Here is a 72,089-nt window from a genome sequence, read left to right as displayed (position 1 = left end):
GTTATAATAGTGGTGGGTTTAGCTTAGAAAGGAATGGAGGTGAGTGGGCTTATGTTGAAAAAAGTTAGTACTTATACGTTGTAGCTGGCTATGCTCGAAGTTGAAAAAAATATTCTAAAAAGTCAATTTTGTTTTGCTAAATTGGAATTGCAGAAAGAAAATGCCCCCCTCATTGATTTATATTGTCGTTTGTATTATTGAATTTGAATTTTCATTGTACATTTCAGTTTTTGATAGTAATCAATGGTAAGACAAATATCTAATCGCACGTTATAATCAAAATAATAAGATATTTGTCTGCTATTTTCTCATTTTTTTGTTATAAATAAGAATATCTTAAAACTTAAATAATTATAAACTTATGCAATCGGTTATTTGATTAAATTGATAGTTTATCCATCAATAAAGACAAACTTTTACATGAGGATTAAATTGATAGTTTATCCATAAATAAAGACAAACTTTTACATTATGATCAAGCTTCTTTTGTAAGACCCAGTGTTAACCCCGAATTCTTAAACTTGGTTTCCGTGATCGAACACTACTAGAAACATGGGTTTTAGCGACGGAAAAATCCGTCGCTATTCCGTCGCTAAATGTTGTTTGCAATGGATCGGCGACAGATTCACTCCATAGGTAATAAAAAGGTGGCTAATTTCTCAGCGAGGGTTTTAGCGACGGATCGGGTTTTTCCTTGCGACAAAGGTAGCGACAGAATATCCGTCGCTAAATGTCACTAAATGTCACTCAATGCATTCCGTCGCTGTTCTGTTGCAAATTTCCATGAACCGTTTTTTTTTCCGTAGCTAATCCCTTGCAAAATTCATATACTATTTTTTTTCCGTTGCTGATCTATCGCAAACTTTAGACATGATTTTTTTTCATCACTAATCCCTTGCAAAATTCATACATTAATTTTTTTTCCTTTCCGTCGCTGATCCGTCGCACAATTTAGACATGATTTTTTTTCCGTAGCTAATCCATTGCAAAATTCATGCATTAAAATACTTTTTATTTTCTCACCACGAACTTGTAATATCATTTTTTATTATGATTCTAAAAGAAAAAAATACTACAATCATCAAATTATTATACTAAAGAACATCAAATAATGATACAACCAAGCATTACAATACCAAAACTATCAAAGTTTACCAAAGTGTCATTCAAGAAACATCCAAAAACGAAACTATCCACATAACATCAAACTCCCAACGGTTTAACTTCAAAATAACATTTTAGAACCAAGAAATCCAAAGTATGCAAAAGAGGTACAAACAAAAAAAAGTTTAACCTTCAAAATAACATTTTAGCTGCTATCTTCATTTCATGTCCATCCAATCATCTTCGGTTCTCATTCCTATAAAACATTATTCAAAACAATCAAAAACATCAAATACAAAAGGTTAACAAGTCATTCAAAAACATCAAATACTAATGGTTAACATCATATTACCTCTAATTTTCAATTTCCCATCATATTTTGCAAGGCTGCATACATCTTCTCCATTGCTTCATATTTTGCATCAATTTGTTGTTGTTTGGAATCTATTGTTGCAGCTTTGGCATCCATTTCCTCACGCATTTGTTGATGTTTAGCTTCCATTTCTGCAGCTTTAGCATCCATTTCGCCACGCATCTCGTTTCGTACATGTTCATAGACAACCTAAAGTACAATACCATGATAGGAAACTTTGTAAGTACAGTGTCATGATAGGAAAATTTGTAAGTACATTGCCATGATAGGAAACTTTGTAAGTATAATGCCATGATAGGAAACTTTGTAAGAATAATACCATGATAGAAAACTTTGTAAGTACAATGCCATGATAGGAAACTTTGTAAGTACAATGCCATGATAGGAAACTTTGTAAGTACAATGCTATGATAGGAAATTTTTATAAAGTACAAAATTAAACGAACCTCTTGGGTTGTTATTGTACTAGATGTTCCTTCCAAAAAGCTCGCTGGATCAGACACAGATCCGTATCCATATATTCTTCCTTTCTTGACTCCTCCGGAAACATCACACCATGTTTCATTATCCAAGAGGGGGTGGCAACTAGTATCATCACCAAACTTAGCCACCATAGCACTTTCATAAGCCTCTTATTATAGCAAAAAAAAATATGAAAAAATAGTAACATGAAATAAGGAATGGAATGGTTCATTCCATCCCATTAAATTCATAATACTAAAACCTTGCATAAAGTTGATTACTACTTAAAAAACACTTAATTACAACTAGGCAGAGGATCAAACATTTAGAGATAATAATTTGTTTCTCTTCTTTTGTAAGTCGATTGCTACTTACGAAAGATTTGTTTTCTGTCAATTAGTTGCTTTAACAAAGTCATTAACCCGAGTAGTAGGAAGTTTTGTTTCCTACAAAAGAATTGAAAATACCTTAACTTTAGCTGCCTTTGGTGTAATGTACTCTTGAGTAGACCGTTTAGTGTGCAACCTTGCATAAAGTTCAACTCCTGTAGGAGGGCGTTTAAGCATTGCTTGCTACAAAATCCATTAGTAATACATTAAAAAACAAAACAAAAACTCAACAGTCTAAGTGGAAACTAAGGTGAGATGCAAACATCTTACCATTCTTTTCTTATGTTGACGAATAGATATAGAACCCATGGTATGTTTGGAAACAGATCCATCTTCTAATTTATTTCTGCTATTTTTCCCTGATTGTGATAAACGTTTCCATTTGGATGTGGTCCACACTTCATTGATCATTTTTTCCCAATACTCCTTTTTTATCCAATTTGGGCGATAGTCCTTTAGCAAATTTAAATCACCTTCTTGATGGGTTTTAGCCATAAGAACTTTCCTATGTACGCATGCAAAACCCTAATGCTTGGATCTAGGCTTTCTAATTAAACATGCTTTGAATCCAAGACTTCTAATGACTATTTAGGTGTAATAACAATATTGAAACAGATCTAGAATCATACCTTTGAATTCCTTGTTGATCTTGTTGTCTTGGAGCTTCTAGAGTCACAATTGTCACTCCTCTAATGGCTTACAAACACCAAATAGCGAGGAGGATGATTTGGGAGAGAGAGGAGAGGGGAGGAAATCGGCCAGGGTTCTCTTACTTTAGATGAAGTCCGATTTCCCTTTGCCATAGGGTCTATTTATACTTGTAGAGTCCTTAAGGGTTACAACCTAAACCCTAATTGGATAATCTTCTCTTAAGGCTATCCAAATCCATTCCTTAGATAAGCAATGGATGATTCAAGCTATCCTTTATCTTCTAGAATCCGTCCAATCCAAATCTATATGGATTTACAATCTAAAGTTTAACTATCAAACAATTGACAGTTTATACCCTCTTATTTAATTAATTTCTTTAAGTCACCAAATTAATTCCAATTAATTCTATGACTTATATTAATTAAATAACAATATATTATTCTTTATATTATTCTCATAATATACTAATAATATTTACTCTTTCTTAATAAATCATCCTATCAAGTTGCTATGGTGAAGGCAACCCAAAAGGACCATGCACAACCGGGTCAATTACTTGCCTAATATAGTTGCAGCCTTAGACACTATTCCAACAGTCTCCCACTTGGATAAGTCTAGTAACTATATGCACAAGTACAATTCGGTTTGCAATCGTAGCTCTCAAAGACGCTGTCAAACTCTGATCTAATCAATCTTGTCCTTTAGAAAAGGGATCGTACAGTCCTCTGTTAGATATCATGCTGACAATCCTATGGAATGGTTAGTCAAGCATTTAGGTTTCTCCAGCTCTGATTTATTCGACATAGAACTTAATCGAACACATCCATTCAGTTCTGACCAGGCCCGACACATAAGTCAAATCAAATCATCGAGCGGCCGAGATATCGCTTTTACCTTCTTAGATAAAAGTTACAGATAAACTTCGACTTATATGCATTTACTTATTTAATAATCAACTATACACAACAATGCGTTTTATAACATTGAGTTACCAATGCGTTTTTGCATTATCAATGTACAATCAATTAGCAAATAACAAACCATATATCTAGGTTTTAAGACTATATGATATTATCATCTCGCGATCACCCTTTTATATCATATTCCATATGGTGATTCCAGCAAGCGCGGGTTTGTTCCAATGCTCAAAACCAGTTCATAAGCACTCATGAATGTTGCAGCAACCCTTTTCTATGTCTAATACCATTTAGACAATCTACGCACCGATTCATGACAATCTTCATTCATATCTACTCCCAACATATGAACGATTGTGGACAATTTGAATTATTCGATTATTCATAATAAACTCAATTATTCTGGAAGTCAAAACATGCAAAGTGAAACAATAGCTAAACAATTAACATAAGATAGTAACATTACTCATAAATAAAACTCCTTTATTTAATCATCAAATGTTAATTACATTTATCTATTACACGTTTCTAATACTATCTAATCTATGCTAATATCACCCTTCAGCCCAATACTCCTAGCATGATGGAACTGCTTAACCCTACTCAGTCCCTTTGTAAGCGGATCTGCTGGGTTATCTTCTGATGATATCCTCTTCACTACGAGTTGTCCTTCTTCTACACGATGTCTAATGAAGTGATATTTTCTGTCGATATGTCGTGATCTACCATGATCCCTCGGTTCCTTGGTCAAGGCAACCGCTCCTTCGTTATCACAGAAAATCTCCATAGGCTCCTTTATGGCAGGTACAACTCCAAGATCACTGATGAAGTTCTTCAGCCATATTGCCTCCTTCGACGCTTCGCTCGCTGCATTGTACTCTGATTCGCACGTTGAATCAGCTACGGTTTCCTGCTTGGAACTTTTCCATGTCACAACTCCTCCATTTAGGGTAAAGACCCAGCCCGACTGCGAACGGTAGTTGTCCCTGTCGGTCTAAAAACTGGCGTCACTATACCCTCACACCTTCAAGTCATCACTCCCCCTGAGGACTAAGAACCATTCCTTCGTCCTCCGAAGGTACTTAAGGATATTCTTCACCGCAATCCAATGTGCTCTGCCAGGATTCCCTTGATATCTTCTAACCATGCTCAAAGCAAAGGCTACATCAGGGCAAGTACAAGTCATAGCGTACATGATTGAGCCAACTGCGGAAGCATATGGAACTCGGCTCATTTCTGCTATCTCAACTTCGGTACTCGGACTTTGAGTCTTACTTAACTTGGCATTACTTTGTATCGGTAAGTCTCCCTTCTTCGAGTTTTCCATACTAAAACGTTTTAGTACCTTCTCCAAGTAAGTGTTCTGACTAAGTCCAATTAGTCTTTTACTTCTTTCTCTTACTATCCTTATTCCCAAAATGTAAGAAGCCTCTCCGAGGTCCTTCATAGCGAAGCACTTCCCGAGCCAGGACTTAACCTCCTGCAGAGTCGGGATGTCGTTTCCTATGAGTAATATGTCATCGACATATAGAACGAGGAAGCTTACTATACTCCCACTGGCTTTGACATATACACAAGACTCATCTTCGCTTCGTACAAATCCAAACTCTTTGGCTTTCTCATCGAAGCAAAGATTCCATCTGCGAGACGCTTGCTTAAGTCCATAAATGGACATCTCAAGTTTACACACTCTATTCGGATGCTACGGATCCACAAACCCCTCCGGCTGAGCCATGTAAACATCCTCAGCCAACTTTCCATTAAGGAAAGCGGTCTTGACATCCATTTGCCAAATCTCATAATCATGAAATGCGGCAATCGCTAGCATCACTCTAATAGATTTTATCTTCGCAACTGGTGAGAAGGTCTCCTGATAGTCAACTCCGGGAGTTTGAGTAAAGCCCTTCGCAACCAATTGCGTTTTATATGTGTGTACGTTTCCATCCACGTCGGTCTTCTTCTTGAAGATCCATTTGCACCCAACGGTCTTACGTCTGGGCACATAATCAACCAAATTCCAAACTTGGATATCATACATGGATTGGATCTCGCTATCCATTGCCTCTTTCCATTTCACAGACTCCGGGCCTGCCATGGCTTCCTTATAGCTATTAGGTTCATCAAGATTTATTAGTGTACCATCACTAATATACGTGTCCCCTTCGGTAGTAATATGAAAACCATAAAACTGGGGTAGAACTCTAACTCTATCGGAACGTCTAAGAGGTAAGGATTCGTCAATCGGTTCAACTGGAGTTTCCTCCTCGGGTTGAGTGCCAACGATAGAGGTTCCTTCATCTATCGACTCTTGAATCTCTTCAAGCTCGATTTGCCTCCCACTGTCTCCTTGGCCTATGAGTCCTCGCTCTTGGAAAACTCCTCTCCTCGCAACAAAGACAACATTATCCTTCGGTCTATAGAAGAGATATCCAAAGGATGTCTGCGGGTAGCCGATGAAAATACATCGCTCACTTCGGGGTTCGAGCTTGTCGTGAGTATCTCGTCTTACGAAAGCCTCGCAACCCCAAACCTTGATATGTGCCAACGAGGGAGCTTTCCCTATCCACATCTCGTGAGGTGTTTTGGAAACCTTCTTAGTAGGGACTCGGTTAAGGATATGGGCGGCAGTCTCTAAGGCATACCCCCAAAAAGAGATAGTTAGTGAAGCACGACTCATCATAGAGCGAACCATATCCAATAAGGTTCGATTACGCCTTTCTGCCACACCATTCAACTGCGGTGTCCTAGGAGGCGTCAATTGCGAAACTATTCCACAATCCTTGAGATAATCGTGGAATTCAAGACTTAGGTACTCTCCTCCTCGATCGGATCGAAGCATCTTGATTTTCCTACCCAATTGATTCTCCACTTCATTCTTGAACTCTTTGAACTTTTCAAAAGTTTCTGACTTTTGCTTGATTAAATAGATATACCCATATCTACTATAATCATCAGTAAAAGTCACGTAGAAGCGGTTCCTATCCTTCGTGGTTGATCTAAACGGTCCACATACATCGGTATGTATTAAGTCCAATAGACCCTCACCCCTTTCACACGTACTCGTGAAGGGTGATTTAGTCATCTTTCCAAGTAAACAAGACTCGCATGTGTCATCTTCCCTAAGGTCGAATGACTCCAACACTCCATCCTTTTGGAGTTGGGCTATGCGTTTCTTGTTGACATGTCCAAGACGACAATGCCACAAGGATGCTTTATCCATACTAGTGGAAGAATCTATATTCAAAACATCATTTCCTAAGTTATCAACAATCATAACAGTTTCATAAATTCCATTACATGGTTTAGCTTCAAAGTAAAAGACACCATTGAGATAAGCCAAAATAGAACCATTCTCATTATTAAAAGAAAATCTAAAACCTTGTCTATATAAACCATGAAATGAAATGATGTTTCTAGCCATTTATGGCGAATAGCAACAATTGTTCAAATCTAAACATAAATTATTCCTAAGCACTAAAGAATACACTCCAATCTTGGTCACAGGCGATGATCTTCTGTTCCCCATGATTAGATTTATTCTTCCTTGCTCCACATCCCTACTTCTTTTTTGTCACTGCACATTAGAACAAATGTGATAACCACAACCGGTATCAAGAACCCAAGAAATAGCATGATTAGAATCGTTAGATTTGATTGTATATATACCTGCGAAAGATGGCTTGATCTTTCCTTCCTTGATGGCTTGCAGGTATTCCGAGCAGCTTCTCTTCCAATGTCCTATCTTGTGGCAGTGGTGGCACTCTGCCTCCTTCGGGTTAGGGCAGGGCTTAGCGGGATCAAATTTGGTCCCACTAGAAGAGGCACCATCTCGGGCTTTAACCTTGCGATAGTTCTTAGACGAAGCCTTCCTCTTCTTTTTCTTTCCTTGACCAATAGCCAAGATAGGAGCAGCGGGTGGATTGGGAGTTGGTGCAATAGACTTGTCTTTGAAGTTGCTCTCAGCGACCCTCAAGAGACCTTGGAGTTTGCTTAGGGTGACCTCCTCTTTGTTCATGTGGTAGGTCATCCTAAATTGATTGTACATCGGAGGCAAAGAGTGAAGCACCATGTCGATTGCCAAGTCTTCCCCAAAGTCAACATTTAACTTCCGAAGGCGGTCGACATACCTTTCCATCTTTTGCAGGTGCACGGTAAGAGATTCTCCATGACCCATCTTAGTGGAAATCATGTTAGTGAAAATCTCATAACGCTCTTGTCTCGTGTTTTGGTGGTATATCTCCAGTAAGTCTTGATGCATCTCGTACGGGTACATGTCCTCATGGGACTTTTGGAATTCGGAGTTCATGGTGGCTATCATGATGCAATGTACCTTCGTTCATTATCGCTCATGAGTTTCCAAAGCGGTAATTTCAGCCGGAGTAGCGATTTCAGGGTTGATCTTCTCGAGCTTCTCATCGAGGACATACTCCTTATCCTCATAGCGAGCAATGGTGCGAATGTATCTTATCCATTCGCTAAAGTTCGTTCCATCGAAGGTGACCTTTTGGCAAAGGCTCATCAACGTGAAAGAACTAGCAGCAGCGTTGTTTGCGTTCAACATCTACAAATAGAAAGGACAAAGATAAATTAGAATATGAATCCCTAATTATCACCCAATAAGAAAAATTAGGGCTAGGATCCAACAATAACATTTACATATGAGAAAAGGGATGTCGTAATCTAATATGCAAATAAATTGAAGGTAAGTGAATGACGATTCACTAATTCTCCACCATAAAACCTAACTATTAGTTCTAAATGTATTGAGAATTCCTAGGTTCGGATGAGATTCATTGAAACTATTCAATGGCATGTTTAAATCTCGATATACCCCTCTAGTTTGTGACTGGGATACCGAGGATCACAAAGCGGGTGTGAATTACCATGCAAATTCACATGGTGCCTTCATTGTAACGATCACCTATTCGATGTGCCGGTAAACCACACACGCTCCATCGAACTATGATAAACAATGAATCACCCTTTGCCACCTTTGCTTAGAACCAATTAGTGTGCCGGTAAACCACACACGCTCCACTAACTTCTTAGCAAGGGTGCGAAGTGTAATTTCATGGGATTGAATCAATTCACTTTTCCTAAAGTAACAATGATTGGGAAATTTTAAAATATGTGTAGTTACTTTGTATTTCCTATTATACTTTTAATGAGAGGATGAGGTTGCCCTATCCTACCCGTTCGGCTAACGACCCTCCACCGATCAAGCAAGCGGTGGGTGTGAGTGTACACCCATTAAGCGCCATTTTATAGGCCGCAACCTTATACCAACCTTATAGATCGGCTTCGTTAATGAGGCCTACTAACGGTAAGACTAGCATTTTAGTTATACTTATATATATATATATATATATATATATATATATATATATATATATATCTTGTAATATTATATTAGTATAGGGTTGTATTTTAAACATTTTAAAATCTAGGATTTGAAATTTAAATTGTCTAAATTAAAACTTTTAATCACAAAATAAAATTTCAAAACTTGAGGAGAAGTTTTAAACATTTAAAACATGGAGGATCAAATAACAAATAATTTCAATCAACAATTAATTTCCTAATTATCTATATTTGATTTATTCAAGATTTCTTTCAAGATAATTACCAAAATAATCAAAATAATTAATTAATTATCATATAAGGAAATTAAATATTTTATTAGTTGATAAATATCTTTAATTAGATCAAGATAATACTCATATATATATCAAAAAATCGAATTAGGGTTGATCTAATATGATTAAGGTAAGTTTCATTAAGATAATCATGAAGAAAATCCCGAATCTGGCCATTCCTGACGCTTGGACTCGCCGAGTCCACTATGGAACTCGCCGAGTCCATGACTCAGAAACACAAAAGATCGAATTTTGCAGTTTAGTTTCAGACAATTAAGCAACAATTTAATGAAAACCAAGCTAGGCTCTGATACCACTGATGGGTTTTAGCCATAAGAACTTTCCTATGTGCGCATGCAAAACCCTAATGCTTGGATCTAGGCTTTGTAATTAAACATGCTTTGAATCCAAGACTTCTAATGACTATTTAGGTGTAATAACAATATTGAAATAGATCTAGAATCATACCTTTGAATTCCTTGTTGATCTTGTTGTCTTGGAGCTTCTAGAGTCACAATTGTCACTCCTCTAATGGCTTACAAACACCAAATAGCAAGGAGGATGATTTGGGAGAGAGGAGAGGGGAGGAAATCGACCAGGGTTCTCTTACTTTAGATGAAGTCCGATTTCCCTTTGCCATAGGGTCTATTTATACTTGTAGACTCCTTAAGGGTTACAACCTAAACCCTAATTAGATAATCTTCTCTTAAGGCTATCCAAATCCATTCCTTAGATAAGCAATGGATGATTCAAGCTATCCTTTAGCTTCTAGAATCCGTCCAATCCAAATCTATATGGATTTACAGTCTAAAGTTTAACTATCAAATAATTGATAGTTTATACCCTCTTATTTAATTAGTTTCTTTAAGTCACCAAATTAATTCCAATTAATTCTATGACTTATATTAATCAAATAACAATATATTATTCTTTATATTATTCTCATAATATACTAATAATATTTACTCTCTCTTAATAAATCATCCTATCAAGTTGCTATGGTGAAGGCAACCCAAAAGGACCATGCACAACCGGGTCACTTACTTGCCTAATATAGTTGCAGCCTTAGACACTATTCCAACACTTCTAGTGAGGCATTCACATTTGCAGCTTTGGCAAGTTTTAAAGATGCTTCACGTGCTCTTCGCATTACGTCAGGAAATCGTTTCTTTATACAGTCTACCCATACCTTGCGAGCAAGAACATCAGTCCCTTCGGGCCAAACATACAAACCCTACATGTAGATCACGCAAACAATTATCTTTTTCATTTTATACCAATTTTTACTTTGATAAATCATAAAAATAATAAGTACAAACCTTGAAGTGTTCCCACATTGCATCACGATGTTCTTTGTCAACCTTCTTCCATGAGGTCCATGGGCCGTCAAACATCGTCTTCAGAATACATGTGATGGCTCTGATCACTGAAATCTGATCCGTAAATCTTGCAAAAAATTAAAAATTAAAAAATTAGCATTAGTATTATCATTAACAAGTAAATTCATTTTCATAAACAATTGTAAAATTAACTTTAGTACTCCTTTTCAGAATCGATTTCAATGAACTTCCTTTTTGATGGGTTACTTGGAACTTGTTCTAAGATGTTTGATCCTCTAACTGAAGAAGAAGGTTGACTTTCCGCATCATTGTATGATTGGGATGCATTTCTATCTCCAGCATCACGACCACTAATGTGACTACCACTACGACCACCACCACGGGCTCCTCGTCGCGCCATTAGTCAAAAAATAACCCTTAGAATCAAGAATTAATAAACTATTGGTTAGAACAAGTATGTATTATAATAGAAAATTATAGAAGTAAGAGAAGGTAACATGCTATAATACACAAATAAATGAAAGTGCAATGTATATAGAAAAAGAAAACGATCATTTTAGCTAAAAAGTTATTTATAAGGTCCATTAGGCAAAATATATAGTTCCAAATACATTGTTTCATTCTACATTTTTAGTAATTACTCATCATCAGAATTATCATCACATATGTTTTCATCTTCAATATCATCTTCGAATGAATCATCCAAGTTATCATCAACTTCTTCATCCTCTTCTCTCTCAATGTCATTGTCATTAACTTCTTCTATTTCTCCTTCAATTACATGAGAAAGGGGTCCTGCCACCTCATTTGCACCGCTACTTGTAGAAGGTAAAGTCGCTTCACTTTCTTGAAAGAATTGGTCCTCTTCATCCTCATCATCATCTTCTTCAGTAACACATTGTCGTAGATCATATACACCCCTTGTTTTCGTCTTGACGACAGCCCACCAATCTTTCGAATCCTTCATTGCAAGATATGGTGCATAATACACTTGTTCTGCTTGTGACGCTAGGATAAACGGATCTTCATTTCTTAGCCTTGATTTGTATTTAATATCAACAAAATTATGCTTTTGATCCACACGTACCCCTTTAGTAGGGTTAAACCATGTACACTTGAACAATACTACGACACAACGCCCTATGCCTTGATATTCTACTTCCAAGACCTCATCCAACAACCCATAATAGTCACACTCAGTCTCATTGTAACAAGTACCTCTTACACATACACCACTATTGTGTGTGACCTGTCCATCACCATATTTTTCAGTATGAAACTTGTAACCATTGACAAAGTATCCTTTATAGGACCTAACATGTCGTAATGGTCCTCGTGCAAGGCATTTCAAATGTTGATTGATATCATTTGATTGTTGAAAAACCTACATTGATAAATTCATTTGTTAACTAATTCACAGGGGAAGACACTTTGGTAATACAAAATTTTCTCGTATCATACTCACATGATCTTTAAACCACTTAGCAAAATGTTGATCCCTAAACCTTTCAAATGCTCCATCATCCATATCAGGTTGGCTTTGGATCACATAATTTTCAAACAACCTTAAAAAATAACAAAAATTTTAGAGTTTCACGAAATCAAGGAAAAATAGATAACTTGACATACCTTAAAAAAGGTAGAACCTCAACACAATTGATCAAGATGTAATTATGAGCAATACACATCTCATCATCTGTCAAAGGCCTCCGTTGACCACTTTTTTCGAATAATCTTCGAGATGGAACTTTGAAAATGCTTAATCGAGAGTCGACCATGGTATAAATAGGAATGTCTGGGGCAAAATTACGCGACTCACGATTCAACCGGGTTTCAATTGTAGGCAAAAAGTATTGTGAGCAAAAAGTCGATATTTCTCCAATCATGTAAGCCTCAACAATGGACCCCTCAACCTTCGCATGGTTTTTTATCTTTCTTTTCATTGATCCTAATTTCCTAAAAAGATGTTGGAAAAGAATTATTAGAAATTCCATAGGTTTTATGGTAGAATATTTTGTATGGTAAAAAATATACCTTTCATAAAGATACATCCACCTATATTGAACCAGACCACCAAGCATAGCTTCTCGAGCTAAGTGGACAACAAGATGCTCCATTGAATCAAAGAATCCAGGTGGAAATATTTTTTCCAACTTGCAAATGGTTTCAACAATAGTAGTTTGCAAGCGATGTAAGTCATCTACGCGTAACACCCTTGAACATATTACACGAAAGAATGTACACAAATCTGTAATTGCATCCCATGTTGAGTTTGGCACTATACCTCTTAGAGAAATAGGCAACAATTTTTGAAGAAATACATGGCACTCGTGACTCTTGAATCTGTAAAAGCTATTATCATCTACATTAACACCCCCCCCCCCAAGTTTGAGGCATATCCGTCCGGGAATTTCAGTTTAATCAACCATTTCCATATTTTAGCTGCTTGTTCTTTGCTCAAAGCAAACGATGCTCTATTTTTCATATCCTTATTTCCCTTCTTCCATGTATGCCATTGCACTCGATTGCAATACATTTCTATATCTTTTCTTGCATTCATGTTGTCTTTGCTTTTCGGAGTGTCCATCACGGTGTTGAAAAGATTTTCAAACACATTTGTCTCAATGTGCATGGGATCAAGGTTGTGTCGTATTAACAACTTCCGCCAATATGGTAGCTCCCAAAAGATGCTCCTCTTAACCTAATTATGAGTAATCCCGAAACCAGGCAATTTTGCATTCTTCGCTCTAAAAGGTTTGGCTTCATAAACAGTTGGAAAGTGTCGTACTTGCTCCCAAATCTGATCACCAGTTAATATTGGTGGGGGGCTAGATCGCTCAACCTTATTAGCCAGAAATCCTGTTTTGTCACCCTGATATGTGTGTTGTTTAGGTAAAAAATTTCGATGGCAGTCAAACCAACATGGTTTACTACCATGGTGTAACCGAAACGACCCCGACTCACCCATATAATACGGACATGCTAACTTGCCATGTGTGCTCCATCCCGATAACATTGCATAAGCAGGAAAGTCACTAACTGTCCAAAGAAGTATAGCTTTCATTGTGAAATTGCATTTAGTCGAAGCATCATAAGTGACAACACCGTTTGTATATAGCATCTTTAACTCGTCAATTAGCGGCCTGAGAAACACATCTATACTTTGACCTGGGCTCTTTTTTCCAGGAATAACTATGCTTAATTGAACATATGGTTCTTTTAAGCACACCCAAGGAGGCAAGTTATAAATTGAAAGGAAAACAGGCCAACATGAATACGGGGTTGTATTTGAGTTATTTGGACTGAACCCATCGGTGCATAGCCTAAGGGGAACATTCCGTGGTTCACTTGAAAATTCTTGATGCATTGAGTCGAAATGCTTCCAAGCCTCACCATCACTTGGATGGACCATCAAACCCGGTTCCGTTTGATGTTCATAGTGCCATGTCATTTGCTTTGTCGTCTTTTTTGTCAAATACAACCTTTGGAGTCTAGGAGCAATCGGCAAGTACCTCATAACTAAATAAGGCAGTTTGCCACTCTTGTACCGATCATGATCACACACTCGACACTTAGTCAAATCAGAATCTGCCCCATAGGATATCATGCAATGGTTTTTGCAAGCATGGATCTTTTTTTCCTGGGAGTCTAATTATTTTCAAAAGCTTCTTCGTCTCATAGAAGTTCTCAACTAGTTTCTCACCTTTGGGTAGCATCCGCTTAATTATAGGAAGTATGTGATCATAAGCAGCCTCAGATATATTGTATTCTGACTTCCAATGCAACAACTCTGTTGCAGCTTGTAATTTTGAATAATTTTCACATCCATCCCACAAAGGTTCATCAGCGTCTTCCAACATATCATAGAACTCCTTGGCATTTGGATTCGGGAGTTCCTCCATTACATCCATCAACATTTGTGTACACCCATTAACATCATCATCATCATCATCTTCCATCAGATCCTGCATCGAATTAGAAGATTCTTCCTCATGCTGAGATATCGTATTTCTTTCACCATGTGCCCACCAAGTTGTGTAATTAGGAGTGAAAGCGTTTTGTAACAAGTGAAGCTCTACATCACCTCTTGCTTTATAATACATGCTCTTGCATTTAAAACAAGGACATCTAATATAATCCCCATCAACAGTTGCTTCATTAGAAAAAGCAACATCCAAAAATCATTTGACGGATGCATGATATGTTGTGCTAAGATACCCATGATCTAACCTTTTGTACATCCAATCTCTATCACTACGTTTTGACATAATGACTAGCTACAAACAAATATATAACTATTATTTAGAAATTAGATAATGCAATCATATCCACATTACTAAAAGCATCCTTGGAAACTACAGTTATACTACATGAAATACTTATTTTTATTAAAAGCATCACCAAAAAGATAATTATGGAAAACTAGAACTATAGGGACCAAAAGTGTCTTGCTTATTTCCCTCTTTCACAGTGACCAAAATTGTAATTTCAGAAATTTAAAACTTCAGGGACCAGAAATTTAACTTTTGCAAATTAAAAACTACAGGGGCTAAAAATGTAATTTTGGAAAATTAAAACTACGGATTATAAACTTGTTTAATTATAATAATATTTGTTATAATCAATGTTTTTTATACGTGTCTTTACAACACATATTAGAAAATCCCTAAAAAGTTTTTATTACCTATGTTCTTTAAAAAAAAAAAAATTTATACATCATGTAACTAAATTTGGTAGGTATGATTATGACCAATTTTAAATAATTAAAACCGACAACAGTTTACATAAATTAGATATATAGATATCTTATCAAGGGAATTTCTGAAAGAGGGAAAAATGTCATGTGGTTTTACATCTAAAACGGAATATCTAGAATTTGGAAATGAACTAAAATTTTGGGAAGGTGAAAATTGGAGGACTAAAAAGCAAAACCCGGCGACAGTTAGGCAGGCCGCCTTTGGCTGTTTGGCCTGTTGAGAGCTTCTCCTCCATATAAATTAAAGGGGACTGAAAGTTTGTAAATTGTAATGGATCAAAAGGTATGACCGTTTAAGGCTGGGTTTCTTTCCAACATTTTTGTCATCACTCTCCTGCTTAATATTATCCCTCACCTAGGTGCTCGATATCTCAACATTTGTTGTAACATACGTTCCTTCTTCTATATCTCATTTGTGAAGATTAATATTAGGGTGTTAAGGGTGTTATATTTTTGAATTTAAGTGTGCATTACAAGTCTCCTCCTAAAGCACTCTTGCACACTCCTAGACATATTGGTTCACTATTGATGCAGTTAATGAAAAATAATGTTAAATAACTTCTAAGCTTATGTATAGATTTGATACAAATTGAAAACATGATTTTGAAAGTGAATTACTTTTTTCTGTTTATTTTAAAGGTTGAAGGGATCATATGATAGTTGTCTCTTCCATTTGATTATTAATATCTTTAATCTATTACCCACATGATCATATATGAAATCGTTGAATGAGTTCAGTAAGAAATGAGTTAAGAACAAGATGAAAAATCCATTATTTATGATATGTGATAAGGGACCTGAGAAATCTAAGGGACCTGAGAAAGCTATTGATTTTGGCCTGTCTCTTCTTCAAGCGAGGTGACTATATCTCTCCTTCAAGAATTACCATAAATTAAGGATTACAGCTTCTAGTCAGGAAATTATTAGACAATTAAGGTTCCTAATCATTGTATCTATTGGATACACACAATCTACTGTCTTATTCTACTTAGCTGCCTTACCTTATGACAAATTCAGTTCAATGATCTATATTAGAAAACATTACTTAACATGAAGATTGAGTATAGTTGGAATAGTTAGAAATCTTTAATGAACTTTCTAATAAACAAGATGTTAAATATACAGGTGAGAAGTTCTCTGAAATAGTTGGAAGCCCGTATTACATGGCTCCAGAGGTCCTCCTATTATGTTCATATGGAATACTACATAGTATGCTGCTAATTATTGCTAGGATCATCTTTGCTTTTGTTTTTTTGTTTGCGGTTTCAGTACCATAAGCTCCTCCTACATTATTATGAAATCGGAGCCAAAAGTTCATTAATATGATGACCTGGCATTTACAATCAAAAAAAAGTTTCTTCATCTCATTGTTTTTCAGAAAAAAGTTGAAAGAGTTATCATAATAAAACTAAGTCCAATAACTATAATGCTTACTCTTTTTCTTGTATACCCTGCATAAGCAAGAAAAAGAAAATCATAAAGCTTTTAGTTCATCCATTCAACTTTGTATGTTGTTAATGTTATATGATTAACACATGCTAAAAAAATATGTAATAATGACTTTTTCTTAAATCAAAGTAAGTATTTTTGTATTTGAATGTTGGTAAAGATTTTTTTGCTGATTTGTCCTTCAGCTGCCTCTCATATGTAAAAATTCCCTAAACATAAAGCCTGAATGTTAGACACTTTGTTACAACTAACATACATAAAACACAGATCCAAATATAGAAAAAAGATAAAGTCTGGTGTATTATTCTACACAAAGAAACATATGGGTAAATGAAAGATGGATCTGTGTCACCATTGATGAAAATCTTACTTTAAAAAAAATCAAAATATTACAAAAAGAAAAAGATGAGAAAGGCACAGAATTTACTATAGTTTATGAAATATTAAAATGTTTGTAGTATGATGCTGTAGGATGGGCGCCAAAAGAGTATAATCCAGATGAGAAACAATCTAATGGGCAACAAGAGCAGGGTGGAAATCCAAAAGATGCTTCAACTCCACAGTCTGGTTTTGTTTGGGATGAAGCATCTGGTTATTACTATGATGCTGCTTCTGGATTCTATTATGATGGAAATACAGGTTCTTTTTCTTCTTTTCTATTGATAAAGATTATTACAATATGGAATTATGTATGTATATGATTACTGATGTATTCCATACATACATTATACAGGTCTATACTACGATGGCAACAATGGAATTTGGTATTCATATGATCACCAGAGTCAACAATACGTCCCTTGTAATAATGACCAAAACGATAACAAAAAAGAAAAGGAACCTTCAAACACTAGAAAAGTAGTGATATCTACATCGGCAGCCACCACAACTACCGCTAATTCGTTGGCTGATGCTGTTCAGGCGGCGGCAATAGCAACAGAGAAAAAGGAGAAAGAGAAGATGAAAGAAATAAAACTTGCTTCAAAAAGTAGTATTTTAGCTAGCAAGAAGAAAATGAGCAACGTGCTTTCCATGTGGAAGCAGAGAAGCCACGAGAGTCAAGCACCACGAGATGCCAATCTGTCAACAGAAGAAAAATCCAACACTGTATCTGTAACTGTAACTGGTGGTGGTGTTGGAAAGTTAAAAAACGAGGCTGCACCTTCTTCTGTTAACACATCGGTCCATTCAGCAAACTTAGATGCACCAAAGCCTGTGGGAGTGGGAGGGGGGACTTTGAGAGGTGTGATAAGGGGGTCTGGTAGAGGGGTGGTGAAATCAGATACTACATATGTGGGGTCAGGGTCAGGGTCAAATAATGTTGCATCAACAACTACAAGTATGGAAGTGAATAATTCATGTGCAGTGCCATTTAGGACAGATGCATCTGCTTTGGGGTCTTACACACCACCAGCAGCTACAGTGAGTGGTAGAAGATGGTTTTCAGAGGCGCCTGTACATGGACATGGACATGTACAGTCAGCAATGTCTGGTAAAGAACAACAACAGTAGGCTCATAGTGGTTATAGGGATCGAGCTGCTGAAAGGAGTTTATATGGTTCGTCATCTTTTGGGGATGATGTTGGCGTTGGGGATCCAAGTAAGCGTTTGTGAATATAAATAATTGTTTCAGTAGTAGTAGTCTTCTTGTTATGTTCATCTTATTAATTAATTAATTAATGCTTTAAATATGAAAAAAAATAGGAGGAGATGGATATGTCATATGTCATATGTAAAAAGACAGAGGATCTGTTTGATGATGGATAGGGATACTAGTATTATTATTGATTGTTTATTATGTATTGACTGTTTATTTATTTGTTTAATATAATGGATGGGCTTGTTGTAAAAGATGGAGATTCGGGTATGAAAAGAGAGAGTCTTGTAATCCAAAAAGAAACAGCCCTAGCCCATATATACAGGGGCAGCAATGCAGTTACACAGACCCTTTTGAACTTTGTGAGGCTGTTTAGAAAAGCTCATGAAGAAAACTATAAACAGGCTAAACTAGATAAGAAGAAAGCTCAAAAAGAGGTTGAAATGGAGAGGGAAAAGGGTATTAACTTAACAAAAAAAACAAATATAATAAAATTACAAGAATATGCAAAGCATGTTGATACCCACACACCCAGAAAGAAAGTCAAAGGGTGTTTGTTGACCAAAGGAACCTGAAAAGGGTATGGTTGTCCATGCACATGCACATACACATACACCCACAGTTCCTGCATCTGTTAGTTACACTTCACAGGGGTAATGTTGAAGTTCCAGTGTTAGAAAAAGTTAGTCACTATTCTAGGAACATGTTCTTAGGTTTGTGATCATGACTTTTGATCCACCAGAGCTAACATGAAGAAATGAGATTTTAAGAGAATCAATGGGGGAAACACATTATTGTTAGAAGCATGTTGCTTGAGATGCTAATTGATCTAGTAGTGACCATTACATCAGAATAGCTTCTTGAACTATGGCATAAGATTGCCTCCTCCAAGTTTATAACTTACTTTTTTGATGAAGCAGTTCATCCTATAACTATGATATGGGTGATGAATCTTCTCCATTCAAACAATGATTGCCTAAGAAACTGGTGCTGTTGGGCTTGCTACAGAGCATATGGATGCATGTACAAAGATGACAGGAGAGCTTCAGGGTGAGGCTTTGATGCACAAAACTTATGCTACCAGGCTTATATAGGACTAAAGCAACCAATCAAGCCCTATATCAAGTTCTTATTCTAAGTATCTATTCTAATAAGATTGAAAAATTATTCAAAATTACATATTTGAGCCGATCAGTAGCAAAGAGTAAGAAATTAAACCCTAACGCAATCGATATAAGAGGAATGACGATTGAAAAAGGAAACAAACGTAGAAATTAAACCCTAACGTAAATATTGTGCCATTGAACCAAACCTAACCTAATATATGACTAAAGAAAATAAAATCAAGAGGTTTACCTGAATCAAAAGATAAGGAAGAATAGGCTGCGAGAATCGGAAGCTGCAATGGTCCATGGTGTCGTCATCTGTTTGAACGGAGATGGTGAGATTAGGTTAAGCTGCAACTCGAGAGTCAAACTTACACAAACTTCGTGTTCAATTGGAGTGATAAAGCAGATTTGGGAAGGAAGGAGACTTACACAAACTTCGTGAAACTGGACATGGATTTGTCAATTTCAGCGAGAGATCTTCAATTAAAAAAACATAGCGTGTGTATGCTCCCTCGGCGTTCTCTCGCTAAATACATACCATATGGCAACAAGTCGACGATTTTTTTTCCCTCATTGAACCCTCGCCAAATGCCTTCGTTTTCCACCGATTACCGAGGAATAATGGTGCGTCGATAAAGACTTGTAAGATCCGTAACTTATCCCTCGCTAAACCCTCTCTAATATGCTATATGTTGAATAAATAAAATACTTGTTTAAACCATCGCAGATCTCTTGTAATTCCATCTCTATAAGCCAAAATTTTGCTACAGAATAGATCCCTCTCTAAATCCGTAGCTGAAAGTCAACTTTCTAGTAGTGGAATCAATCCACTCTCTCATCTCCTCTGTCAAATAATTTTTCCAATCTCCTACCTTTCCTTTTCTGAAAAAATCCCGATTCTGCACCGCCACCTGCGCCGTAAACTTCTGAGCACCGCCGCCTTCATTATTCACCTCAATATTACTCAAATTCTCAAAGCTACAAAGCTTCATAATCTCTGCCACCACCCCTCCCTTCTCCTCCTCCGCTGAAAAAGGCATTCCCATGAACGCCGCCAACTTCTTCAGCTCCACCGACGGTTCTTTCTTCATGTCCTCATACTTCAAGAACAAGATCTTCTCAGGTGATTCCTGGCTAGCTTTCCAGTATCCCAACACATGGTCCCAAAATGGTCCGTACTCAGAGACCCCATTGCAGAAAAGCTCGTAAGCTTATTGAACGAAAGGGGTGGTAGTTCTTTCGATCTAAGTTTGCTCATGAAGTGCCACTTGGAAATGAGTGCATCTTTTGGATCCCTACACACGTATACAAACTTGCATGTCGAAGAGGGTGATGACAGTGAGGTCGGTAACAAGCTATGAGCAAAGTGTGTGGCGAACATTCGAGGAGAAGGGAGATGCTCAAACTTAGTTATCGGATAATCAAGAAAAATGTATGTGTCAAGGAAAGGGAAAGCACTCTGGGGCCCGTTGCGACGAAGGGGATGATCAGAAAAACTGTAACGGTGGGGGTTGGCAGTGGCGAACATGAGAGCCTTCAGCCAGTGTTGGAACTTTGCTCTATAAAATTACAATATGGGACATATCCCACATTGGTGGAAGAGGAAATCTTTTCCCACCTTATAAGGCTTGTCCCACTCATTTATTCAAATAGACCATGTAATGGGTTAAGCAAATTGGGTTTGGGTTGTGCTCTTGGACTAGTCTAATTGGGCTAGTAGTAGGCTTGGATTATTAAATATTAATGGTCAAAGATTGGGCCTTGGGCCTTGGGGCATATGGGCTCTTCTTGACTAAATAATATTTTTTAATATATAATCTGAAATTAATTAGTCCTTAATTAATCTTTTTATTAATTCAGTGAAAAATAAATTTTGTTAAATAAAGGATTAACTGCAGATAGTTTTTGGCAGTTAATTTCGGTTGGTGGTTTACAACCACCATTAGCAGCCTATAAATGAAAGGATCTAGACAGAATTTGAGGGCTAATAAACACACAAACTTTCTCTCAAAAAATCGTCTATCTTTCCAAAGGGGTCATGGTGAATTTCGACAGATTCAAGATCTGTTCTTGAATTGGATTGTTGTATCCTCAAGACAGACGCATCCTAGGGAAATTTCTGTCTTAGGACACTGCTAAAGCAGGCCTCAATCTCTACAATTTTGTGGTTATATTTATGTGTAATCATCAAACAAGTATGTTTTCTATAAATTTGATTCTTGTATATTGAATATATCTGAATTTAGTTTGTGTTATTTCATTACTTTGTTGATTGTGTACTTCTGTAATAACATTCTAAGACAGAAATCAAAGAGTGAAGAATGGATCAAAATTCCATCATCAAAACACATGTGGAAAAGCCTGAGAAATTCAAAGGCTCAGATTTCTGAAGATGGCAACAGAAGATGTTGTTCTATCTAACAACTCTTCATGTTTCCAATGTTCTCACTGATGACTCCCCCTCTCCTCTTGTTGGTATAACCACTGCAGAAGGAACAACACCACCCAGTGAAGCCCAATTGGCAGAACATCAAAGGGCAGTGGAAACTTGGAACATAAATGAATATAATTGCAGAAATTATATTATGAATGCCCTGGATGATTCTCTCTATGATATCTACTCTACCATGACTACTGCAAGAGAGATATGGGAATCACTGGAAAAGAAATACAAAACAGAAGTGGCATGTTCCAAGAAATTCGTGATTGGAAAATTCATGAATTTCAAGATGGTGGATACCAAATCTGTCCTCAAACAAGTGGAGGAAATTCAAGTCATTGCACATGATCTTGAAGTTGAAGGTATGGGTATAAACTCTAACTTTCTTGTTGGTTCAACCATTGAAAAACTTCCTCCTTCTTGGAAGAATTTCAAACTATATCTTAAACACTTAACTGATGACATGAGTTTTGAGCAACTTGTGTTGAGAATTCGTGTGGAAGAAGATAACAGATTGAATGAGAAGGCAGATGCAAATTCCTTGGAACCAAGTGCAAACTTTGTTGGAGAAACAAGCACTTCAAGGAAAAAGCACAACAACAAGAAAGGGAAGCAAGGGTCCAAAAACTCTTCCAAAGATGGCAAAAATCATGGCCCTAACAAGAAGAATTTCAAGAAGAATTCTAGTCCATGTTATGTTTGTGGCAAAATGGGACACAAGGCCAAAGATTGCAGATTTAGGAGGGATCAAGGAGGAAACAATGGAGGAAATAATGGAGGGAAAAATGGAGGGAACAATGGAAACAATGGTGACAATTCTAGTGGAGGAAATTATGGTCAAGCCAACATGGTTGAATCACTAAATCAATTTGTTGCTGTGATTCAAACCAACATGATTAGCAATTGTGTGGATTGGTGGATTGATACTGGAGCCACAAGGCACATTTGCAACTCCCGAACCATGTTTTCTACATACCAGAAAGTCTCAGATTCTGAACCAATGTTTATGGGGAATAGCTCTACTGCAAAAGTTGAAGGAAAGGGAAAAGTGAAGCTACAACTGACTTCTGAAAAAGAACTTATTTTAAGTGATGTTTTGCATGTTCCTGAAATTACTAAGAATTTGATTTCTGGTCCTATTCTTAGGAACAAAGGTTTCAAACTTGTATTTGAGTCTGATAAGTTTGTTCTCACCGAGGGTGGGGTGTATGTTGGAAAGGGATACCTTAGTGAGGGTCTCTTCAAAGTCAGTGTCTTACCTTTGTACTATGGTGTTGAAACACCAAACAATGATGTAACCAATGTTAATGTTAATGCAATAATGGGCACTACTAGCCCCTCTTCTATGTATATGCATGATCCTTCAATTTTGTGGCATTCTCGTTTGGGACATGTCAATTTTCATTCTATTCAAAGAATGGCAAAACTTGGCATGTTACCAAAATGTTCATTAGATAAAAATTTAAAATGTGAGGTTTGTGTAGAATCAAAATTTTCACAACATCATCATAAATCAGTTGAAAAATCTAATGAAATACTTGGCTTAATCCACTCTGATTTATGTCATTTTAGAGCAACACCTACAAGAGGAGGAAAGAATTATTATATATCCTTTATTGATGATTGTAGCAAGTATTGTTATATTTATTTGTTAAATACCAAAGATGAAGCCTTGAATTATTTTAAGAATTACAAGGCTGAAGTTGAAAATCAACTTGACAAAAAGATCAAAATTCTAAGGTCTGATCGAGGAGGAGAATATGAATCCAAAGACTTTGCTGAATTTTGTTCTTTAAATGGTATTATACATCAAACAAATGCTCCATATACTCCCCAATAAAATGGAGTGGCAGAAAGAAAAAATAGAACATTGAAAAACATGATTAATTCAATGTTAAGTACTTCTGGAGCACCATATAATATGTGGGGAGAAGCATGTCTTGCAGCAAATTCAATACTTAATAGAATTCCTCATAAAAAGAGTGATAAATCACCCTATCATCTGTGGAAAGGGAGGTTACCCTCTTCTAAAAGGATGAAAGTGTGGGGTTGCCTTGCTAAGGTACAATTACCTCTTCCTAAGAGGACTAAACTTGGACCAGAAACCATAGATTGCATCTATCTTGGCCCTGCCATGAATAGTGCAGCCTACAGGTTTCTTGTGTTTAAATCACATGTTGATGACATCCATAGCCAAACCATCATGGAATCAGCAGAGGTTGAATTCTTTGAAAATATTTTTCCTTTTAAGAATAAAGACAAAGAGGTTACCTGTTCTAGGAAAAGACCTCTGGATGATGGACTAAATGATACCATTTCAGACAAAAGTTTATAATCAAATGAAGAGAGCTCTTCTAAGGTTCAAGAAGAGAACTTAGAACCTAGAAGAAGCAAACGGGGCAAAATAGCCAAAGATTTTGGACCTGATTACATGACCTATGTAGTGAATAAGGAACCATGAACATACAAGGATGCTATGGATTCGTCTGAAGCTCCCTTTTGGAAAGTGGCAATCAAAAGTGAGATTGATTCCATTGTGCAGAATAACACTTGGAAATTGGTAGATTTGCCATCTGGGCAAAAACCAATTGGGCACAAATGGATATTGAAGAAGAAGTTTACACCTGATGGTACCATTGAGAAGTACAAAGCTCGTTTAGTGGCTAAAGGGTATCGTCAAAAACAGGGTCAAGACTTCTTTGACACTTATTCACCTGTTACAAGAATTACATCAATTCGCACATTAGTAGCAATTGCAGCCATTCACAATTTGGAAATACACCAAATGGATGTGAAAACTGCCTTCTTGTATGGTGAACTAGATGAAGATATATATATATATATATATATATATATATATATATATATATATATATATACATATATATATATGAACCAACCTGAAGGGTTTGTGGTTAAGGGTCAAGAAAACAAAGTTTGTAAGTTAGTTAGATCACTTTATGGACTAAAATAGGCTCCAAAGCAATGGCATGAGAAGCTTGACAACACATTACTCTCTAATGGATTTAGAATTAATGAATGTGATAAATGTGTTTATGTCAAACAATACAAGAATGCTTGTGTCATCATATGCTTGTATGTGGATGATATGCTTATAATGGGTACTAATTTGGATGTGATCAATCAAACCAAGAAAATGCTACACTCCTCCTTTTCCATGAAGAACTTGGGAGTAGTAGATGTGATCCTTGGTGTAAGAGTTCAAAGAAGATCCGATGGTTATACTCTAACTCAGTCCCATTATATTGAAAGTGTACTTAAGAAGTTTGGACACTATGATGACAAGCCGGTAGTCACCCCTTTTGATCCTTCAAGTCATCTTAAGAAGAATAAAGGTGATAGTGTAGCTCAGTTAGAATATACTCAAGTTCTTGGTAGCTTAATGTATATCACGAATTGTACTAGACTGGACTTGGCTTATAGTGTAAGTAGATTGAGTCGTTACTCCCATAATCCTGGAAAAGATCATTGGTATGCATTAGTAAGAGTGCTTAGATATTTAAAGCATACAATGAATTATGGACTGCATTACACGAAATATCCTCCTGTTCTTGAAGGGTATTGTGATGCATATTGGATTTCCAATACTTCAGAGGAAAAATCCACAAGTGGATATGTGTTCACTCTTGGTGGAGCTGCTATCTCTTGGAAATCATCTAAGCAAACTGTGAATACTCGTTCTACAATGGAAGCAGAGTTCATTGCTTTAGACAAAGCTGCTGAAGAAGTTGAATGGCTTAAAAGATTCCTAGAGGGTATTCCTCTGTGGCCTCAACCTATTACTGCCATTGCCATACGTTGTGATAGTATGACTGCTCTAACTAGAGCACAAAGTCATATATATAATGGCAAGTCGAGACACATTAGGCGCAGACATATTACAATAAGAGACTTGCTGAAGAATGGAATCATTTCCATTAGTTACATAAAGTCAAAGGAAAATATAGCTGATCCCTTGACAAAAGGCCTTAGTAGAGAGCAAGTTCTCTTCACATCGAGGGGAATGGGCTTAAAGCCAACACAATGAGTCACCACCTGGCAGAAACCTAACCTAGCAACATTAAAGATCCCATGGTCTAGGTTCAATAGGACAACTAGTTGGGGAAGACTCAAAGAACCACCAACACCAAGGTATGCTCACTCCTATGATATCTATTTTGTGTTTTTCCGTTGATGATATAGGGATTAATTTTTTATTCTTAATAATGCTGATAGCTTCTATAGTGGAATAGTACGGATTGTTCCAGATTAGCATTACCTATGTGAGATGGATGTGAGGTCGCATCTTTGGGAGCTGACATGGCTAAGCTCTCTAAAATTCTCATGAAGAAAGGATTGTTCACGACCGAAAAGAACACAATGGTAAGAAATGAACCATGCTTAGATATGATATGTGTGATACTTCTTGTTTTTGATTCTACTATAAGAAGTGGTTAGTTCAAGACTCTAGTTCACTACCCACAAAGTAGATCCAAGTAGTACTCACTATGAAAGGTTCAAGTTTTCCAACACCTATTCAGATGCAGGTCATATCTTACTTCCCTTATTTTAATATCAAAGTTCACTTATTTTCTATTCAAATGTGGGGTATTCGTGGAGTTTGAATAGAAAATGTGGGGTATTGTTGGAACTTTGCTCTATAAAATTACAATATGGGACTTATCCCACATTGGTGGAAGAGGAAACCTTTTCCCACCTTATAAGGCTTGTCCCACTCATTTATTCAAATGGACCAAGTAATGGGTTAAGCAAATTGGGATTGGGTTGTGGTGTTGGACTAGTCTAATTGGGCTAGTAGTAGGCTTGGATTATTAAATATTAATGGTCAAAGATAGGGCCTTGGGCCTTGGGGCTCTTCTTGACTAAATAATATTTTCTAATATATAATCCGAAATTAATTAGTCCTTAATTAATCTTTTTATTAATTCAGTGAAAAATAAATTATGTTAAATAAAGGATTAACTGCAGACAGTTTTTGGCAGTTAATTTCGGTTGGTGGTTAAGGATCTAGACAGAATTTGAGGGCTAATAAACACACAAACTTTCTCTCAAAAAATCGTCTATCTTTCCAAAGGGATCATGGTGAATTTCGACAGATTCAAGATCTGTTCTTGAATTGGATTGTTGTATCCTCAAGACAGACCCATCGCAGGGAAATTTATGTCTTAGGACACTGCTAAAGCAGGCCTCAATCTCTACAATTTTGTGGTTATATTTATGTGTAATCATCACACAAGTATGTTTTCTGTAAATTTGATTCTTGTATATTGAATATATCTGAATTTAGTTTGTTTTATTTCATTACTTTGTTGATTGTGTACTTCTGTAATAACAGCCAGGTGGTTCCACACTTCATGAAAGTTGCAAGGAAGATGTCGGTGGATTAGGCATGGAAGTAGTTGTTGATCATTAATAAGCCTTTGATAACTTTGGGCTGTAATTGGTTTTTAATTTTTTTTTAAATAAAATCTATTAAAATCACACACTACCATTTTTTAATTTTCTTCATTAATATATACATACAAAGACTATGTGACAATAAAAAAACCTACATGCAATGTATTAGGAGCAATATAAATATAAATATAACAATAAAATACATATATACAATCATTATTAATCTTAGGTTTTCTGTTTTAAGTAACAAATATTTGCAAGTGATGTCCAATCTTATAGTTGGGTTGATGCATTTAGCTTTATACTTATGTAAGGTGTAAGGTTGGGAGTTCGATTTCCTTAAACTACGTTTTTTGGTATCATGTGTAGGGAAGTTTTTCCTGAAAATCCCTATGGGGTTGAGTTTGCCCTGTAAAAAAGCTCGAACCTAAGGTAAACATTGAAAACATTATAACAAATATTTATTGTATGTAGTTTATAAAACGTTGATATTTGATATCTTGGTAGGTGGTATACTTGGCCTCCTATTAGTTAGATATTTCGATCTATAATATTTAATGGGCAAATATAATCATAATAAAGTAGTGATTACCAAAAACATAACGAGTTGGTTTATCATTTACGGCAAGACATTATGTTTTCTTACCTTATTAATTAAATTTAGTCCGATTTTATCTCAGGTTTGTAGTGGGTTGCTCATGTTGGTGGTGGATCCTTGTTGTCCATTGTTGGTGGTTTAGATTTGCTTTTATCCCCCTCGTGTTTGTTGGTTCTTGGAGCTCGCTTAAGTATTGCTATTTTATTGCATTTTGGATGCTGGTGCTCGGATTCTAGTCTTGAAGACCCTTTTGTTTCAAGGGTAATTTCGGTTTTGTGGTGTTGTTTAGAAAATTTTCTGCAGCTGCTCCTGCTTGGGTGCTCTATTTTTTGTTTCTGTGGGCTTTTGTCCCCAAGGGTATTTTTAGATTTCGTTGGTGTTATGGAGTCCTTTTAACTCTTCAAGCATCTGCTAGTCGGTTTAATTTGGATGTCTTTCTTAACCACACCACTAAAAAAGTGTCACCAACTCAACGTCATTTCAGTTTCACTATAAATTCACTATCAAACCATTAGCCTTGGAAATGGTTACAACTCCACAATTTTTATCTTTTTATTTTTTTTATATTTTCTTTTGTCATTAAATTAAATAAAAAACATAAATAAATATTTTACATTAATTGAAAATACATTGCGTTAATTAAAAACACACAAATATAAATCCTAAATCACTTTAAAAAACACAAAAAATTAAAACATAAATTACTAAAAAAACATAAAACATACCAAATAAAACTAAAATATTAAAACACTAGAACCTAATTTCCATATTTTTCATGAACTGTTGGATTTTTAGAAACGTCGCTAGATATTTCTGGGTCGAAATCCCGCTGCAGTTTTGTGTTTATGATTTGAAGATCGGTAAGTGTTATTTTTCAGCAACGAGCATCCTCTATTGATTCAAAAAAAAATTTCTAGAAAACTTAGAGCTTTGTCTATTTTTTCCACAAATACGTCTTTGCTAATCGTTTTTCCGCTTGAAGACCCAACCTTTCTCGATTTGTCCCTTCTCGGTGGTCGACAAAGTTGGACTTCCGATGGACCCTCCCCCTCAATGTTGTCGAAGTCATCATTGAAGTCGAGGCCAAAACCCATATCGGACTAGGAAGTTTTTGGTCTTTTGTTGGATCCAGTAGTAGATCTTGATTGCGTCTCACCCGGATAAATGACCCATTTTGGAACTTTACGACAAACTTCTCATGATTTTTGGTTGCCGAATGGTTTACCATTATTGGTAATTTTGTATTGGTAACATGCGGTCGATAAAATATTAAAATCGTTGCTACCACTTTTGTGCATATTTTTAAGATTGTCCAATATGTCATTAAATTTTGTGCAAATCGCTTGTAGGTCACTTCATTTTGCATTGAACGAATCATATGTCTACTCCGTTTTCCTTCCTAATAGCGCATGAAAGTGGTCTAGAACATGATTCCAAAAACTTTGACCCTATTGCGCATTTCCATTGTCAATGTCTTGCGATATGAAAATCCAAGCTTTCGCTAAAGTTTCCTCCTCGTCTTCGGTCTATTGTGTAGTTCTCTTTTTTTTGTTCTTTTCCCTTTTTGTCTTCTTCGAGTTGGTTGTTGTGTTTCTTGGACCCGTTCCTCGTTGTCGTTGTCGAGGTTTATAGGTTGGAATTGAGATAATGGGACTTGAGATGGTTATGAAGGTTGTGCGTGAAATTGTTAATGTTGAAATTGTTGAGAAGGTTGTTGCTGAAAGGCTTTGGAATTGGGGTTTATTGAATTGTTGTGGCCGTTATTGTTGGTAGTAGTTTGGGTAGTATGAAAGATTGGTAAAATAGAGGTTGTTGTTGGATTAGGGATGATATCAATTACATGTAAAAATTTGCATATAGATCATTTGGAGTGTTTGGAATATTTGAAGTGGGTGGGGTATTTTGATTTGGATCCATTTGATCAAGAAAAAATAAGAAAATATAAAGAAGTTGTGGGTTTTTCTAGTGCGAAATGTTTAGAAAATAGGTAGTATTTATAGTTGTAGTTTGTGTGATTTTAAAACTAAAAATTAAAAAAAAAAATGGGTCCACCGTACACAACAAACAGTCAAAAAGTGGACCGTTGCTGCTACATTCACTTCTGATTCGTCATCTTTACCCGTGTTCGCATCCCCATCACAGCCAAGCCACCGAACATTGAGGCGGTGTTCACACGTGACTTGGCTTGACATATAGGAAACTCACGTTGTTTTAGGGTTGCTCTAGTTTTTTTAGTACTTATATTTGTAATTTTGTTCTTGGGGTTTTGTTGTTGTTTGTTGAAACATCCCAAAAATACGGTCCAAAATTTTCGTTTTGATTATTTATAAAAACCATAAATACCATTTTTCATTCCAAAAAAACATAAATAATATATCTCAAATCATCATAATAAAATATTGTATCAAAATCATGTGCGAAATATTAGAGTCTAAACATCCCTGGCTAAAAGTTGTGGTGTGTGCCATGCAGTCATCCCGAGCTTTTCCGCTTGCTAGCAGAAGTACTTGAAACAAAAACTGAAAACTGTAAGCATGAAACTTATTGAGTCTCCCCAAACTACCACATACCATACATTGAATCACATAATAACATACATTGGGCCTTGTCTGCTACATCTGGCCCCACCCGGCATCGGACCGGAGACCGGCATCGGGCCCCGCCCGACATCAGACCTAAGTCTGGTATACATATATTAATCAACAAGCATATAACATAGACATATAACATAAAAATATATGCATTCCTCGGGCTTTCCCCGACATCGGACCGAAGCATGGTACACATAGACATATCATATAAGCTAAACATTCCTCGGGCTTGCTTCAGCATCAGACCGAAGTCTGGAACACATAAGAAAACACATGCCAAAATCACGAAGACATCAAGCATACAAACATTCCTCGGGCATGCCGCGGGATCGGATCGAAGTCCGGAAGCATATAACTACATTGGGCTAACCCCGATATTTATAACATACATAAACAGGCCAGCCTTGGTGCCTTAGACCCATTCCTACTTGAAGAGGACTTACCTCTCAAGTTGACTACTAAAAAAATCATGTTAGGGAATCTCTGACGGCTGCTCCAACGACTCCCCGGGTATCATTATCACAATAAACACTTAGTCAAAAAAAGAGAATCCTTCTAAGGGTAAAATGACCATTTTACCCCCTGATCTAATTTGGACCATGACCTAGGCCCAATTCCTTCTAGTCTTTCCAAACTCACTAATGGCCCAATTTTCTAAATTGGGCGGAACTCCTAAAATGGGCCTTCCCCTAAGCCCAAACATGTCCTTGGTCCATTATCTGACTTCTGATGGCCCATTTCAGCCCAACATGTGCTAAACCCAAAGATTGGCCCAAATCGAGGCTCAAATATCGCAAAGCCCAAAATCTGAGAATACGCTGAGTGTACTCCTCTATACACAACGCGTACAACTTGCATGGCTTGTACGCTGCACATACTGGCGTGTACGCCCAACGTACTATTATGTTAAGCCATTTTCTTCAAAACTACTTAATCCCTTAAGACACTAAGTCCAAATTATATATATGAGTCTAATAACCTATCCTAACCAGTAAATCCGATTACTTGATGGCTTACAACCCACCAAGTAAGACCAAACTTGGAATATAGCAACCAACTTCCATGGAATGACTCCAAACTCATGCATGGTCATAAAAGGACCTTAAACCTTGAGACTTTACTGCTTATGGGACATGAATATCACTGAGAGTGGCACCTCTTGGCTTAGAAACGAACTTGACTTATAAAGGCCCATTCTTAGAACTAAAAAGACCCATAAACAACACTACACTAGATCTAAGTATTCAAAGAGAAAGTTGAAAGCTTTATATCTCCAATGAGTCCCAAAAGCTGATGTTATCCTAGATCTATGAGCTCAAGATACTCAAGTTCATCTTCACTATGTTCTACTGCCTTCTTTCAAGCTTCAAATCTCCAAACAAGCTTCACATGGCCAAAACACACACAAGAATGAGAAGAGGAGGGTAGGTAGTGTTTCTGAAAATGAGGGGCTGGTAAGGAGGTTAGGGTTTCTATCATAATGTAGTATTTATATTGCTTAAACCCTAAAAATTAGGATTTGGAATCTGCTCATGTACGGTGCACGTACTCCTTGGTATGTTGCGTGTACGTGCATGCGTCCCCCACATCCAATGCTCCTTTACGCCCCGCGTACACCAAGGCTAGGCCCAACGTACGTCTTATGGGCGGCCCAAGTCCTCGACCCACTCGCTAAAAGTCCACTCAACTAGTCCTTCTATTAACACTTAGCCCAACAACTAATTAAGAAATATTTAATAATTATTACCTCAAGTGACGGTAGCTACAATTCTCCCCCACTTGATTCAGACTTCGCCCTCGAAGTCCGCTACATCTAGAAACAACTCTGGATAGTGCTCCCCTATCTCCTCCTAGGGCTCCCAGGTCCACTCCGAGCCCTTGCAGTGCTGCCACTACACCTTCACCAGCTCAACCCTCTTGTTCCTCAGCTCCTTCGTCTTCTTGTTGAGAATAGTCATTAATCTCTCGATGTAGTTCAGGCTGTCAACAACCCGAATATCCTCTAAATTCACAACTGTTGAATCATCCACTAAGCACTTTTGCAGTTGAGAAACATGGAAAATGTTGTGGATCTGGCTGAGCTCTGTTGGAAGATCCAATCGGTACGCCACCTTGCCCACCCGGGCTATAACCCTAAAAGGACCGATATACCTGGGGCCCAGATTTCCCCGCTTCGGGAACCGGATGACACTTTTCCAAGGTGAAACCTTCAGGAGGACCGTCTCCCCGACCTGGAACTCCAGGTCCGATCGGTGTCTGTCATCGTAGCTCTTCTTCTGAATCTGAGTAGTCTGAAGCCTGCTCCTGACCTGCTGGATCGACTCTGTAGTCTGGAATACTACCTCAGCACTCCCCATAACTCTCTGACCGACTTCTCCCCAACATATTAGGATCCTACACTTCCTCTTGTAGAGCATCTTGAAAGGACGTCGGTCTATGCTAGTGTGGTAGTTGTTGTTATACAAAAATTCCGCTAATTAAATATGTGTATCCCAACTGCCACCGAAATCCAAGACACATGCGCATAGCATGTCCTCGAGACGAGTACCCATCTCATCATTAAACCGCTTCCAGAATCTGGAAGTGAAACAGACATCTCGGTCTGACTCCACCGAGACAGGCACTCTATGTCGTGCCACTATCTCACGCACGTAAATCTCAGCCACCTTCTCGGCCAATATGGTCTCCTGGATCGGGATAAAATGAGCACTCTTGGTCAACTGATCCACGATGAACCTTATCGAATAAATCCCATGTACGGTCAAGGGAAGCTTAGTGATGAAATCCATAGTGATATCTTCCCATTTCCACACGAGAATGTCTAACGACTGCCTCTTGTCGTGGGGACTCTGGTGCTCTACCTTGTGAAGGGTTTTGAGCATTCTAACACTCCTATGGTGTACATGCAATCCTAAATACCTTGGATCTATGTTTTCTCTATTATACATCCAAACTTGAAATTTCCAAGGTATTACCCTAACTTGCATACAATCATTGATACTTAGGCAATATAAACAAGTTAGAAGACATACCTTTTCATGTAAGTTGATTCCATGGAGCTTAACAGCCTAGTGCCTAAAGTTTCACACCTCAAATGTTTCACACAACGTCACCAACAACTTGGAATAACTTGAGAGATAAGGTTCCTATGCTCAAATCGGCTAGCTCTCATGTGTACACACACTAGTGCCAATTTCTTGAGCCATATGGTCCTTATATATTGTGGCTATTAGGGTTTAACCATGTAACTCATGTCTTTCCATATTCTTCATGCTCCATGGACTAAAACCTCCATGGGTTACTCCATGGGTTTAGCCCAAGATGAAAAACTATGGATCATAAGCTGACATATATAAGAATGAATGATTTACACAATCAATCCTCATATATTTAATTAGTCTCCTTTTGATGACAATATTAATTCCAAATTAATTATTGATCAATACTAATTAAATAATATGATTTCATGTTAGTATATTAGAACTTATAATATATTAACAAATCATAAATATCTTTTTTCTCACAAAAGTCAATCCAAATTGTTCCGATGCCATGCAACCCAAATGGACCATGCCAATCGGGTCAAGTACATACCAATTATAGTTATGGACTTAGACACTAGTCCAACAGTCTCCCACTTGGATAAGTCTAAAACTATTGTTTCGTATGACTTCAAAACCCGACTAGCAATCGTAGCTCTTACAAGATGTTGTCGAACTCTGAACAAATCAATGATGCGTCCATTAGATAAGGGTTCATATATTCCTCCATTCTAAATATCATATGGAATGAGACATGGATTATAATCATTCTCTTTGTCCATTTGTTTTTTCCCGATTTCTGATTTATGACAACCAACTAATTGAACAAATCACATTAGTCCAGGCTTCGCCAAGCACTCTGGGTGTCGTCACTAAATCATTGAGGGGCCCACAGATATCGCTTTTATCCCTCAAAGGGTAAAAGGAATGGATAAACTTTGACTTGTATGCTTGTTCTACTACTTGTTAAATCATACACTAAGGCACGTTTTATAACATCAAGTTACCAATGCATTTTCGTACAATCAATGTATAACCAACTCATAGGCAACAACTCATATCTATAGGTTTGAAGAATATAAGATATTATCGTCTCATGATCACTCGTGATCAAATCCATGAAATGAGTCAAATGAGCGTGGGTTTAATAAAATACTCAGAAATTATGAGCACTCATGAATGTTGCAGCAACTCTTGCTATGTCCACTACCTTGGACATCTATAAACCAGTTTCATGACAGTCTTGATTCATATCTACTTCCAACATATGACCGACTGTGGATGGTTTGAATAACTTAGTCATTTAGGAAGAACGGCCTAGTTATTCTGGAAGTCAAAGCTGTTGGGTTTTGAGCATTCTAACACTCCTATGGTGTACATGCAACCCTAGAAATCTTGGAACTATGTTTTATCTATGATACATGCAAAATTGATTTTTCCAAGGTTCTTAACCTATCTACCATACAAGGGAACTTTTAATCATAAAAGATAGTAAGAAAACATACCTTGTAGTACTTTGGATTCCTTGAGAACCTTATGGTCCTAGCACCCCAAGTGTGATGCCTCAAATGTCTCACACAACACCAAATTCACTTGGAATATACTTGAGAGAAATGTCACACACTTAGAATCGGCTATGCCCTCTTATTTCGTACACTAGTGCCGATTTTGGTCTGCAACATATTGCTTATATAGTGTATCATAATTAGGGTTACACCATGTAAACCCTAATTTGACATGGCTCTTCATTTCCTTGATCCATGGGTTCAAAGATAACATGGAGCATCCTATGGGTTTTAGCCCAACTTGATAACCCATGGAGCATTAGCCCACTATACAAGTATGGGTGATTTACACAATCAACCCATATATTTAATTAGTCTCCTTTTTGAGCGCTTAATTAATACTAAACTAATTATTGATCAATACTAATTAAATAATACTATTAATATATTAGGACTTATAATATATTAATAAACCATAAGTGTTATTTCTCTCATTTTAGTCTATCCAAATGCATGATGCCATGCAACCCAAATGGACCATGTTGATCGAGTCAAGTACATCCTAGAATAGTTATGAACTTAGACACCTAATCCAATAGTCTCCCACTTGGATAAGTCTAATAACTATATCTGCAAGAATAACTTCAGGAACCGATCATCAATCGTAGCTGTTTCAAGGTCTCGCAGAACTGAGATGACGATGATATTCCATTTAAGATAAGTGATCATGTAATCCTATGTTCTAGATATCAGCCGGACAAATACATGGAACAATGTCTTACTTATTGTCCAGCTGTTTGTTTCCAGATTTCCGATTTGTTTGACTTAGAGCTTAAGTGAATAGATCAACTTAGTTCTGACCAGGCCCGATACATGTGTAACATCCCAAAATTCAAGGCCAAAAATTTAATTTTTAAATAAATTATAACATAAAAACCATCGGTATAAAAACATTCATGATGATATCTCATGTCACAACCAATGTCTCAATAATCCAAAACATGTCACCATAAAACCATTTTGTCCAAAAGTAAAATAAATCAGAGTACATTCCCAGGAAAATCCATGTGGAAAACATGTGTGTGTGATGCGTTGCTACACCACTGGCTCCTTCCCCTTAGACGAAGACGTACCTGAAACCAAAAATAAAACTATAAGCACGAAGCTTAGTGAGATCCCCCATCATACCCATAGCACATAATCATCAGTATCTTTCAACCGTAACCAAGGCTAGGGCACCCTACTACTACTAGCACGTACTCAACACAGATATAGCAACCAGAAAATCATCACAAAGATAACCATCTCAACCATAATCACCTACTGGTGGGCCGGCATTGGTGCCGTATACCCACCCCTACTGGAAGGTGACTCACCTCGTAAGGTTAACTGCTGAAAGGCTGATCAACAGATGTACGACTGCTGCTCAGGTGATCCTTTGGCTATAATTCCCATAAAACACTTAGTTAGACACTGATAACTATTCTTAGGGAAAAATGACTACTGTAACACCGTAAATTTCAAAACAATTTTTCGCATTTTATAAAAACACAAATCATTTAACATTCATAAAAGCATTAATATTTGAAACTCAATCGATACTACATAAAAATCCGAAGATCTGATAACATAAAAATCCCGTGTGTGTGTACTGATCAAGTCGGCGCCTTCCCATGGTCATCACTAGTACCTGAAACAAATAACACCAACATTGTAAGCACAAATCTTAGTGACTTCTCCAAAATACCACACATAACACATATTAGCCACTCGAGGCTCTAACTCTGTGGGTCCGTAGACCCTACTCTGTGAACCCTCTGGTTCTAATCTCTGTGAACCTTCCGGTTCCAACTCTATAAACATGCACATCATAAATCACATAGAAATAATGCAGTACAACACATAACATACATATAGCATACAAATACTCTGTCACATAACTCTGACTACCTACTCAAGGTAAAGTATAGTGAGAAGACTCACCTCGCGTATCTCGATAACTCGCAAATCCCAGAAATCACTCGCGCTCGATCCCCCGAGCTATAATCCTCCTATAACACAATACATCTCTAATTAACACTTTCACAACTAAGGTTGACTACCCCTATCAAGTCAACACTGGTCGATGGTCAATGGTCAACTTTGACCAGACTCGGCGAGTGCACTATAGCGACTCGGCGAGTCTATACGCATCCACTGATTCCCTAGGATCCTCTCTCGACACATCGAGTATTTTCCTAACTCGACAAGTTCGACCTGGCATGAGTTGCGGGGCCACCACAACTCAACTTGCCGAGTCTCAAGAACAACTCGGTGAGTTCCAGCTTGACACAATCCACCTGTCAACCCTCTCTGACTCACCCTTACTCACTGAGTCAACCCCTTAACTCGGCAAGACCACTCGATGAGTGGTTATGGACAATCTTCATGCTACTCGCCGAGTCTGTTCTTCAGACTCGGCGAGTCTCTGCCATGCATAAACTCAAACTCACTCCTAAGGTCAGATCCGTTCCAATAACTCATAGATCCAGTCCTTCCAAGCATATACATCACATAAAGTTTCTATCTTGGTGCTCATGCAAAGGTTCAAAGGCCTTATTTGATGATATGGTATCTAGAATGCTATTCTAAGCTCATGGCCTCCATTAACACTCATAAAGCTTGAAGGAAAAGGGTCTCTGGACCACTTTGGGCCCATATCTAAAGCACCAACACGTGAGGAGGCCAATTACTCCATGGATTATTCCACAAAGAAACCCTAACTCTAAGATTTACACAAAGGACTGAGAAAGGAACGAATGGTTACCTCAAATGAAGTGTCTGAGCTCAAGAAGCACTGGATTAGCACCTTCTTTGGTCTCTTGTTTCCTTGATCCTCTTCTATATGCAAAAACACCCACAAATAGTCAAGGATCTTCCTCTTCTCCTTCACAACACGCTCAAAGACTCTTTAGGGTTCTCTCTGGGGTTGGTGGCCGCAAATGACGACCATAAGCCGCTTTAAATTGGTCTCATACCCTGGAAATTAGAGTTTCATTAAACAGCGTGGACTCGCCGAGTCCAGACGCGAACCCGTGCCCAAGCCGCGATCATACTCGGTGAGTTTGAGCTCCAACTCGCCGAGTCTCCTCACAAATCACCAAAATTATAAAAATAATTAATACTTGGGAATCCGGGCTGTTACAATTTTCCCCCACTAGAACTAGACTTCGCCCTCGAAGTCTCGCTCTTCAAATAACTTTGGATGCTGATCACGCATCTCACGCTCCGGCTCCCAAGTCATCTCGGACCCCTTCCGATGCTGCCACTGAACCAAAACCAAGGGTACCTCCTTGTTCCTCAGAACCTTGATTTTTCGATCTCTGATCGCCACTGGTCTCTCAGCATAATTCAGGCTCGCATCCACTTGAATATCCTCTAATAGAACCATTGCCAACTCATCGGCTATACACTTCCACAGTTGCGACACATGGAAAGTGTCGTGAATCTGCCCCAACTCTGCTGGCAAATCCAAACGATAGGCTACCCTGCCTACCCTCGCGATCACTCGGAATGGACCAATATATCGAGGCCCCAACTTGCCCCTCTTCCTGAATCGAATCACTCCTTTCCAATGAGAGACCTTCAGGAGCACAAGGTCGCCGACCTGAAACTCAAGCTCGGACCGGCATCTGTCTGCATAACTCTTTTGACGACTCTGAGCGGTCAATAACCTCTGTCTGACTTGCTGGATCTACTCTGTCGTCTGAAGCACGATATCTGTACTGCCCATCACACGCTGTCCAACCTCTCCCCAGCAAATGGGGGTCCGACACCTCCTCCCATACAAATGCTCAAAGGGTGGCATACCAATGCTCGAATGATGTCTGTTGTTGTAGGAAAACTCTGCCAAGGGAAAGTACGTATCCTAACTTCCCCCGAAATCCAACACACACTCCCGGAGCATGTCTTCGAGCGTCTGAATCGTCCGCTCACTCTGTCCGTCTGTCTGGGGGTGATATGCGGTACTAGAATGCAGTCTAGTACCCAACTCCTTGTGAAACTTCTTCCAGAATCTGGAAGTGAAACGCACATCACGGTCTGAAACAATCGCGATCGACACTCCATGCCGAGACACCACTTCCCTCACATACACCTCTGCCAATTTCTCTGCTGAAGAACTCTTGCTGATAGCAAGAAAGTGAGTTCTCTTCGTCAACCTGTCCACAATCACCCAAATTGCATCAACTCCCCTGGCAGTCCTTGGCAATTTGGTGATAAAATCCATGGTGATATGTTCTCACTTCAATTCGGGAACCTCCAACGGCTGCAACTTACCATGCGGTCTCTGGTGCTCGGCCTTAACCCTACGGCAGGTCAAGCATCTCTCAACAAACCACGCAACATCCCTCTTCATACAGGGCCACCAATACTCTCTCCTCAGGTCCAAATACATCTTAGTGGCCCCAGGATGGATCAAAAATTTCGACCGATGAGCCTCTTCCATCAAAATGGTACGCGCCCCTGAAAGGTCATAAGCCCCCGACTATCGGTAACGAACTCCGATACCAACCAACAACTCGCTCTCTCTTTTGGTTCTCTGATCTCACGGCCTCAGCCTGTGCTCCACGAATGGTGTCCAACACCGGAGCCATCACGGTCAATCGCAAACATACACCTCACAATGGGGCACTCTCTGCCCTACGACTCAGGGCGTCGGCTACCACATTAGCCTTGCCCGGATGGTACAGAATCTCACAATCATAATCCTTGACCACATCCAACCACCTCCTCTGCCGCATGTTTAGGTTGGGCTGATCCATCAAATACTTCAGGCTCTGATGGTCCGTGTATATCGTACACCGAACCCCATACAGGTAGTGACGCCAAATCTTGAGGGCGAACACCACTGCCCCCAACTCTAGGTCATCGGTGGGATAGCTCGACTCATGAGGTTTCAGTTGCCTCGATGCGTATGCTATCACATGCCCTCTCTGCATCAACACCGCTCCCAACCCCAAGATCGATGCATCACAGTATACCACAAAGTCCTCCATCCCCTCCGGGAGGGCTAACACCGGGGCTTCGCATAGCCTTTGGCAAAGCGTCTCAAAGGAGGCCTGCTGCTCGGGGCCCCATGAAAAAGCGACACCTTTCAGGGTCAACCTGGTGAGTGGCACTACGATTTTGGAGAAATCCTTGATAAATCTCCGATAATAACCTGCCAACCCTAGGAAACTCCTGATCTCGGAGGGTGACCTCGGCACCTCCCAACTCATCACCGCCTCAACTTTGGCCGGGTCGACCAATATCCCTTTCTGGTTAACGAGATGACACAAGAACTGGACCTCTCGCAACCAGAAATCTCACTTGGAGAATTTGGCATAAAGCCTATCCACTCTCAGAACTCCGAGGATCTCCCTCAAATGCTCCTCATGCTGCTCTCTAGATCTCGAACACACCAAAATATCGTCAATAAATACAATCACTGACCGATCCAGCATCGGCCTGCACACTCGGTTCATGAGATCCATGAACACTGCAGGGGCATTGGTGAGCCCGAAAGGCATCACCACAAACTCGTAATTCCCATAACGCGTCCTGAACGATGTCTTCTGGACGTCCTCATCTCGCACCCTCACCTGACGATATCTAGACCTCAAATCGATCTTGGAGAACCAAGATGCTCCATGTAACTGATCGAACAAATCGTCGATCCTCGGCAAAGGGTAACGGTTCTTGACCGTCAGCTTGTTCAACTCCGAGTAATCAATGCACATCCGGTGTGAACCATCCTTCTTCTTGACAAACAGGATAGGCGCTCCCCATGGCGAGCTACTCAGCCGAATAAACCCCTTCCCCAGCAGCTCCTGAAGCTGCGAGGATAACTCTTGCATCTCTGGAGGTGCAAGGCGATAAGGCACCTTAGCGATAGGCGCAGCCCCCGGAACCAAATCGATCGGGAACTCAACACCGAAAATCTCGAACAAGCACCCCCGGAGAACCTCTGTGGCATATATCACCCTCTCGTCAGCTATGGAAACTCTCAGAGGCCGACTCAATGCCTCACGACTAACACTAATATGCTGACTAAAAGCCAAAGATACAAAAGACTGACTCGCACCCGAGTCAAATAACACCAAGGCAGGTAAAGAATTCACAAGGAAAGTACCTATGCATAACATAATATAAGCATAATATGTCAACATAAAAATAAATACACGATAGAATACATACCATCCACGACATCGGGCGCTGCGCGGACCTCCTCCGCAGTCAACTGAAAGGCTCTCCCTCGTGCCCTCGGCGCCTCGGCCTTCACTGGCCGACTCTCGGTAGCTCTGATGGCGGCAGGGGCAGATCCCTGAGGTGCTCCCTGAGATGATCCTCGCAATTGCGGAAACTCTGCCTTCCGTTGTCTGGTCTGGTTGCAGTAGAAACACACCGCAAACCCCTTGGGGTAGTCCTTGGCCATATGCCCCTCCTAGCCACATTTGTAGCACGATCCCGCTCTACAGACTCTATCATGACCCTTACCGCACTTCCCACAAGTGTGGCCCTTCTGGCTCCCTGATTTGGGATCAGCGGGCTTGGCCCGCTTGGCTGCCGGCTGAGACTGCGCCAGTCCCCGATCCCTCCCCTGAGACTTCGCCTTCTCCCTGGCTTGAGTCTCTAGCTCAATCTCACTTTTCCGGGCATTTGCCTGAAGCTCGGGAAATGTCCGGTACGAGGAGTTCGCCACGAACTCCCGAATGTCTCGCCTCAAGATACTCAAATATCGGCTCATACGTGCCTGCTCAGTGGACACGTGCTCAGGTCAGAACATCGCCCTCTCGTGGAACATCCTGGTAATCACCGTAACAAACTCAGTACCCTGCTTAAGGGTCAGAAACTCCTGGGCCAAACGCTCCCTTTCCACCTGGGGAACGTACTCATCTCGGAACATGGCAGTGAACCTCTCCCAGGTCACCGCCGCAAGCTCAGCAGGCGTAAAGTGCGTCGTCACAAACTTCCACCAGTCCTTAGCTCCCAAGCGAAGCTGGTTCAGCGCGAACCGTACTCTCAAATGCTCAGGAGATGAGCAAGTGAAGAAACACCCCTCTATGTCAAAAATCCATCTCATAGCTGCCACCGTGTCCTGGGTCCCATCAAACTCTGGCGGCTTTATGTTGCTGAACTCTCGGAACAGCAATGTATCACCACCCTGCGGCCTCGCGGCAGCAATAGCTACGGTGGCCGCTGCAACAGCAGCCTCAGAAAGAGAGGCATTACGCTCGTCGAAGGACTCAATCAACGTGGTCTTAATAGACCTGAACATCTCTGGTATCTCTGCCCTGATGGCCGCAGCCACCTCCTCATGGATGATTCGGCGGATCTCTTCATCACTGGCCCCACTGCTCTCAAGCATAAGACGTGTCATCACCATGATCTACCTCTGAAATACAACATACGATAAATTAGAATCCATTCGAGCATACTCACACTCGATAACTCATTCCTCCTTGATCCTTGGTATTCCAAAGATTCCTACTTGGGCTGTACACCGCCCCTGTGCTTTCAGTAGTACGGGCCCAATACTACTGTCCGCATCGTAGCAGAATACACCCCAAGTCCTCCTCTTCGGATCCCAAATTCCAAGTACTCTATCATGCATAATCCACTCTCTAACCGATCTCTCATAAGCCCCTCGCTGCTACCTACTCACTCTCAAGCACCTCATAGCAGCTCACCTCTCCCTAGGCTAAGGCATCACAAATCAGGCCACTCTAGTCCTAATAAGAGTACCTAGCCTACTCTAGCATGAGAATACATCATATCAATATCAATATCACATAACATGAGGGTATTTTGGGAAATCACCATTCGGGCGCGGACTGATCGTACACCCAACTCTGCTCTGCGTTTTTCCAAAAATCTTTTACTCTTTTTGAAAATACTTCTCAAATCCTCAGTTTGAGTTCAAATACGCCCGAAGGTGTACTCAAATCCCTCAAACCAAGGCTCTGATACCAACTTGTAAAACCGTAAATTTCAAAACAATTTTTTGCATTTTATAAAAACACAAATCATTTAACATTCATAAAAGCATTAATATTTGAAACTCAATCGATACTACATAAAAATCCGAAGATCTGATAACATAAAAATCCCGTGTGTGTGTACTGATCAAGTCGGCGCCTTCCCAAGGTCATCACTAGTACCTGAAACAAATAACACCAACATTGTAAGCACAAAGCTTAGTGAATTCCCCAAAATACCACACATAACACATATTAGCCACTCGAGGCTCTAACTCTGTGGGTCCGTAGACCCTACTCTGTGAACCCTCTGGTTCTAATCTCTGTGAACCTTCCGGTTCCAACTCTATAAACATGCACATCATAAATCACATAGAAATAATGCAGTACAACACATAACATACATATAGCATACAAATACTCTGTCACATAACTCTGACTACCTACTCAAGGTAAAGTATAGTGAGAAGACTCACCTCGCGTATCTCGATAACTCGCAAATCCCAGAAATCACTCGCGCTCGATCCCCCGAGCTATAATCCTCCTATAACACAATATATCTCTAATTAACACTTTCACAACTAAGGTTGACTACCCCTATCAAGTCAACACCGGTCGATGGTCAATGGTCAACTTTGACCAGACTCGGCGAGTGCACTATAGCGACTCGGCGAGTCTATACGCATCCACTGATTCCCTAGGATCCTCTCTCGACACATCGAGTATTTTCCTAACTCGACAAGTTCGACCTGGCATGAGTTGCGGGGCCACCACAACTCAACTTGCCAAGTCTCAAGAACAACTCGTTGAGTTCCAGCTTGACTCAATCCACCTGTCAACCCTCTCTGACTCACCCTTACTCACTGAGTCAACCCCTTAACTCGGCAAGACCACTCGATGAGTGGTTATGGACAATCTTCATGCTACTCGCCGAGTCTGTTCTTCAGACTCGGCGAGTCTCTGCCATGCATAAACTCAAACTCACTCCTAAGGTCAGATCCGTTCCAATAACTCATAGATCCAGTCCTTCCAAGCATATACATCACATAAAGTTTCTATCTTGGTGCTCATGCAAAGGTTCAAAGGCCTTAATTGATGATATGGTCTTTAGAATGCTAGTCTAAGCTCATGGCCTCCATTAACACTCATAAAGCTTGAGGGAAAAGGGTCTCTGGACCTCTTTGGGCCCAGATCTAAAGCGCCAACACGTGAGGAGGCCAATTACTCCATGGATCATTCCACAAAGAAACCCTAACTCTAAGATTTACACAAAGAACTGAGAAAGGAACGAATGGTTACCTCAAATGAAGTCTCTGAGCTCAAGAAGCACTGGATTAGCACCTTCTTTGGTCTCCTCTTTCCTTGATCCTCTTCTATATGCAAAAACACCCACAAATAGTCAAGGATCTTCCTCTTCTCCTTCACAACACGCTCAAAGACTCTTTAGGGTTCTCTCTGGGGTTGGTGGCCGCAAATGACGGCCATAAGCTGCTTTAACTAGGTCTCATACCCTGGAAATTAGGGTTTCATTAAACAGCGTGGACTCGCCGAGTCTATACGCGAACCCGTGCCCAAGCCGCAATCATACTCGGCGAGTTTGAGCTCCAACTCGCCGAGTCTCCTCACAAATCACCAAAATTATAAGAATAATTAATACCTGGGAATCCTGGTTGTTACAATACTTTACCCTTGACCAAGTCGAAGTCAAAGTCAAAGTCATCCTCTAGTTAACCTGACTTGCTGAGTTGGGTCTCCAACGCGTCGAGTCCCTACCCTTCATCTGACCTTCCTCACGCTTCTACTCGTCGAGTTTAGCAATGACTCGACGAGTTTCCCTTCTAAAACAACTTCGAATGAACCTTCATCCTACTTGCCGAGTTGTATGAACAACTCTTCGAGTTCACCCTCACCCTACAACTAAGTCCTGTCCTTGACTCGCCGAGTTGCAATAACAACTCGTCGAGTTCATCTTTAAAAGTTGGGAGATTACCTTGGACTCGCCAAGTGTGCTCATGCACTCGTTGAGTCCTATGAACTTCAGGTCTATGGCTAAGTCCAATGCGTTGGGTCACTCCCCCGGACCCTTCTAAGAGCATTCTAACACTCACTAGGTTCCTTTGAACCCTAACAGAAAAGGGAGTCAAGCCGCGGACTCGCCGAGTTCCAAGAACAACTCGCCGAGTCGATGTTGTTCAAGTCTCATTTCTCGATTTCTGATGCACAACACTTGTCCAAATGCTAGATCTAGGGTCCTAAGATCGATCTAGCACGTAAAGTTACAAACTTTACGTGCATGCATGGGAGAATAAGCTTAAAAGGCTCTAAAAGAAACTCTTAAAATGCATGGGGCTTTCTAAGGCCCCAGAGTCAGCCACTTTATGTCTTGTAGTCCCCTAAGGACCTTGGATCTGGAGTCTCAGTCTCAACCACGCTTGCATTCATATTTGGTTACCAAAAATGGCTCCTTAAAGCCCTAATTTACTCCAAAAAGGGATCTAGAACATGAATGAGCAAGGTATAAACTTTTTACCTCCAAAGAATTGTAGATGCAACACAAACTCGAGATCCTCTGATTTCCCCTTGGCTCTTCAAGCTTTTCCTCCCTTCTTGTGATCATAAACCACCAAAATCCACCAAAGAGGCCTTAGATCTTCACCAAAGACGATTAGGGTTTTATGTGAGGTTTTCTAAGAGCATAGGGGGCGATGGGGGCTGTATAAGGTTGTTTAAATAGGGTGCAAACCCTCAGATTAGGGTTTTGTCCAGCCAGAGCCTACTCGTCGAGTCTTGCCGCCGACTCGACGAGTCCGACACCTAAACCCCGGGTCCAAACCGCTACTATTCGACGAGTTGGGCCATCAACTCGCCGAGTCTCAATCCAAATTGTGAAAAATACTTGAATGAAATACATACCAGGAACCGGGTGCTACAACATGGGTCAACACAAAATCATCGACATGCCCAAATATCTCTTCTAATCCAAGAAGGAACAGATAAACTTCGACTCATATGCTTGTTCTTCTACTCGTTGAATCATACACAAAGGAACGTTTTATAGATTCGAGTTACCAATGCATTTTCGTACGATCAATGCATAACCAACTCATAGGAAACAAGTCATATCTCTAGGTTTGAAGACTTATATGATATTACAGTCTCACGATCACTCGAGATAAATTCCATGAAGTGATACCAGTGAGCGTAGGTTGAATCCAATACTCAGAACTTATGAGCACTCATGAGTGTTGTAGTACCACTTTGTCCAACATATTAGACCTCTATAAGCCAACCCATGACGGTCTTGATTCATATCTACTTCCAACATATGACCGACTGTGGATGGTTTGAATAACTTAGTCATTCAGGAAAAGCGACTTAGTTATTCTGGAAGTTAAAACATGAAAAGTGAAACACAAGAATAATCGAATCCAATATGGACTCAAAACTTATTAATATAAATAAAACATCTTTTATTTATAACCATATTGATTACCCATCATTCATTGCATACTGTTTCAAACTATCACCTTCATACTTGCATTAAAAAACAATAGTTGTCCCATGCTCCAAGCATGTACACTATGTTTTTCTAAACACTAGTCATGCCATACAGCAAGTATGCACACTATGTTTTTTTCCTATGATCTTTACTTTGTGCAATAGATCGATTGAACATAATTCCAGTGATACTCATTTCACAATCCCAAATCCTTACCGCAAATGCAAGAATTCCAAATTCCTGCCATTAACCTAGATCTGTTAGATTCTAAACTTATATGCATTGGTCCTCTTGTAATGATTATGCACAAAGTCACAAAGACTTGTCAACAAACATTACATAGTATTCCAATAGAGATTAACTCCATGGAAACGAAGTCTTATATTCAAAGTTCATTGCCTTTGAACATTCTTCTTGCGTTAAGTTTCCTAATCTTACACAGATTTAATGAGTACCTTCCACCTATGGGAACATTTCCATATTCCCCTTTCGACTATTACTCTTGAACAACAGTTGCCTCTTTTCAGATTATGAAAAGGGATGCTGTAATCATAATCGAATTTTAGAACGCAAATAATGGACCCATATATAGAATTTCCTTATGTTGAGCCACTCCAACATAAAATTCATATATATATATATATATATATATATATATATATATATATATATATATATATATATATATATATATATATATATATATCCTTGACTAAATATGATTAAAACCTCAATCTAAGCTATTATAATTCAATTGAAGTATAATTTACTCTCTATTAATTATAGCAAAACAACTTTTCCCAATTGAAATCTTTTGTTTTCTATAATTAACGTTGCTAACTTGCACCACTTATTATAATTATTATGCTCCCACTTGCATGATGATTATTAGCATGAAACTTATGCTCCCACTAGCTTTGACATGTACTCAGAAATCTGTTGGCCTTCTAGAAATCAATATTTTATTGACCTTCTTACCAAAGTTCATATTTCTAGTCGTCGTTTTTTGACCCAATGCGGTTAGGTGTGGGTTCCCTTTTCTAGCGGGGTCCGGTAGATGGTGATGGAGGAGGTGTATAAGTCTAGGTTCTTGATTCACCCAGAAACCACAAAGTGAAAGATCTAGTATATTCAAGAATCATATTAGAGTGATTATTTATTAGAAATTGATTTTAATAAATATTCAATAAACTCTTATAATTAATTGTAAATTATTTATTTCTATAAAACAATGATTTTCCTTGGCATGTAACATAATAAATCTATATATATATATATATATATATATATATATATATATATATATATATATATATATATATATATATATGTCAGATGATATGATTTATTAAGTCATGTACAACATTTTGGACCATAAGGACTTTTTTTCTTTTACCAAAAATTAAGGTTTATAATACATAAAAAATGAAAGATTTTTTATAAACATATTTTCCTCTCTTCTCTTAAACTTGTAGGTATATGAAGGGGACAATAAAAGGTGTCTTTTTATTTAGTTTAATACACATTCCATAATTTAGAAGCATGGCTAGTTTATTTTAAAAAACATGGGTCTTAAAGTGTTAAGACCCATGCAATAATGACGAGTTAAAGGTGTTAAATGCTTGGAAAACTAGCTTCTCATACACTTGATGAAATCCGAATTTGTCTCTTCCTTTTTTAGTTTCTCAAGTTTTGTTAAGAACATATAAATAACACTTGCATCTTATCCTCACTTGAAGTTCATACTAGTCATTAACTTCAAGCTTAAGAGTTAAGAGTTTATGGACTAGAATCTACTTCAAGTTGGGTCACTATTAGTGTCTCAAAAGTTTCACATTCTCCATCACCTTCCAAGCCTGCCAACAGGAACTAAATAAATATAAGGGTTGTTATTTGTTCATCTTCTTCTTTGGTGATTATTTTTCTTTCCAAACTTTGCAAGAAGATCCTTGGTGGATATAAAATGGTTTTATGTTAGTTGAAATTATCAAGTCTTCTGTTGCCCAAATCTTGTGTTTATGAAATTATTTTTGAATAAAAACCCATTACAAAGATGTATCGAGACTTGAGACTTAGCAATTGGTGTCCTTGCATGAAGAGAGATATAGCATGGTATGTGGAGAGATACTTGACATGTCGGATGGTCAATGTTGAGCAACAGAGACCGCATGGAAAGTTGCGGCCATTAGCGGTTCCCATGTGGAAATAGGAACAGATTACCATGGATTTCATGCCGAGGAAGGCCAAGGGATTCGATGTTATTTGGGTGATTGTCAATCGTATGACCAAGAGTGCCCATTTTCTCGCCATCCGGGAGAGTTCTTTGGTCTAGAAATTGGCCGATGTGTATGTTTGCGAGAATGTATCTCGCCATGGGGTACCAGTTTCTATTATATCTGATCGTGATGTTCAGTTTATCTACCGATTTTGTAGAGATTTCACGAGGATTTGGGTTCAAGACTACATTTTAGTACGACTTATCATCATTAGACTGATGGTCATAGTGAGCGGACCATTCAAATGCTCAAGGATACGTTGAAGGATTGTTTCATCAATTTTGGTGGTAGTTGAGATTCCTACCTTGCTCTAGCTGATTTTTCTTACAATAACAACCGTTACTCTAGCATTAGTGCACCACCGTATAATCTTCACTATTGGAGGATGTGCCGTACACTAGTTTACCAGGGAGAGGTTGGCCACAGCGTCATGGGGTGGAATAAGGTGGTCCTCCAAACGAGGAAGCTTATTCAACAAATCAGGCAGAGGTTGCAGACAACTCAGAGCCGACAGAAGACTTATGGTGGCCGACGATGATACGAGATAGAGTTTAAACTCGGAGATATGTTTTTACTAAAGGTATCACCTTGAAGGGTCTTATACGCTTCAGGATGAGGGTCAGATGGGTCCCCGATTTATTAGACCATTTAAAGTAGTCACCAGGGTGGGCAAGGTAGCTTACCGACTGGATCTGCCTGAGAAGCTTAGTCAGATTCGCTGCACCTTCCATTTATATTAACTTTGTAAGTGTGTGGTTGACAAGTCAATGGTGGTTGCTTTGGATGAGATTTAGGTTGATAAGCGACTAAATTATGTGGTGAGACGGCTTCTATTCTGGATAAGAAGAAAAATGCCTTGTGCAACATGGTGGTACCTCTAGTCAAGGTTCGGTGACAACATAGGAATGGTTCGGAGTTGCCTGGGAGCTAGAGTCGGAGACGTGTGAGCATTATCTAGATCTATTTGTTGCTGTGGATTTCGGGGATAAAATTTAGTCAAGTAGGGGATAGTTGTAACAGCCTATCCTTGTAGGTAAAATTTATTTGTTTAAAAATAATGTTAAATGTGGAGTTTGGTCCTACGTTGGGTGTTGGGTTATCTCCTACGCAATGTGTATGAGGGAATCAAATTGCGGGGACTTAATGATCTACACCCTATGTATATCAAGCTACGTAGAGCGTAACATCCTAGAACCAAAACCCTAATTTTAGGGTGTTGAGCTCTATTTAAAGGTTGTAATACCCTTAAGATCATTCCATCATAAGCCTTTATCTTACCAAATGTCCCCTTTGAAACCCTATTTCTTTTCTGGTGTATTTTTGAGCTCGAGAGTGTTTTTGTGTGCATTTTGAAGAAAGAAGAAGGTGTTAAAGTTGTTTGGAAGCTTGAATCAGCTTTGGCTCCAAAAGTTCCTTTCCTTTATCCATCTCCATAAGGTATAAAGTTTACTCCTTGATGAGTTTTTATGATAGATCTAGCTTTGCCTTAGGTTTTCATGCTTTTTGTCCCCATAGCCATGGTGTATATCAGCAAGTGCTACTCCAGACCATTGACGTGTCATTTTCAGATGGATTTAGGGTTGCTAAGCCATAAAGATGAGAGCTTGTTCACTCTCATCCTTCTATGCATGTGTTTTTGAGCTTTAAGTAAATTTTTGGAGTTAGGTTATGAGTTTGTGCACTTGGTATGCATTCAAATGGATAAAGTCAGAGACTTTATCCATTAAGACGTTTTTAATATTGGAGATCAGGTAGTTGGAACAGATACTGGTTTGAATTAATGTCTTAATGAATGAGTTGAGGTTATAGGGATTACACAGGGCGTAATTTCCCTTGCATGGGGTGTAGCCTATTGACTGTTGACTTGGACCGAGTTTAACTTTAGGTAATTTGGTTTATTATAAGTTGTACATTGAGGTTTGGTCCTTATGTTTGTATAGCTGACCTATAGAGCCGGTATTTGGAGTTATTTTCATTTCAACTATCTTCTTGACTTTGAGGTGAGTTTTCCTCACTATACTCGTGGGTCAAAGGCACCAATCAGACCCACTAAGTTGTGTTGTGTAACCTGATTTATAGGATGATGTTATGTTGTCGCGATCTGTTAAATTCGTAGATCTGTATGATTATCCGTATTGTTGTTTATATGTTTATCTATTGCATATTTCGACATAGTGTCGGTGGGTTAAATCAGTATTGCTTTTTACGGAAGGCAGACAAACCGAAGGCAATCCAGTCGCGAAACTGTGGGTCAGGAGCAATCCATTCAGGAGACTTTGGGTTAGGGGCAATCGATTTGAGAAACTATAGGTCAGGGGTAATCTAGTTGGGAGACTCTATACCCACCATGGATGTTTGTATAGGTTTTGTTGTGATGGGTATTTTAGGGGAATTCACTAAGCTTTGGCTTGCAGTTTCATTTCATGGTTTCAGGTACATCAGATGATTAGGGAGAGGCGAAGGTGTGATAGTACACATCATCTTGGGATTTGTATTGAGAGATGTTTTATATACTCTAATTTTTATGACATTGTTTGGAGAATGTGGTTTTGTATGACTTATGGCTTATAAAAATGGTCTTTAAAAAAAATTTACTATGATTTTTGGGATGTTACAACACAAGTCAATTATTAATTTAAACATGTGTATTTAGTCTTTGACTCTTAGTTAATCAACTAATCTTTAATCAATTAATTAAACCAATAGATTTCTAATTTCCAGTTTAAGTAAATTGATCATTTTGCATGTGCTTATAATCGAGTCATACATATAAGAGAGAGGAAACAGTTATTCGGGAGTAGATCCTTGACGTCACGGAGGAGGACCTATCGCACCGCAAATTGAGATAAATATGTGATTTATGAAAACGGATTTAGGAGTCACCATGTCGACCCTTCACACTACGTAGAGTGACGTACGTGTCGTGAAGGTGATGTGATAGCTAAGAACCCTTATGAATTTATAGGTAATTTCTAAAATAATTAAGACTATTTAACATTTAGAAAACCAGATCAGATTTAGATCATGCAAACTCAAACATAAAAGCTAGACACCCTAAGTGCTATAAATATAAACATGTTGGCTTTGATACCATTATTGGGCTATGAGAGTCCTTAGACAATGAAAGATATAGCGGAAGCAATATTAAACAGAACTATAAAGGACCTCAATAGACCTAGGCAACTAGTAAATGAACAAAATCAAGAGGCGTAGAATAGATACACTTGTGTGCTTCGAATTCTTTCATTTCACAAGTTGACCGGACTTGGATGATCCAATGTAGAATCCCTTTTTATGATTGCTCCCAGGATACAAACAACAAACTGAAATCACCTAACTAGAAGCACACCATGAATTAGAACAATCCGACTCTGGAATTAACTTTTCACAGTTTGTTGACTCCTTCTTCGTGGTGCGGTAATCAACTTTTAGGGTTTTTCAAGACTTTGAGAACACCTCCGGGTTTTTTAGGAACTTGACTGATTTTCTAAACTTTAATTTTGGTTTTAGGCGTATCAATTTATAGTGGAATGATTCAAACTCTAAAATATAAACATAAAGGTCTTGATAATTAAACCTAACATTAGTAATTATCCTAATATGTAACTCATTTATTTCGAACGTTCCAGAATCTCCTAGTTTAGTTTAATTAATCAAAATTTAATTAATTAACAAATGAGTCCCTATAATTTTTTTTTCACTTTTTCAGTTTTGCTCATATTTGTTCTTGAGTGTAACCCAAAAAAGAGGCTGCTATTCATATTAATATTACTCACTTGTTGTGTCTATAAACACCATTCTCCAATAGTTTAGAGCAACAATAAATTAGACGACATGTGATCAGTAAGAAACGATCAATAGAGGATCACAAACATGTCATTACACAAATAAAATACAACACATAACCACAACCAACCAAAAATACTTCCCCAATCGAATGACACGTCAGAAAACAAAGGCTTCCCAGACATAATTATTGTCAATTAAAGCTTCATTAGGCGGACTTGTGGCCTCAAAATATGCTCCTTGTGTAAAATCAACAAATTCATCTTAAATTATATAGATGATAGATAACATATACACTCTAAGTATCTATTTCTTTTAATTAAGGTTATGGATGATTATGTCGGGGTTAATCTAATTTTAGAACCAAAACCAAACCTATTTTTTTTATTTTCGCTTTTAAAAAAGTCGATAGTTTACTGTTCTTTTGATTTTGGTGTTCAGTTTATATGTTTAGTCTTGTTATTTTTCTGTTCATTTGAGATTTTATACTGATGAGCATCGGTACCGGCCCAAGAAGCGAACTTGGTTTAAAATAGGAACCGAACCAGACCGCCAATTTTACTGGTTTCGGTTCTACCGGTTCTTACCGGGCCTTCAATGTTGGAATCGGTCCTCGAGAAATAGCAACATATTTTGAGAAATATTTCGGTAACGGTTTCAGTTTTTTCCGGTTCTAAAAATCCACAAGAATATCGTCACGGTCTCAGCCCAATAGTTATATCCTGTTCCGATTCCGGTGCCGGCCAGTTCCCAGTCCAAATGTTCATCCCTATTTTATACTCTCTTTTTGTTTTTCATTAACCATGCACGATCACTAAGTTTAAAAATCTTAGTTTACAAAACAATAAAAATAAAATAAAGATTATAACATCAACATTACTATTGTTGAAGAAAACACATCATGTAAAATCGAAACACAACCGCATTAAAATACTTTTCCTTTCCTTTGATTGTAAATGCATCAACATATTATCATCTCTCGTCATTCTGCTTCCCTCCTTTTTCTTTTTAGTGTTCACCCTGAATTAGGAAAACCATGTCGTTGGGGCGTCAGTTTGTGTGGTACTAAATTGGTGGGGTTGTGCTATTGGTTGTATCAATGCATCACATCACCTCACTCGCCTTCCATCCTAAGCTCTTTCGTAAGCTATACTTAACACTCTTATAAGTTATAATAGTGGTGGATATAGCTTAGAAAGGAATGGAGGTGAGTGGGCTTATGTTGAAAAAAAGTTAGTACTTATACGTTGTAGCTGGCTATGCACGAAGTTGAAAAAAATATTTTAAAACGTCTATTTTGTTTTGCTAAATTGGAATTGCACAAAGAAAATGCCCTCCTCGTTGATTTATATTGTCGTTTGTATTATTGAATTTGAATTTTCTTTGTACATTTCAGTTTTTGATAGTAATCAATGGTAAAACAAATATCTAATCGCACGTTTATAATCAAAATAATAAGATATTTGTCTGCTATTATCTCATTTTTTTTGTTATAAATAAGAATATCTTAAAACTTAAATAATTATAAACTTATGCAATAGGTTATTTGATTAAATTGATAGTTTATCCATCAATAAAGACAAACTTTTACATTAGGATTAAATTGATAGTTTATCCATAAATAAAGACAAACTTTTACATTATGATCAAGCTTCTTTTGTAAGACCCAGTGTTAACCCCGAATTCTTAAACTTGGTTTCAGTGATCGAATCAATCCGCTCTCTCATCTCCTCTGTCAAATAATTTTTCCAATCTCCCACCTTTCCTTTTCTGAAAAAATCCCGATTCTCCACCACCACCTGCGCGGTAAACTTCTGAGCACCGCCGCCTTCATTATTCACCTCAAGATTACTCAAATTCTCAAAGCTACAAAGCTTCACAATCTCTGCCACCACCCCTCTCTTCTCCTCCTCCGCCGAAAAAGGCATTCCCATGAACGCCGCCAACTTCTTCAGCTCCACCGACGTTTCTTTCTTCATGTCCTCATACTTCAAGAACAAGATCTTCTCAGGTGATTCCTGGCTAGCTTTCCAGTATCCCAACACATGGTCCCAAAATGGTCCGTACTCAGAGACCCCATTGCAGAAAAGCTCGTAAGCTTCATTGAACGAAAGGGGTGGTAGTTCTTTCGATCTAAGTTTGCTCATGAAGTGCCACTTGGAAATGAGTGCATCTTTTGGATCCCTACACACGTATACAAACTTGCATGTCGAGGTGGGTGATGACATTGAGGTCGGTAACAAGCTATGAGCAAAGTGTGTGGCGAACATTCGAGGAGAAGGGAGATGCTCAAACTTAGTTATCGGATGATCAAGAAAAATGTGTGTGTCAAGGAAAGGGAAAGCACTCTGGGGCCCGTTGCGACGAAGGGGATGATCAGAAAAACTGTAACGGTGGCGGTTGGTGGTGGCGAACATGAGAGCCTTTAGCCAGGTGGTTCCACACTTCATGAAAGCTGCAAGGAAGATGTCGGTGGATTGGGCATGGAAGTAGTTGTTGATCATTAATAAGCCTTTGATAACTTGGGGACTCAACCAGAAACCTTCGTGTAGATAGATGTTTGCGCTTCTCCAGCCTTTGTCTTTGGGGAGAGTTGCAAGAAGGCCTTTGAGCTTTTCATCGAGCTTCTTGTAGGCTTGTTCTTCTTCTGTAGGGATTTGGTTTTCGCCAGTAATAGAGGTGGGTTGGTGGCATGTATTTTGATCGGGAACAAGGTATGTCGACATACCGTTGGACTGGATTTTCAGGGAGTGGAGGTAGTTCTCAACTAATTTTATATATGTAGGAGAAACTTGAAACAAAAAGCTTCTTGTATATATGGTAATTGCTTTTGATAGATACACGTTTTAATTAACTTAAATACAAAACGATGTAACAACTGTCAATTAATTGCTTATTTATGTTACGTTGCCAAATTCAAAAACCAGATTATTAATATATTGGCGTCTCAAAAGGACATAAATATAATAGTAAGATACATGTTAGCAATTGAAGATAATATTATTGTATATCAAACCCTGCCAAAGATAATATTATTGTATATCAAACACTCCCTAAGGCTCAGTGGGGTTGTCAAAACCTCCTAGGGCGTTTCACCCTTACTAAAAGCTTGGGGTGTAAATTAATGATACGACACGACAAAAATATACAAAACGAAATCGGGACGAAATCAAAATTCGAATTTGTTTTTTGTGTCGTGATCGTGTAAAGTATAAAAAACATGATGTCGTGTCGTGTTGTTCGTGTTTACAAATCCACACGAAGTTGATATGATTGACCATTTGTTTGTCGTGTTTTTCGTGTTTGTCTTTTTTATCGTGTTATATATGATTAAATAAGAATTAAATAACATAATAGTTATGTAATATTATCTTTGTCGTGTCGTGTCGTGATGTCGTTTTTTAATTGGTTCGTTTTCGTGTTGTTGTGTCGTATTGTGTCAGACAAAAACACAACATATGCCTACTAAAAACCGCTTTGCGCCAAGGGTCATCGCCAGCTTCCATGTGCCACTTGGTAGCCAAGGAGAGAGGAGAGTAAAGAGAGAAGGTTGGATTTGGGCTGTGATTGGTTTTTTAAATTTTTTTTAAATAAAATCTATTAAAATCACAGACTACCATTTTTTTTAATTTTCTTCATTAATATATACATGCAAAGACTATGTGACAATCAAAAAAACCTACATGCAATGTATTAGGAGCAATATAAATATAAATATAACAATAAAATACATATATACAATCATTATTAATCTTAGGTTTTCTGTTTTAAGTAACAAATATTTGCAAGTGATGTCCAATCTTATAGTTAGGTTGATGCATTTAGCTTTATACTTATGTAAGGTGTAAGGTTGGGAGTTCGATTTCCTTAAACTACGTTTTTTGGTATCATGTGTAGGGAAGTTTTTCCCGAAAATCCCTATGGGGTTGAGTTTGCCCTGTAAAAAAGCTCGAACCTAAGGTAAACATTGAAAACATTATAACAAATATTTATTGTATGTAATTTATAAAACGTTGATATTTGATATCCTGGTAGGTGGTATACTTGGCCTCCTATTAGTTAGATATTTCGATCTATAATATTTAATGGGTAAATCTACCCTAATAAATGAAAATGACTTTGCCACATGTCCTTTTCTCATTCATTTGGACACATGGCATTTTCTAGAAATTTTAAATTTTTCTATTTTCCACTTGTCATTTTATTATATTTTTTATTTTATTAAATTAAAATCCACATTTAATATATAAGGTAATATATATGTAAGGTATTTATTAGAAATGGTTTATATATGTAATGTATCTAATGCATTAAAGTCTCATTAATTTTAATAATTCAAAAAATTTGTTATTTTTCTTATAAATTTCAAGTTTTCAAATTGTTAAAATTTTATATTTAATTTTTTTTAAATAAACTCATGTAATATATGGGTCTCACACCTAGTATAATCATAATAAAGTAGTGATTACCAAAAACATAACGGGTTGGTTTGTCATTTACGGCAAGACATTATGTTTCCTTACCTTATTAATTAAATTTAGTCCGATTTTATCTCAGGTTTGTAGTGGGTTGCTCATGTTGGTGGTGGATCCTTGTTGTCCATTGTTGGTGGTTTAGATTTGCTTTTATCCCCCTCGTGTTTGTTGGTTCTTGGAGCTCGCTTAAGTATTGCTATTTTATTGCATTTTGGATGCTGGTGCTCGGATTCTAGTCTTGAATACCCTTTTGTTTCAAGGGTAATTTCGGTTTTGTGGTGTTGTTTAGGAAATTTTCTGCAGCTGCTCCTGCTTGGGTGCTCTATTTTTTGTTTCTGTGGGCTTTTGTCCCCAAGGGTATTTTTAGATTTCGTTGGTGTTACGGAGTCCTTTTAACTCTTCAAGCATCTGCTAGTCGGTTTAATTTGGATGTCTTTCTTAACCACACCACTAAAAAAGTGTCACCAACTCAACGTCATTTCAGTTTCACTATAAATTCACTATCAAACCACTAGCCTTGGAAATGGTTACAACTCCACAATTTTTATCTTTTTATTTTTTTTATATTTTCTTTTGTCATTAAATTAAATAAAAAACATAAATAAATATTTTACATTAATTGAAAATACATTGCGTTAATTAAAAACACACAAATATAAATCCTAAATCACTTTAAAAAACACAAAAAATTAAAACATAAATTACTAAAAAAACATAAAACATACCAAATAAAACTTAAATATTAAAACACTAGAACCTAATTTCCATATTTTTCATGAACTGTTGGATTTTTAGAAACGTCGCTAGATATTTCCGGGTCGAAATCCAGTTGCGGTTTTGTGTTTATGATCTGAAGATCGGTAAGTGTTATTTTTCAGCAACGAGCATCCTCTATTGATTCAAATTTTTTTTTTTCTAGAAAACTTAGAGCTTTGTCTATTTTTTCCACAAGTACGTCTTTGCTAATCGTTTTTCTGCTTGAAGACCCAGCCTTTCTCGATTTGTCCCTTCTCGGTGGTCGATGAAGTTGGACTTCCGATGGACCCTCCCCCTCAATGTTGTCGAAGTCATCATTGAAGTCGAGGCCAAAACCCATATCGGACTAGGAAGTTTTTGGTCTTTTGTTGGATCCAGTAGTAGATCTTGATTGCGTCTCACCCGGATAAATAACCCATTTTGGAACTTTACGACAAACTTCTCATGATTTTTGGTTGCCGAATTGTTTACCATTATTGGTAATTTTGTATTGGTAACATGCGGTCGATAAAATATTAAAATCGTTGCTACCACTTTTGTGCATATTTTTAAGATTGTCCAATATGTCATTAAATTATGTGCAAATCGCTTGTAGGTCACTTCATTTTGCATTGAACGAATCGTATGTCTGCTCCGTTTTCCTTCCTAATAGCGCATGAAAGTGGTCTAGAACATGATTCTAAAAACTTTGACCCTATTGCGCATTTCCGTTGTCAATGTCTTGCGATATGAAAATCCAAGCTTTCACTAAAATTTCCTCCTCGTCTTCGGTCCATTGTGTAGTTCTCTTTTTTTTGTTCTTTTCCCTTTTTGTCTTCTTCGAGTTGGTTGTTGTGTTTCTTGGACCCGTTCCTCGTTGCCGTTGTCGAGGTTTATAGGTTGGAATTGAGATAATGGGACTTGAGATGGTTATGAAGGTTGTGCGTGAAATTGTTAATGTTGAAATTGTTGAGAAGGTTGTTGCTGAAAGGCTTTGGAATTGGGGTTTATTGAATTGTTGTGGCCGTTATTGTTGGTTGTAGTTTGGGTAGTATGAAAGATTGGTAAAATAGAGGTTGTTGTTGGATTAGGGATGATATCAATTACATGTAAAAATTTGCATATAGATCATTTGGAGTGTTTGGAATATTTGAAGTGGGTGGGGTATTTTGATATGGATCCATTTGATCAAGAAAAAATAAGAAAATATAAAGAAGTTGTGGGTTTTTCTAGTGCGAAATGTTTAGAAAATAGGTAGTATTTATAGTTGTAGTTTGTGTGATTTTAAAACTAAAAATTAAAAAAAAAAATGGGTCCAACGTACACAACAAATTAACAGTCAAAAAGTGGACCGTTGCTGCTACATTCACTTCTAATTCGTCATCTTTACCCGTGTTCGCATCCCCATCACAGCCAAGCCACCGAACATTGAGGCGGTGTTCACACGTGACTTGGCTTGCCATATAGGAAACTCACGTTGTTTTAGGGTTGCTCTAGTTTTTTTAGTACTTATATTTGTAATTTTGTTCTTGGGGTTTTGTTGTTGTTTGTTGAAATATCCCAAAAATACGGTCCAAAATTTTCGTTTTGATTATTTATGAAAACCATAAATACCATTTTTCATTCCAAAAAAACATAAATAATATATCTCAAATCATCATAATAAAATATTGTATCAAAATCATGTGCGAAATATTAGAGTCTAAACATCCCTGGCTAAAAGTTGTGGTGTGTGCCATGCAGTCATCCCGAGCTTTTCCGCTTGCTAGCAGAAGTACTTGAAACAAAAACTGAAAACTGTAAGCATGAAACTTATTTGAGTCTCCCCAAACTACCACATACCATACATTGAATCACATAATAACATACATTGGGCCTTGTCCGCTACATCTGGCCCCACCCGGCATCGGACCGAAGTCTAGCATCGGGCCCCACCCGACATCAGACCTAAGTCTGGTATACATATATTAATCAACAAGCATATAACATAGACATATAACATAAAAATATAAGCATTCCTCGCGCTTTCCCCGACATCGGACCGAAGCATGGTACACATAGACATATCATATAAGCTAAACATTCCTCGGGCTTGCTTCAGCATCGGACCGAAGTCCGGAACACATAAGCAAACACATGCCAAAATCATGAAGACATCAAGCATACAAACATTCCTCGGGCTTGCCCCGGCATCGGATCGAAGTCCGGAAACATATAACTACATCGGGCTAACCCTGATATTTATAACATACATAAACAGGCCAGCCTTGGTGCCTTAGACCCGTTCCTACTTGAAGAGGACTTACCTCTCAAGTTGACTACTGAAAAATCATGTGAGGGAATCTCTGATGGCTGCTCCAACGACTCCCCGGGTATCATTATCACAATAAACACTTAGTCAAAAAAAGAGAATCCTTCTAAGGGTAAAATGACCATTTTACCCCCTGAGCTCTGCTGGAAGATCCAATCGGTACGCCACCTTGCCCACCCGGGCTATAACCCTAAAAGGACCGATATACCTGGGGCCTAGATTTCCCCGCTTCTGGAACCGGATGACACTTTTCCAAGGTGAAACCTTCAGGAGGACCGTGTCCCCGACCTAGAACTCCAGGTCCGATCGGTGTCTGTCATCGTAGCTCTTCTTCTGAATCTGAGTAGTCTGAAGCCTGCTCCTGACCTGCTGGATCGACTCTGTAGTCTGAAGTACTACCTTAGCACTCCCCATGACTCTCTGACCGACTTCGCCCCAACAGATTGGGATCCTACACTTCCTCCTGTAGAGCATCTTGAAAGGACGTCGGTCTATGCTAGTGTGGTAGTTGTTGTTATACAAAAATTCTGCTAATTGAATATATGTATCCCAACTGCCACCGAAATCCAAGACACATGCGCATAGCATGTTCTCGAGACGAGTACCCATCTCATCATGAAACCGCTTCCAGAATCTGGAAGTGAAACGGACATCTCGGTCTAACACCACCGAGACAGGCACTCCATGTCGTGCCACTATCTCATGCACGTAAATCTCAGCCACCTTCTCGGCCAATATGGTCTCCTGGATCGGGATAAAATGAGCACTCTTGGTCAACTGATCCACGATGAACCTTATCGAATAAACCCCATGTACGGTCCAGGGAAGCTTAGTGATGAAATCCATAGTGATATCTTCCCGTTTCCACACGAGAATGTCTAACGACTGCCTCTAGTCGTGGGGACTCTGGTGCTCTACCTTGTGAAGGGTTTTGAGCATTCTAACACTCCTATGGTGAACATGCAATCCTAAATACCTTGGATCTATGTTTTCTCTATTATACATCCAAACTTGAACTTTCCAAGGTATTACCCTAACTAGCATACAATCATTGATACTTGGGCAATATAAACAAGTTAGAAGACATACCTTTTCATGTAAGTTGATTCCATGGAGCTTAACAGCCTAGTGCCTAAAGTATGACACCTCAAATGGTTCACACAACGTCACCAACAACTTGGAATAACTTGAGAGATAAGGTTCCTATGCTCAAATCGGCTAGCTCTCATGTGTACACACACTAGTGCCAATTTCTTGAGCCATGTGGTCCTTATATATTGTGGCTATTAGGGTTACACCATGTAACTCATGTCTTTCCATATTCTTCATGCTCCATGGGTTAAAACCTCCATGGAGTATCCATGGGTTACTTCATGGGTTTAGCCCAAGATGAAAAACTATGGATCATAAGCTGACATATATAAGAATGAATGATTTACACAATCAATCCTCATATATTTAATTAGTCTCCTTTTGATGAAAATATATTAACAAATCATAAATATCTTTTTTCTCACAAAAGTCAATCCAAATTGTTACGATGCCATGCAACCCAAATGGACCATGCCAATCGGGTCAAGTACATACCAATTATAGTTATGGACTTAGACACTAGTCCAACAGTCGTCCACTTGGATAAGTCTAAAACTATTCTTGCGTATGACTTCACAACCCGACTAGAAATCGTAGCTCTTAAAAGATGTTGTCGAACTCTGAACAAATCAATGATGCGTCCATTAGAGAAGGGATCATATATTCCTGCATTCTAAATATCATATGGAATGAGACATGGATTATAATCATTCTCTTTGTCCATTTGTTTTTTCCCGATTTTTGATTTATGACAACCAACTAATTGAACAAATCACATTAGTCCAGGATTCGCCAAGCACTCTGGGTGTCGTCAGTAAATCATTGAGGGGCCCACAGATATCGCTTTTATCCCTCAAAGGGTAAAAGGAATGGATAAACTTCAACTCGTATGCTTGTTCTACTACTTGTTGAATCATACACTAAGGCACGTTTTATAACATCAAGTTACCAATGCATTTTCGTACAATCAATGTATAACCAACTCATAGGCAACAACTCATATCTATAGGTTTGAAGAATATAAGATATTATCGTCTCATGATCACTCGTGATCAAATCCATGAAATGAGTCAAATGAGCGTGGGTTTAATAAAATACTCAGAAATTTTTAGCACTCATGAATGTTGCAGCAACTCTTGCTATGTCCACTACCTTGGACATCTATAAACCAGTTTCATGACAGTCTTGATTCATATCTACTTCCAACATATGACCGACTGTGGATGGTTTGAATAACTTAGTCATTCAGGAAGAACGGCCTAGTTATTCTGGAAGTCAAAGCTGTTGGGTTTTGAGCATTCTAACACTCCTATGGTGTACATGCAACCCTAGAAATCTTGGAACTATGTTTTATCTATGATACATGCAAAATTGATTTTTCCAAGGTTCTTAACCTATCTAGCATACAAGGGAACTTTTAATCATAAAAGATAGTAAGAAAACATACCTTGTAGTACTTTGGATTCCTTGAGAACCTTATGATCCTAGCACCCCAAGTGTGATGCCTCAAATGTCTCACACAACACCAAATTCACTTGGAATATACTTGAGAGAAATTTCACACACTTAGAATCGGCTATGCCCTCTTATTTCGTACACTAGTGCCGATTTTGGTCTGCAACATATTGCTTATATAGTGTATTATAATTAGGGTTACACCATGTAAACCCTAATTTGACATGGCTCTTCATTTCCTTGATCCATGGGTTCAAAGATACCATGGATCATCCATGGAGCATCCTATGGGTTTTAGCCCAACTTGATAACCCATGGAGCATTAGCCCACTATACAAGTATGGGTGATTTACACAATCAACCCATATATTTAATTAGTCTCCTTTTTAAGCGCTTAATTAATACTAAACTAATTATTGATCAATACTAATTAAATAATACAATTAATATATTAGAACTTATCATATATTAATAAACCATAAGTGTTATTTCTCTCATTTTAGTCTATCCAAATGCATGATGCCATGCAACCCAAATGGACCATGTTGATCGAGTCAAGTACATCCTAGAATAGTTATGAACTTAGACACCTAATCTAATAGTCTCCCACTTGGATAAGTCTAATAACTATATCTGCAAGAATAACTTCAGGAACCGATCATCAATCGTAGCTGTTTCAAGGTCTCGCAGAACTGAGATGACGATGATATTCCATTTAAGATAAGTGATCATATAATCCTCTGTTCTAGATATCAGCTGGAAAAATACATGGAACAATGTCTTACTTATTGTCCAGCTGTTTGTTTCCAGATTTCCGATTTGTTTGACTTAGAGCTTAAGTGAATAGATCAACTTAGTTCTGACCAGGGCCGATACATGTGTAACATCCCAAAATTCAAGGCCAAAAATTTAATTTTTAAATAAATTATAACTTAAAAACCATCGGTATAAAAACATTCATGATGATATCTCATGTCACAACCAATGTCTCAATAATCCAAAACATGTCACCATAAAACCATTTTGTCCAAAAGTAAAATAAATCAGAGTACATTCCCAGGAAACTCCATGTGGAAAACATGTGTGTGTGATGCGTTGCTACACCACCGGCTCCTTCCCCTTAGACGAAGACATACCTGAAACCAAAACTAAAACTATAAGCACGAAGCTTAGTGAGATCCCCCATCATACCCATAGCACATAATCATCAGTATCTTTCAACCGTAACCAAGGCTAGGGCGCCCTACTACTACTAGCACGTACTCAACACAGATATAGCAACCAAAAAATCATCACAAAGATAACCATCTCAACCATAATCACCTACTGGTGGGCCGACATTGGTGCCGTATACCCACCCCTACTGGAAGGTAACTCACCTCGTAAGGTTAACTACTGAAAGGCTGATCAACAGATGTACGACTGCTGCTCCGGTGATCCTTTGGCTATAATTCCCATAAAACACTTAGTCAGACAGTGATAACTGTTCTTAGGGAAAAATGACTACTGTAACACCGTAAATTTCAAAACAATTTTTCGCATTTTATAAAAACACAAATCATTTAAAATTCATAAAAGCATTAATATTTGAAACCCAAGCCTTACTACATAAAAATCCGAAGATCTGATAACATAAAAATCCCGTGTGTGTGTACTGATCAAGCCAGCGCCTTCCCACGGTCATCACTAGTACCTGAAACAAATAACACCAACACTGTAAGCACAAAGATTAGTGAGTTCCCCAAAATACCACACATAACACATATTAGCAACTCGAGGCTATAACTCTGTGGGTCCGTAGACCCTACTCTGTGAACCCTCTGGTTCTAATCTCTGTGAACCTTCCGGTTCCAACTCTATAAACATGCACAATATAAATCACATAGAAATAATGCAGTACAAAACATAACATACATATAGCATACAAATACTTTGTCACATAACTCTGATTACCTACAGAAGGTAAAGTATAGTGAGAAGACTCACCTCGCGTATCTCGATAACTTGCAAATCCCGGAAATCACTCGCGCTCGATCCCCCGAGGTATAATCCTCGTATAACACACTACATCTCTAATTAACACTTTCACAACTAAGGTTGACTACCCCTATCAATTTCAACACTGGTCAATGGTCAACGGTTAACTTTGACTGGACTCGGCGAGTGCACTATAGCGACTCGGCGAGTCTATACGCGTCCACTGATTCCCTGGGATCCTCTCTCGACACGTCGAGTAATTTCCTAACTCGACGAGTTCCACCTGGCATGAGTTGCGGGGCCACCACGACTCAACTCGCCGAGTCTCAAGAACAACTCGGCGAGTTCCAGCTTGACTCAGTCCACCTGTCAACCCTCTCTGACTCTCCCTGACTCACTGAGTCAACCCCTTAACTCAGCAAGACCACTCGCTGAGTGGTTATGGACAATCTTCATGCTACTCGCTGAGTCTGTTCTTCAGACTCGGCGAGTCTATGCCATGCATAAACTCAAACTCACTCCTGAGGTCAGATCCGTTCCAATAACTCATAGATCCATTCCTTCCAAGCATATACATCACGTAAAGTTTCTATCTTGGTGCTCATGCAAAGGTTGAAAGGCCTTATTTGATGATATGGTCTCTAGAATGCTATTCTAAGCTCATGGCCTCCATTAACACTCATAAAGCTTGAGGGAAAAGGATCTCTGGACCTCTTTGGGCCCAGATCTAAAGCACCAACACATGAGGAGGCCAATTACTCCATGGATCATTCCATAAAGAAACCCTAACTCGAAGATTTACACCAAGGACTGAGAAAGGAACGAATGGTTACCTCAAATGAAGTCTCTGAGCTCAAGAATCACTGGATTAGCACCTTCTTTGGTCTCCTCTTGCCTTGATCCTCTTCTATATGCAATAACACCAACAAATAGTCAAGGATCTTCCTCTTCTCCCTCACAACACGCTCAAAGACTCTTTAGGGTTCTCTCTGGGGTTGGTGGCCGCATATGACGGCCATAAGCCGCTTTAAATAGGTCTCATACCCTGGGAATTAGGGTTTCATTAAACAGCATGGACTCGCCGAGTCCAGACGCGAACCCGTGCCCAAGCCGCGATCATACTCGGTGAGTTTGAGCTCCAACTCGTCGAGTCTCCTCACAAATCACCAAAATTATAAGAATAATTAATACCTGGGAATCCGGGCTGTTACAATTCTCCCCCACTAGAACTAGACTTCTCCCTCGAAGTCTCGCTCTACAAATAACTCCGGATGCTGCTCACGCATCTCACGCTCCGGCTCCCAAGTCATCTCGGACCCCTTCCGATGCTGCCACTGAACCAAAACCAAAGGTACCTCCTTGTTCCTTAGAACCTTGATTTTCCGATCTCTGATCGCCATTGGTCTCTCTGCATATTTCAGGCTCGCATCCACCTGAATATCCTCTAATGGAACCACTGCCGACTCATCGGCTATACACTTCCGCAGTTGCGACACATGGAAAGTGTCGTGAATCTACCCCAACTCTACTGGAAAATCCAAATGATAGGCTACCCTTCCTACCCTCGCGATCACTCGGAATGGACCAATATATCGGGGCCCCAACTTGCCCCTCTTCCTGAATCGAATCACTCCTTTCGAAGGAGAGACCTTCAGGAGCACAAGGTCGCCGACCTGAAACTCAAGCTCGGACCGGCGTCTGTCTGCATAACTCTTCTGACGAATCTTAGCGGTCAATAACCTCTGTCTAACCTACTGGATCTGCTCTGTCGTCTGAAGCACGATATCTAAACTGCCCATCACACGCTGTCCAACCTCTCCCCAGCAAATGGGGACACCTCCTCCCATATAACAGCTCAAAGGGCGGCATACCAATGCTCGAATGATGTATGTTGTTGTAGGAAAACTCTGCCAAGGGAAAGTACGTATCCTAACTTCCCCCGAAATCCAACACACACGCCCGGAGCATGTCTTCGAGCGTCTGAATCGTCCGCTCACTCTGTGCGTCTGTCTGGGGGTGATATGCGGTACTAAAATGCAGTCTAGTACCCAACTCCTCGTGAAACTTCTTCTAGAATCTGGAAGTGAAACGCACATCATGCTCTAAAACAATCGAGATCGGCACTCCATGCCGTGACACCACTTCCCTCACATACACCTCTGCCAATTTATTTGCTGAAGAACTCTCGCTGATAGCAAGAAAGTGAGTGCTCTTCGTCAACCTGTCGACAATCACCCAAATTGCATCAACTCCCCTGGCATTCCTTGGCAATTTTGTGATAAAATCCATGGTGATCTGTTCCCACTTCCATTCGGGAACCTCCAACGGCTGCAACGTACCATGCGGTCTCTGGTGCTCGGCCTTAACCCTACGGCAGGTCAAGCATCTCTGAAAAAACCACGCAACATCCCTCTTCATACAGGGCCACCAATACTCTCTCCTCAGGTCCAAATACATCTTATTGCCCCAGGATGGATCGAAATTTTCGACCGATGAGCCTCTTCCATATAAATGGTATGCGCCCCTGAAAGGTCATAAGCCCCCGACTATCGGTAACGAACTCCGATACCAACCCAACAACTCGCTCTCTCTTCTGGTTCTCTGATCTCACGGCCTCAGCCTGTGCTCCACGAATGGTGTCCAACACCGGAGCCATCACGGTCAATCGCAAACATACACCTCACAATGGGGCACTCTCTGCCCTACGACTCAGGGCGTCGGCTACCACATTAGCCTTGCCCGGATGGTACAGAATCTCACAATCATAATCCTTGACCACATCCAACCACCTCCTCTGCCGCATGTTTAGGTTGGGCTGATCCATCAAATACTTCAGGCTCTGATGGTCCGTGTATATCGTACACCAAACCCCATACAGGTAGTGACGCCAAATCTTGAGGGCGAACACCACTGCCCCCAACTCTAGGTCATGGGTGGGATAGCTCGACTCATGAGGTTTCAGTTGCCTCGATGCGTATGCTATCACATGCCATCTCTGCATCAGCACCACTCCCAACCCCAAGATCGATGCATCACAGTATACCACAAAGTCCTCCATCCCCTCCAGGAGGGTTAACACCGGGGCTTCGCATAGCCTTTGGTGAAGCGTCTCAAAGGAGGCCTGCTGCTCGGGGCCCCATGAAAAAGTGACACCCTTCCGGGTCAACCTGGTGAGTGGCACTACGATTTTAGAGAAATCCTTGATAAATCTCCGATAATAACCTGCCAACCCTAGGAAACTCCTGATCTCGGAGGGTGACCTCGGCACCTCCCAACTCATCACCGCCTCAACTTTGGCCGGGTCGACCAATATCCCTTTCTGGTTAACGAGATGACCCAGGAACTGGTCCTCTCGCAACCAGAAATCACACTTGGAGAATTTGGCATAAAGCCTCTCCGCTCTCAGAACTCCGAGGATCTCCCTCAAATGCTCCTCATGCTGCTCTCTAGATCTCAAATATACCAAAATATCATCAATAAATACAATCACTGACCGATCCAGCATCGGCCTGCACACTCGGTTCATGAGATCCATGAACACTGTCGGGGCATTGGTGAGCCCGAAAGTCATCACCACAAACTCGTAATGCCCATAACGCGTCCTGAACGCTGTCTTCTGGAGGTCCTCATCTCGCACCCTCACCTGATGATATCCATACCTCAAATTGATCTTGGAGAACCAAGATGCTCCATGTAACTCATCGAACAAATCGTCGATCCTCGGCAACGGGTAACGGTTCTTGACCGTCAGCTTGTTCAACTCCGAGTAATCAATGCACACCCGGTGTGAACCATCCTTCTTCTTGAAAAACAGGATAGCCGCTCCCCACGGCGAGCTGCTCGGCCGAATAAACCCCTTCCCCAGCAGCTCCTGAAGCTGCGAGGATAACTCTTGCATCTTTGGAGGTGAAAGGCGATAAGGCACCTTAGCGATAGGCGCAGCCCCCGGAACCAAATCGATCGGGAACACAACACTGAAAAGCTCGAACACGCACCCCCGGAGAACCTCCGTGGCATATATCACCCTCTCGTCAGCTATGGAAACTCTTAAAGGCCGACTCAATGCCTCACGACTAACACTGATATGCTGACTAAAAGCCAAAGATACAAAAGACCGACTCCCACCCGAGTCAAATAACACCAAGGCAGGTACATAATTCACAAGGAAAGTACCTATGCATAACATAATATAAGCATAATATCTCAACATCAAAATAAATACACGAAACAATACATACCATCCATGACATCGGGCGCTGCGCGAACCTCCTCCGCGTTCAACTGAAAGGCCCTCCCTCGTGCCCTCGGCGCCTCGGCCTTCACTGGCCGACTCTCGGTAGCTCTGATGGAGGCAGGGGCATATCCATGAGGTGCTCCCTGAGATGATCCTCGCAATTGCGGACACTCTACCATCCGTTGTCAGGTCTGGTTGTAGTGGAAACACACCGCAAACCCCTTGGGGCAGTCCTTGGCCATATGCCCCTCCTTGCCACACTTGTAGCAAGATCCTGCTCTACAGAATCCATCATGAACCTTACCACACTTCCCACAAGTGCAGCCCTTCTGGCTCCCTGATTTGGGATCAGCGGGCTTGGCCCGCTTGGCTGCCGGCTGAGACTGCGCCGGTCGTCGATCCCTCCCCTGAGACTCCGCCTCCTCCCTGGCCTGAGTCTCTAGCTCAATCTCGCTTTTCCGGGCATTTGCCTGAAGCTCGGTAAATGTCCGGTACGAGGAGTTCACCACGAACTCCCGAATGTCTCGCCTCAAGATACTCAAATATCGGCTCATACGTGCCTGCTCAGTGGACACGTGCTCAGGGCAGAACATCGCCCTCTCGTGGAACATCCTGGTAATCACCGTAACAGATTCAGTACCCTGCTTGAGGGTCAGAAACTCCTGGGCCAAACGCTCCCTCTCCACCTGGGGAACGTACTCATCTCGGAACATGGTGGTGAACCTCTCCCAGGTCACCGCCGCAAGCTCAGCAGGTGTAAAGTGCGCCGTCACAAACTTCCAGCAGTCCTTCGCTCCCAAGCGAAGCTGGTTCAGCGCGAACCGTACTCTCAAATGCTCAGGAGATGAGCAAGTGAAGAAACACCCCTCTATGTCAGAAATCCATCTTATAGCTGCCACCGGGTCCTGGGTCCCATCAAACTCCAGCGGCTTTGTGTTGCTGAACTCTCGGAACAACAATGCATCACACCCTACGGCCTCGCGACAGCAATAGCTGTGGTGGCGGCTGCAACAGCAGCCTCAGAAAGAGCGGCATAACGCTCGTCGAAGGTCTCAATCAACGTGGTCTTAATAGACCCGAACATCTCTGTTATCTCTGCCCTAATGGCCGCAGCCACCTCCTCATGGATGATCCGGCGGATCTCCTCATCACTGGCCCCACTGCTCTCAGGCATAAGACGTGTCCTCACCATGATCTACCTCTGAAATACAACATACGATAAATTAGAATCCATTCGAGCATACTCACACTCGATAACTCATTCCTCATTGATCCTTGGTATTCCAAAGATTCCTACTTGGGCTGTACACCGCCCCGGTGCTTTCAGTAGTACGGGCCCAATACTACTGTCCGCATTGTAGCAGAATACACCCCAAGTCCTCCTCTTCGGATCCCAAATTCCAAGTACTCTATCATGCATAATCCACTCTCTAACCGATCTCTCATAAGCCCCTCGCTGCTACCTACTCACTCTCAATCACCTCATAGCAGCTCACCTCTCCCTAGGCTAAGGCATCACAAATTAGGCCACTCTAGTCCTAATAAGAGTACCTAGCCTACTATAACATGAGAATACATCATATCAATATCAATACTACATAACATGAGGGTATTTTGGGAAATCACCGTTCGGGCGCGGACTGATCGTACACACAACTTTGCTTTGCGTTTTTCCAAAAATCTTTTACTCTTTTTGAAAATACTTCTCAAATCCTCAGTTTGAGTTCAAATACGCCCGAAGGTGTACTCGAATCCCTCAAACCAAGGCTCTGATACCAACTTGTAAAACCGTAAATTTCAAAACAATTTTTCGCATTTTATAAAAACACAAATCATTTAACATTCATAAAAGCATTAATATTTGAAACTCAATCCATACTACATAAAAATCCCAAGATCTGATAACATAAAAATCCAGTGTGTGTACTGATCAAGTCGGCGCCTTCCCACGGTCATCACTAGTACCTGAAACAAATAACACGAACACTGTAAGCACAAAGCTTAGTGAGTTCCCCAAAATACCACACATAACACATATTATCCACTCGAGGCTATAACTCTGTAGGTCCGTAGACCCGACTCTGTGAACCCTCTGGTTGTAATCTCTGTGAACCTTCCGGTTCCAACTCTATAAACATGCACAACATAAATCACATAGAAATAATGCAGTACAACACATAACATACATATAGCATACAAATACTCTGTCACATAACTCTGATTACCTACTCAAGGTAAAGTATAGTGAGAAGACTCACCTCGCGTATCTCGATAACTCGCAAATCCCGGAAATCACTCGCGCTCGATCCCCCGAGGTATAATCCTCCTATAACACACTACATCTCTAATTAACACTTTCACAACTAAGGTTGACTACCCCTATCAAGTCAACACTGGTCAATGGTCAACGGTCAACTTTGACCGGACTCGGCGAGTGCACTATAGCGACTCGGCGAGTCTATACGCATCCACCGATTCCCTGGGATCCTCTCTCGACACGTCGAGTATTTTCCTAACTCGACGAGTTCCACCTGACATGAGTTGCAGGGCCACCACGACTCAACTCGCCGAGTCTCAAGAACAACTCGGCAAGTTCCAACTTGACTCAATCCACCTGTCAACCCTCTCTGACTCTCCCTGACTCACTGAGTCAACCCCTTAACTCGGCAAGACCACTCGCTGAGTGGTTATGGACAATCTTCATGCTACTCGCCGAGTCTGTTCTTCAGTCTCGGCGAGTCTCCGCCATGCATAAACTCAAACTCACTCCTGAGGTCAGATCCATTCCAATAACTCATAGATCCAGTCCTTCCAAGCATATACATCACATAAAGTTTCTATCTTAGTGCTCATGCAAAGGTTCAAAGGCCTTATTT

General features: G+C 39.4%; 2 pseudogenes; both read right to left on the bottom strand.

Annotated features, from left to right (window-relative positions):
* Positions 1 to 20,547: 20,547 nt before the first annotated feature.
* LOC145099134 (cytosolic sulfotransferase 5-like) lies at positions 20,548 to 29,333 on the bottom strand (annotated as a pseudogene).
* A 25,139-nt stretch (positions 29,334 to 54,472) lies between these two features.
* LOC145103204 (cytosolic sulfotransferase 12 pseudogene) lies at positions 54,473 to 55,740 on the bottom strand (annotated as a pseudogene).
* Positions 55,741 to 72,089: the final 16,349 nt, after the last annotated feature.

The sequence above is a fragment of the Lactuca serriola genome, chromosome 4 (genome assembly GCF_051521515.1).
Source record: "Lactuca serriola cultivar US96UC23 chromosome 4, Lser_US96UC23_V15, whole genome shotgun sequence".
Classification (NCBI taxonomy): Eukaryota; Viridiplantae; Streptophyta; class Magnoliopsida; order Asterales; family Asteraceae; genus Lactuca; species Lactuca serriola.
This window is presented reverse-complemented; position numbering and strand designations above follow the sequence as displayed.